The sequence below is a fragment of the Chionomys nivalis genome, chromosome 6 (assembly GCF_950005125.1).
Source record: "Chionomys nivalis chromosome 6, mChiNiv1.1, whole genome shotgun sequence".
NCBI classification, from domain to species: domain Eukaryota; kingdom Metazoa; phylum Chordata; class Mammalia; order Rodentia; family Cricetidae; genus Chionomys; species Chionomys nivalis.
Window position 1 is genome coordinate 10454597 of NC_080091.1, and position 72089 is coordinate 10526685.

At 40.1% G+C, this 72089-nt stretch overlaps 1 protein-coding gene across 1 annotated transcript; it reads left to right on the top strand.

The window, feature by feature from the left end:
• The first annotated feature begins 13451 nt into the window (after positions 1-13451).
• Positions 13452-41306, top strand: LOC130876062 (zinc finger protein 120-like). The gene is made up of 3 exons (XM_057772487.1): positions 13452-13544; positions 40909-41035; positions 41242-41306. Exons 1-3 carry the CDS (start codon positions 13542-13544, stop codon positions 41304-41306), a joined length of 195 nt encoding a protein of 64 aa, XP_057628470.1. The 5' UTR covers positions 13452-13541.
• Positions 41307-72089: the final 30783 nt, after the last annotated feature.

Here is a 72089-nt window from a genome sequence, read left to right on the forward strand (position 1 = left end):
GCCGAAATACACGGAAACTGTATTCTTTTATATACTGCTTGGCCCATTAGTTTTAACCTCTTATTGGCTAGCTCTTACATATTGATCTAACCTATTTCTAATATCTCTGTAACACCACGAGGTGTGGCTAACAGGAAAGATCTTAACCTGCATCTGTCTGGAGTGGGAGAATCATGGCGACTGACTGACTCGGCTTCTTTCTCCCAGCATTATGTTCTGTCTACTCCGCCTACCTAATTTTCTGTCCTATCAAAGGCCAAGCAGTTTCTTTATTAATCAACCAATGAAAGCAACAGATAGAAAGATGACCCTCCTCCATTAGTATGCCCAGAAGCATATGTAATGCATGGAAAGTGTCTGAGAAGAGATGCAGAAGGAAACTACATATTCATTAAGAGAAAATCTACCAATAGGGCATTTAAATTCTTAACATCTATTCCCCAAACAAAAGTCATTCTCAATTATAAAAGAAACACTACTGTAGCTTAAATCCCATATTGACCCCCACACATTGATAGTGGCCGATGTTAATACCCCATTCCCACCGACAGGTCATGAAAACAAAAACTAAACAGACGTGCTCCCTGACACCCTGTTGACTAGGCCATCTGGGTGCCTGTTGCCAATGCTGCACATTTTTCATGCCATTACCATTATGGCTCAGACACATATAGCAAATATAAACAGAATAAAAAAAGATTTTGGAATCATAGTCTCCATTATTGCAGCCATTGTGCTTGTCATAGTATGCCATGGCTGGAACAGTACTGCTACTGCTGATACATTAAACCAAATGGTTGGTTGCCAGTCTGCTGAGGCATTATGTACCCAAGAGTTAACCATTGTGCTTGTCATAGTATGCCATGGCTGGAACAGTACTGCTACTGCTGATACATTAAACCAAATGGTTGGTTGCCAGTCTGCTGAGGCATTATGTACCCAAGAGGGATTTAAGCTACAGTAGTGTTTCTTTTATAATTGAGAATGACTTTTGTTTGGGGAATAGATGTTAAGTACACCTCTATCAGGCCATACTTATATTATAATAGCAAATTGACCTCTTTGCTGAGGAACTAACATTGGTGAGAGACATGTCACTGCTGGCTTGTGACCCTCAATAACATGTGATATGTTTCACCCCCTACCAGGTTTCTAAAGCCTTTCGGGAAAGACTTCAATTAGCACAAAATATAAAAGGAACTTGGTCAGACAGGTTCCTAAATTATTCCATATTACTTTGAGAAAATTCATCAATTAAATTTGACTAGGATTCAGACCATGTCTTTGAAAACTGACCTTCTAACTAATATATGGGATAAATTTTAGAAGCTCATTAATCCTTTCAGGATACGTACATACAGCTTGTTGGGTGGGGTGGTACTTCTAATCTATAGTCTGCTCAAGTATCTCATACAGCACATCTGGAGTAATCATGTGGCCACCAAAGTAATCTTACAGGTATTAATGGCTCTTAGACATCCTAAACAAAACCGTCTAAAGGAGATGATGCATGCATGGCCCACAGAAATTCAGAAGGCTATTGCCTAAGACCCATCCCCTGTAGACTACAGCCAGATATGACACTGTTGTCTGATTTAGAATTATACTATTCATGTGCATGCACAAAGACAATAATAATTAATTGAATTTTAAAAAAAGTAAAAAGAGATATAAGATGGTTCCCCGGTTTAGTACCTGGCATGGACCAGACAGTAACCATTGCTGCTTGAGAAAATTCTGGTATTTCAACATAGGTCATATTTTGTTGTGTGCCAGCCTGAATATTTGCATCTGCATGCCTAATTCCCTCAGGACAGAAGAGGAGTCACATTCCTTGAAGTTGGAATTATAGGCATCTAAGCAAACCATACTGCATGTTGGGAACCAGACTCAGGTCTATTGCAAAAGCAGCACACTCTTGATAGCTGAGTATTTATTGCAGGCATTGCAGGTTTCTGAAGCTGATGAGCCAGTACCATTGGGAGACCATTTTACTTAACTTTTATTTTCACCTGACTTAAACTTGTCAACCAAAGTGAATTCATTCATTGTACCATCAAAACAATTGTTGCTATAGAATTCTTGGTCATGGTCTGTTGGGGACTTCAGACCACCAGACCCTGAATTTCTTGTAAACAACTTGTTTTCCTCTGCTCTGAGCCACCTGCTCAGACCCTAATGGCAGGGTACTGGTTTCTGGTGGGACTGCAGATGAAAGATTCTGAGAGCTGGGGCATGGCCAGAGCCCTATATAAGATGACAATAAAGGGGGCATCCTTGGCATTCTTGATTCAGGAATGACCCACATCTCTGTCTCTGTGTATCTTTGTGTGTTAAATCTCCAGGCCTAGCACAGTAGTACATGCTGTACAGGCGAACAGTACAGTGGTCATCATGACTATCTTCATGTTCACAAATAAGATGGTGTAAATAAACATAAGGTTATGCTTTGAAATTGCCAGAGCTTGTGCTATAATGTGAACCCAGTGAGATTTTCTTGGAAGAGAAATACATCTTCAACATTCTGTTACCTACAGCTTTCAGTCTTTTTACCAATTGCTCACAATGTATGACAATATACTTCTGAAGCAGGTTTTCTTGGAGCATCAGTTCCAAAATCATGAAAATACAACAGATAGATGTGATAATTTAAGTTAAGGAAAACTGGCTAGAAATAAGCCAAATTAAGGCCGGGTGTTTATAACTAAGAATAAGCCTTCGTGTCATGATTTGGGAATTGGGTAGTGCGTCCCATAAGGAGCCGAAAGAATAGAAGAGTAAAAATAACCAACAATGGTGACTTGTCTTGCAGTTTTCTCTGGTTTATTTCTTTATGTCTGTAGTCAACATTTACAGGGGGTTCTCCCCTGATCAAACCTGATCTCTATTAATTTTGAAGGAATCCACAAAAGCACAACCTCTCCCACAACATAATACATTTTCTAACTTCCATTTTAAAGGTAAGACATCCCTTACATATCTAGGCTCATTTAATTCAGCAGTTCCTTTTACAATTCAGTGTCTCTCTGTAGCTGTCATTTGCCCATCAGCATTCAAAAATTCAAAATCAACATAATACTTTACAGGATACAATATCCCTGTGTATTTTCCATCTTTATGTGGTTTTTTCTTTTACTTTACTCTTTCTTTAAAGATTTAAATGTCTATATCCACTTTCTTTTCATTCCTAATTGCCTAAACACACTTTATGCACACTATAACTTGTTTAGAGGATTTTTCAGGCTGAACCTGTCTTTAATGTGTGTCTGTTGTCTTTTCTGACTGTTTGAGAAAACCTTAACTGGCCAGGCTCCACTTAGTCACTTAGCACCTGGCACTGGTGGCTCACTCTGCCACCTCCTCAGGTCTGTATGAGCAGTCTTGTGCCAGTGGGCCTCACTGAGAACTGCATTTAACTGCCCCAGCTCTGGGATTTTTGTGCCTGTGCTATGCCAGGTATTTTTCCTAAGCACACTGTTTCTACTTAATGTGCTGGCTACTCCGGTTGATTGCTATATGACAGAGCTCTGCCTCTGTGTGCTCTAAGTACCAAGCTACTAGGAAGCCATGTCCTTTGTTTTCCTTTTCATTTTTTTTCAGCTTTCCCAGGCTCTATGAGGAATATATGGGGCCCACATTGGGCATCAAATATAGTAAATTTTCTTGGACCACCAATCTCCAAATCACGACACAGACACTTACTATTAAATATGAATGTTTGGCTTTAGCTTAGGCTTGTTTCTAACTAGCGTTTTGAACTTCAATTAACCGATTTCAATTAATCTATGTGTTGCCCCGAGGCTCACTTACTTCATATATGCACTGTCCATCCTGCTTCCATGCTTCCTCTGTGTCTGTCTGTCTGACTCCCCTTTCTTCTTTCCTCCTTTCTCTCTGTCCACCTATCTCTCTTCTGCCCAGCTAGTGACCTTTCAGCTTTTTATTAGACCAATTAAGTGTCTTAGGCACTCAAGGTAAAACAACACATCTTTACATAGTTAAAAAATGCAAATTCGGTGTTCACAGTGTGGCCAAATATCCTATTACAAACCTATAGTTCATCCAGGAGCTGTCAATTACTGTGCAATGCTTCTGTAATTGCCATTAGCATGTGACTGCACCTGCTGTTTTCCAAGGTCAGATAGAAAGGAATACCTTGGGAAAATTGATTACCTGAGCGAGAAACTGCATATTTTGCCAGAGTGAACATGCCAGTCAAGTGTTAGTGTGGCTTTAAAGAATCCTCAGTGGAAGGCCTGCAAGCAGGACACGGGATGGAATTCCTCCACACTGCAGTGGAGCACAGCAGTAAAGCAGCTGGACACGCTGCGTCAGCACCATCACAGATTCCAAGCAGGGATATCAAAAAAGTGGACTGTGGACATGTGGGCAAAGACGAGGGTGCCATAGACCCAAAGGAACTCCAGAAAAAAAATTACACTAATGCTCCAAAAGCAGTTGTCCAGAGTCTGCACATCCTATGCCATTTGCTCTTTTCAGATAGAATCTCACTTATAACCCAGGCTTGCCTAAATCTCAGAGTGATCCTCCTGCCAATGCCTTCAGTCCAGAGTACAATTGTGTGCCACACCTAGCTTTTGTTTATTTCACGAGTAACTTTGTAGAATTAATAGAAGCCAGGCATGGTGGTGCAGGTCTTCAATTTATGATCTTGAGGCTAGGCTGGTCTGCACAGTGAGGTCCTGTTCAAACTGGGTCTGCAGAGTGAGACCCTGACAAAGAAAATGAAACACTAGGAGCATGATGTAAATGTAAGTATTCTTAATTTGATTCACTTGTTTTCACTAATGATGCAGAATTGAGAGAAAAAATAAATCTTTAGACTCCTATATCAAGTGGGCAGTTAAAATAAGTATAATTTAGTCATCAAAATATTGATGCTCTATAGTAAATGTGGAGTGATTAATTAAAAATACACACTTTGACCCCATAGGATTTAGATAACTAAAATCTTTTATTTAAAATTTTGGGTCTTTTCTACAGAATAATAATTTAAGAGACTGCAGAGTTTTGGCGCATATTTTTTTTTTTTTTAGATACCATTGAGTTTATTTTCTTTTTTTTTTTTTTTTTTTCTTTTATTTATTTTTTTATTCTTTTTTAATTAAAATTTCCACCTGCTCCCCGTTTCCCATTTCCCTCCCCTCCTCCCAAATATTGCCCCCTCCCCCCACTCCCCTCCCCCTATCCCCACTCCTCTTCTCCTCCCCCCACACCATTCCCCCTCCCTCTCGATACTGAAGAGCAGTCCAAATTCTCTGCCCTGCGGGAAGACGAAGGTCTTCTATCTACGTCCAGGAAGGTGAGCTTCTAAACAGGCTAAGCTCCCACAAAGCCAGTTCATGTATTAGGATTGAAACCTAGTGCCATTGTCCTTGGCTTCTCATCAGTCTTCATTGACCGCCATGCTCAGAGAGTCCGGAATCAACCCATGCTTATTCAGTCCCAGACCAGCTGGCCTTGGTGGGCTCCTAATAAATCAGTTCCACTGTCACAGTGGGTGGGTGCATCCCTCGTGGTCCTGATTTTTTGCTCTTGTTCTCCCTCCTTCTGCTCCTCATTTGGACCTTAAGAGCTCAGACCGTTGCTCCAAATTGAGAATCTGTCTCTACCTCGATCCATCGCCAGATGAAGGTTCTAAGGTGATATGCAAGAAATTCATCAGTATAGGATAGGGTCATTTCAGGTTCCCTCTCCTTAGTTGCCCAAGGTACCAGCTGGGGACATATTCCTGGACACCTGCGAACCCCTCTAGAGTCAAGTCTCTTGCCAGCCCTAAGATGGCTCCCTTAGATAGGATATATACTTCGCTGCTCCCGTATCCATCCTTCCTATATCCCAACCATCCCAATCCCCCGAGCTCCTCCCATCCTCCCCTTCTCATATTTCTCATCCCATTTCCCCTTTGCCCCATGCCACCTCACCCGCAAGTTCCCAGTTTTTGCCCTGCAATCTTGTCTACTTCCCCCTCTCCATGCGGATGACTATATGATTTTCTTTGGGTTCACTTTCTTATTTAACTTCTATAGGATCACACATTATATGCTTAATGTCTTTTATTTATGGCTAGAAACCGATTATGAGTGAGTACATCCCATGTTCCTCTTTTTGGGTCTGGGATACCTCACTCAGGATAGTGTTTTCTATTTCCATCCATTTGCACGCAAAATTCGAGAAGTCATTGTTTTTTACTGCTGAGTAGTACTCTAATATGTATATATTCCACACTTTCTTTATCCATTCCTCCATTGAAGGGCATCTAGGTTGTTTCCAGGTTTTGGCTATTACAAACAATGCTGCTATGAACATAGTTGAACAGATACTTTTGTCATTTGATGTGGCATCTCTTGGGTATATTCCCAATAGTGGTATTACTGGATCTTGGGGTAGGTTGATCCCAAATTTCCTGAGAAATCGCCACACTGATTTCCAAAGTGGTTGCACAAGTTTGCATTCCCACCAGCAATGAATGAGTGTGCCTCGTTCTCCACAACCTCTCCAGCAAAGGCTATCATTGGTGTTCTTGATTTTAGCCATTCTGACAGGTGTAAGATGGTATCTCAAAGTTGTTTTAATTTGCATTTCCCTTATCGCTAAGGAGGTTGAGCATGACCTTAGGTGTCTTTTGGCCATTTGAATTTCTTCTGTTGAGAATTCTCTGTTCAGATCAGTGCCCCATTTTTTTATTGGGTTCATTAGCATTTTAAAGTTTAGTTTCTTGAGTTCTTTATATATTTTGGTGATCAGACCTTTGTCTGTTGCAGGGTTGGTGAAGATCTTCTCCCAGTCAGTGGGTTGCCTTTTTGTCTTAGTGACAGTGTCCTTTGCTTTACAGAAGCTACTCAGTTTCAGGAGGTCCCATTTATTCAATGTTGCCCTTAATGTCTGTGCTGCTGGGGATAAACGTAGGAAGTGATCTCCTGTACCCATATGTTGTAGAGTACTTCCAACTTTTTCTTCTATCAGGTTCAGTGTGTTCAGACTAATATTGAGGTCTTTAATCCATTTGGACTTGAGTTTTGTGCATGGTGATAGATATGGATCTATTTTCATTCTTCTACACGTTGACAACCAGTTCTGCCAGCACCATTTGTTGAAGATGCTCTCTTTTTTCCATTGAATACTTTTAGCTCCTTTATCAAAAATTAGGTGTTCATAAGTTTGTGGGTTGAAATCAGGGTCTTCTACTCGGTTCCATTGATCAACTTCTCTGTTTTTATACCAATACCAAGCTGTTTTCAATACTGAGGCTCTGTAATAGAGTTTGAGGTCAGGGATGGTAATGCCTCCAGACGATCCTTTATTATATAAGATTGTTTTGGCTATCCTGGGTTTTTTGTTTCTCCATATAAAGTTGATTATTGTCCTCTCAAGATCTGTGAAGAATTTTGATGGGATTTTAATGGGGATTGCATTGAATCTATAAATTGCCCTTGGTAGAATTGCCATTTTTACTATGTTGATCCTCCCTATCCAAGAGCAAGGGAGATCCTTCCATTTTCTGGTATCCTCCTCAATTTCTTTCTTCATTGACTTAAAGTTCTTGTCAAATAGATCCTTTACTTCCTTGGTTAGGGTTACCCCAAGATATTTTATGCTATTTGTGGCTATCGTGAAGGGTGATGCTTCTCTGATTTCCATCTCTGCTTCCTTATCCTTTGTGTATAGGAGGGCAACTGATTTTTTGGAATTGATCTTGTATCCTGCAACGCTACTAAAGGTGTTTATCAGCTGAAGGAGTTCTTTGCTGGAGTTTTTGGGGTCGCTTATGTACACTATCATATCGTCTGCAAATAATGAAAGTTTAACTTCTTCCTTTCCGATTTGAATCCCTTTGATCCCCTTATGTTGTCTTATTGCTATTGCTAGAATTTCAAGCACTATATTAAAGAGGTATGGAGAGAGTGGACAACCTTGTCGTGTTCCTGATTTTAGTGGAATAGCTTTGAGTTTCTCTCCATTTAATTTGATGTTAGCTGACGGCTTGCTATAAATTGCTTTTATTATATTTAGGAACGACCCTTGTATTCCTAATCTCTCTAAGACCTTTATCATAAAGGGATGTTGAATTTTGTCAAATGCTTTTTCCGCATCTAATGAAATGATCATATGGTTTTTTTCTTTCAGATTATTTATATGATGGATTACATTGATAGATTTTCGTATGTTGAACCAGCCCTGCATCTCTGGGATGAAGCCTACTTGATCATAATGGATAATTTTTCTAATGTGTTCTTGGATTCGGTTTGCCAGTATTTTATTGAGTATTTTTGCGTCGATGTTCATGAGTGAGATTGGCCTGTAGTTCTCTTTCTTGGTTGTGTCTTTGTGTGGTTTTGGTATCAGAGTAACTTCAGCTTCATAAAAGGAATTTGGCAATGACTTCTCTGTTTCAATATTGTGAAATACATTAAGGAGTATAGGTATTAGGTCTTCTTGGAAGTTCTGGTAGAATTCTGCATTAAAGCCGTCTGGACCTGGGCTTTTTTTGGTGGGAAGGTTTTTTATAACAACTTCTAATTCTTCGCGACTAACAGGTCTATTTAGATTGTTCACCTGGTCCTGGTTTAACTTTGGTATATGGTACTTATCTAAAAAAGTGTCCATTTCTTTTACATTTTCCAATTTTGTGGCATACAGGTTTTTGTAGTAAGATCTAATGATTCTCTGAATTTCGTCTGTGTCTGTGGTTATGTCTCCCTTTTCGTTTCTGATTTTGTTAATTTGCGTATTCTCTCTCCGCCGTTTGATTAGTTTGGATAGGGGTTTATCAATCTTATTGATTTTCTCCAAGAACCAGCTTTTTGTTTCATTGATTCTTTGGATTGTTTTCTGTGTTTCTATTTTGTTGATTTCAGCCCTCAATTTGATTATTTCCAGTCTTCTACTTCTCCTAGGTGAGTCTGCTTCTTTTCTTTCTAAAGCTTTAAGGTGGGCTATTAGGTCTCCAATGTGTGCTTTCTCCGTTTTCTTTATGTGGGCACTTAATGCTATGAACTTTCCTCTTAGCACTGCTTTCATAGTGTCCCATAGGTTTGAGTATGTTGAGTCTTCGTTTTCATTGAATTCAAGAAAGACTTTAATTTCTTTCTTTATTTCTTCCTTGATCCAGGTGTGGTTCAGTAGTTGACTGTCCAATTTCCATGAGTTCATAGGCTTTCTGGGGATAGCATTGTTGTTGAATTCTAACTTTAATCCATGGTGATCTGATAAGACACAGGTGGTTACCGATATTTTTTTGTAACTGTGTAAGTTTGCTTTGTTACCGAGTATGTGGTCTATTTTCGAGAAGGTTCCATGAGCTGCAGAGAAGAAGGTATATTCTTTCTTATTTGAGTGGAATGTTCTATAGATGTCTGTTAAGTCCATTTGATTCATTACCTCCCTTAATCCTCTTATTTCTCTGTTAGGTTTCTGTCTGATTGACCTGTCCATTGGTGAGAGAGGAGTGTTGAAATCTCCTACTATTAGTGTGTGTGGTTTGATGACTGCCTTGAGTTTTAGTAACGTTTCTTTTACATAAGTGGGTGCTTTTATATTAGGGGCATAGATATTCAGGATTGAGACTTCATCCTGGTGAATTGTTCCTGTTATGAGTAAAAAATGTCCATCTCCATCTCTTTTGATTGATTTTAGTTTGAAGTCAACTTTCTTAGAAATTAGTATGGCCACACCTGCTTGTTTCTTAGGTCCATTTGCTTGATAAACCTTTTCCCAGCCCTTTACTTTGAGTAGATGTCTGTCTTTGTGGTTGAGGTGTGTTTCTTGTAAGCAACAGAATGTTGGATCCTGTTTTCGTATCCAATCTCTTAGCCTGTGCCTCTTTATAGGTGAGTTGAGTCCATTGATATTAAGTGATATTAATGACCAGTGGTTGTTAACTCCGGTCATTTTTCCTTTCTTTCTTTCTTTCCTTCTTTTGGTAGTAGAGTTTGTGTGTTTCCCTTCTTCAAGTTGTGCTGGTGAAGGGTCATTAGATGTCTGAGTTATTGTGGGCATTGTTGGACTCCTTGGTTTGTGATTTTCCTTCAATTACTTTCTGAAGGGCTGGATTTGTGGCTACGTATTGTTTAAATTTGTTTTTATCCTGGAAAATTTTGTTTTCTCCATTTATAGTGAATGAAAGCTTGGCTGGGTATAGTAGTCTGGGCTTGCATCCATGGTCTCGTAGTTTCTGCAGTATATCTATCCAGGACCTTCTGGCTTTCATGGTTTCCATAGAGAAATCAGGTGTAAGTCTGATAGGTTTACCTTTATAGGTAACTTGACCTTTTTCCTTTGCAGCTCTTAATATTCTTTCTTTATTCTGTATGTTTTGTGTTTTGATTATTATATGACGAGGAGATGTTTTTTTTTGATCCAGTCGATTTGGTGTTCTGTATGCTTCTTGGACCTTCAAAGGAATATCTTTCTTAAGGTTGGGAAAGTTTTCTTCTATAATTTTATTAAATATATTTTCTGGACCATTGAGCTGTACTTCTTCTCCTTCTTCTATCCCTATTATTCTTAGGTTTGGTCTTTTTATTGTGTCCCAGATTTCCTGAATGTTTTGTGATGAGAATTTGTTGGTTATGCTGTTTTCTTTGATGAGAGTGTTTATTTTCTCTATGGTATCTTCAGTGTCTGAGATTCTTTCTTCTATCTCTTGTAATCTGTTGGTGGTACTTGTCTCTGTAGTTCCTGTTCGTTTATTCAAATTTTCCATCTCCATCCTTCCCTCGGTTTGTGTTTTCTTTATTACTTCCACTTCATTCTTCAAGTCTTGAACCGTTTCCCTTACCTGTTTGATTACTTTTTCTTGTTTCTCTTGGTTTTCTTGGGTATCTTTGAGAGATTTATTCATTTCCTCTACCTTTTTGTTTGTAATCTCTAATTGGTTGTGGCAGTTTTTCACCTCCTGTTTAAGGTCCTCTATTATTTTCATAAAATTCACTTTTGAGTCGAATTCTTCTAATTCTTCTGGATTAGGGTGTACACTTCTCATTTCGGTATTCCTGGATCCTGGTGATGTCACGTTGCCTTTCAAGTTGTTGGGGGAATTCTTGCATTGGCGCCTGCCCATCTTTTCCTTCAAATGGAGCCAGGAGAGGCCTGATGTCTTGGACCAGTCTTTGCTGTGACTAACTCTCTAGGTGTATCTCCTCAGTGTAGGGGCAGGAACCGTTCCCTTCCAGATGAACTCCTCAACACCAAAACATGGATGCGTGGTATTCCAATGACCCGCGTAAAGAAGGCCGAATGCAAGGGGTCGGGCGGGGTCGAGTAGAACACAGGCGACACTGCAGTACAAGCTGGAGGTGCCTGCACTCCCTTTCGGGGGTTGCTGAGGCCTGCCCGCTAGGCAGGCACTCACTGCTCTGGTTGGGTAGCCTTAGTGTAGGGGCGTTTGTGCTCTCTACCGGGACCGTCCGCCCCAGGATAGTACACACTCACCCGTCCCGATGAAACTTCTCGGCACCTACACAGGAACTCCTGGATGCCACAATGAGCCAGGGACAAAGGGAAGTAGGGTGCAGGCAGAGCAGGTCCAGGAGATCACAGCAGAGACTGCAGCCCCAGCAGCAGGGGCCCGCTTTCCCTGGCGGGGACCTTGAGGCCTGCCCTCTAGTCAGGCACTCACTGCTCTGGGCTGGTAGCCTTAGTGAAAGGGCAGGAAACTGTTCCACAGCTAAGGACCTTGCAGACAAGGCAGGCTTGGGGGTGGGGGTGGGGGGCGGGTGTGTAGGAAAGAAAGCCTTGCAGCAGGAGCTGGGGGGGGGGGCGTTTGTGCTCTCTACCGGGACAGTGCGCCCCAGGATAGCACACACTCACCCATCCAGATGGGACTTCTCAGCACCTATGCAGGGATTCCTGGTGGCCCCAATGAGCCCGGGACCAAGGGAAATAGGGGGCAGGGAGAGCAGGTCCAGGAGATCACAAGCAGAGACTGCAGCCCCAGCAGCAGGGGCCCGCTTCCCCTGGTGGGGACCTTGAGGCCTGCCCTCTAGTCAGGCACTCACTGGTCTGGGCTGGTAGCCTTAGTGAAAGGGCAGGAAACTCTGGCGCATATTTTTTAATCAAACTTTCTTTTACAAAAATGAAAATCAGCACGCTTTCCACAGATGTCATCGGGTATGGCTAGCTTTGAACCTGGCAGATTTCCTTTGTCCTTTCTCAGTTTCACAACAAAACCTGACCAGTGCCCCAGGAATAAGTTCTCAGCTCCAAGAAACTGGTCAGAGATGAGGTCTGACTCAGTATGTGGATGGTGCCTGTAGAGGTTCAAAGCATCACAGTTCTTCCTCTCGCTGGGATGCTGGGAGCCTCTCACCCAACTCTGCAGGCTGCCATGCTGCTATAAAGTGTTTGGGGGCAGGGTTGGCCTTGCCAGAGTACACACTTCCTCTGGTCCTACTGGGTAACATCTGAGTTCAGGTACCTTTTCCTTAGATCGCAGGTCCTGGGGAAGCCTTCATCACTGAGCCAGTCCAGATTTCCCATAGTCAGAGCTTCAGGTGCTTGGGACACAGGCCTAGGAGCAAAGCAGGGATGGGAAAAGAGCGATGCAGCACTGCCCCTGCCCTGCAAGAAGGTACCTGAGTAGCTCACTTGCACAGTGCACAGGAAGGGGTGCCCTTACCTGGGGTTTAAATGTCCAGGATATGGAGGCTTTAAGACACAGAATTACGGAGGCTCTAAGAAACGAAAAAGGAAAGGACACGACTGTTTCTAGGTATGGCGGAGAAAAAGGTTTATTGTAGATAAAAGGCGGAATGCAGAGAGAGGCAGGGACATCCGGGAGAGTCCAGAGGGGACATTATCCTGATCCATGTGACGTGCTAGGGGAGAGCAGAGAACCAGACCAAGAGGTCAGGAAGGTAAAGGGTAGATGGGGGGGGGGGGGGGGGGTGAGCGAGGTCACCAAAATGGTTGGATTATGTAGGGAAGGGCACCTCGGGGGAAGGTCTGGTCAGATTTCGGACTAGAGAAGTTCAGGATACAGAGAAACCCTGTCTCGAAAAAAAAAAAGTTCAGGATAGGGGGCGGGGTATGCAAGTCTTATCCTGTAACAGGTTGGGATAGAGGGCTGCTTGGAGACTCAGGCCGCCAGGGTCTGCTTTGATATGTTAAATAGGCTCCTCAGCGGATGGTCCCAGGTTTGAGTTCAACACTGTGCCCAGGAGGGAGAAGGGGAAGTGCAGGGACAACTTTGTAGTCCAGGCTCGTGTTCCGTTGCAATGCTAATATCTGATTGCCTGGGGCAGTTCTGTGCCTGTGTGGAAGTCAGGGCTGGGAACCACAGTACTGAGTTTCTTCACGGTAACGAGTCGCTCCGGGAGCTGCTCCTGCCACTCAAGCCACACTAGCCAATCAGGGCTCCCAAGCGTACTGCTCTTCAGAATAAGGGCGGGCACTTCCGGCCCGCCTTGCAGCAGGCTCTGCTGCACCTCCCGGGCAGAGGGAGACACTCGTTCCCTGTTGTAGCGCTGTGACCCGCTTTCGGGAGCTGTGGGGAGAGCGGGGCGAGCTCAGAGTCCGCCATGGTGAGCGAGGGCCGCCGCCCCACGTGAGGAAGAGCCGGTGTGGGGTCCTCCCGGGGCTGTGGCAGACAACGGCTGGCCGCGCGCCCCGTGAGGTCCGCGAGTTCCCCCGGGGTCTCCGCTGTCCTCTCTCGGGTCCTGCGGCCTCCGAGTGACACCCGTGCGGGCTGCGGCTGCGCAGAACACAGAGGCTGAGGGTGTGTGTGGGGTGACTGTGTGCATTGTCTTTATTGATGACTAGCGCCTTGTGAGGCTTTCATTGTCTACTGGGAGGCAGACTTGTTAACTCGTAGAGCCCGGGTTCCTCTAGCGTCTTCTAGAAGTTCTGCACTTGGCACTGAACATTCAGGTGTAGGATCCGTCTGCAGTTAGTGCTGTGCAGGGTGTAAAGTCTGTGTCATGAACACATCTGCGTGGAGATGCCAGGGTGGACCTGTCACCTGTGTTAAGCCCCACTTCCTGGTTTCCTGACCTCATGTGTCAAAATTGACTATATTAATTATGTTTCTATGTCAAAGTTGGCTCTCATGTTCTGTTGATCTCTTTGTTCTTTTCCACGCTTAAGTCATTGTTGTGTGAGACGTTTTGAACCAGAGTGTGTTAATGGATGTGCTATTTACTCAGTGTTGTGTTGATCATTTTTTCGTTCATGATGTCTTTTGTCAGCAGTTTTCTGTTACTGATAGGAAAAAATGTTAGACGTTTTATTGGACTGTTGCTGAATCTATAGCTTAAATTCCGTACTGAAATAATACTTAATCTTTTTGTCTTACAATCCTTTGAGCCTCTTAATTACAAATTTATAGTGTTTGCTACAGAGATTTGTTACATTTCTGTGTATTTCTGGTTTATTTCTGACTTATAAGAGATATAATGATGTTTTTAATTTTCCTATATTATTTTATTTCATGTGTATGAATGCTTTGCTTGCATATGTGTATGTTGACCTCATGGGTGTTTGGTGCCCACAGAAGACAGAAGGAGGCATCAGATTCCCTGCAACAGCATCTAGGGATGATTGTGTTCACCATGTTAGTGTCGGGAACCAAACCCAGGACTTCTACAAGAAAAAAGTGTTGGTTAACTACTGCTGAGTCATCTCTCCAATCCTGAACTTGACATATTTTTTTTATTTTTATTTTACTTTACCTTTTATTTTTTAGGTTTTCCTATTTTTGAGATGGGGTTTCTCTGTGTAGCTTTTGGAGCCTGACCGTAGACCAGACTGGCCTCAAACTCACAAAGATCTGCCTGCGTTTGCCTCCCAAATGTGGGATTAAAGGCATGTGCATGCATCCATAAGTATATGTTGAAAAGCAAGTGTTAAGAGAGTTGAGATTTGCTTAACACTCTGTCATTGGTGTTTGGGATATGACTCAGTAGGTATCCAGGTTAGATTTGTTCAACTTGACACAAGCTAGAGTCACTCTGGTCTGTAGGCAAATCTATAAGGTATATATATATTCTTGATTAGTGCTTGATGTAATAGGGTCCATTCCATAGGGTGGTTGGTGCCACCCTGGGCAGGTGATTCCAGGTTATCTAAGGAAGCAAACTGAGCAGGCCATGATAGCAGGAGTGCGGTCAGCAGCATTTCTCCGGGTTGACAGCACATGTAGAGTGCATAAGCCTCTGGTGTATATGAGCTAGCAGATCTGTTCCTGGACAGATCCTCTTTGTGCGTTAGGTAGATCTGGAGACTTGTAATTACTGAAGAGACTTTTTTCTCTGGTAATTCTCTAAGTGTGTGGCATGATTTCTCATCGTCATGGCACATTAATTCTAGAACAATTGCACCTTGAAGCTTTCAGAAAATTATTTTGAGACAAGGTTTGTTATGTTGACATTCTTTGCCTAGATCCCTCAGTGTTTAGGCTCCTGGACAGTGACCCTGCTGTTCTCCTGACTCAGCCTCTTCAATGGTTGATGAAAGGTTTGTAGGAGCACAAAGTTCTTAAAGACTCCACTTGAGTCACAGAGTAGGCTGTCCTTTATACTAGAAGGAAAATGATTTGTGTGTGAAACAGCTACTCCATTGAGATTAGAATAGAAGGAATAATTTATTGTATATACGCAGGGGAAAAAAAAACTAGGCCATAGCTAGATTAGAGGTTGTTTAAGTCATTGACCCACATGTGTCTCTGTTATAAAGAAGGATCTGATTGGGCAGGCTGAGTTCTGTGTACTTTCCCAGTATGCATTAATTCATACTATATAAATGAAAGGAAACCAAATTGGTGTATGATAATTTGGGGAGGTTAACTTGAGCCACTGAAATTTCCAGGTGGGAAACTCTCTCATATTGGTAAGTGCAAACCTGGTTGACCCATTCAGTCAGGAGACAAGATTGAGACACAAGGCATTTGGCTGTGGCTTATGTTTCAGCCTACAACTCAGCAACTAACATTTTACACAGGGCAGGGTCATACACTCTCTTATAAATGTGGACTTGAGTTTGTACAGGATGATGAGTATAGATCTATTCTTCTACATGCACACATCCAGTTTGACCGGCACTATTTGTTGAAGATGCTGTCTTTATTCCAGGATGTATTTCTGCTTCTTTATAAAACAAAAACAAACAAACAAACAAAAAAACCCAGGTGTCTATAGGAGTGTGGGTTCATTCTGGGATATCAATTTCATTGATCATTGTTTCTGATACCATGTATGTTTTTAATTAATTAATTTGTTAATTAATTTATTTATTTTTACTATACCTCTATAGTACAACATGCAATTTGGAATAGTGAGACCTCCAGTAGTTCTTTTATGGTTCAAATTGTTTTTATTATCCTGGGCATTTTCTTTTTCCCATTCAAAGCTGAGAATTTTCCTTTCATAGTCTGTAAACAATTGTGTTGGGATTTTGATGGGACTGATATTACATGTGTAGATTACTTTTAGTAAGATTGCCATTTTTGCTATGGAGATCTTTTCATCTTCTCATAACTTTTCAGTTCTTTCTACAAAGACTTGAAGTTTTATTATAAAGTCTTTCACTTGCTTAGAGTTACCCCAAGATATTTTATATAATTTGAGCAATTTTGAATGGTGTTATTTTCCTGTTTTCTTTCTCAGTTCTTTTGTCATTTGTACATATGAGAGTTGCTGATTTGTGAAGTAATTGTATATCCAGCTACTTTGCTGAATGTGTTTATTAGCTGTAGAAATTCTTCTGTAAATTTTTTTTGGGGTCATTTACATCACCTGCAAATAAAAAATACTTTTATTTCTTTTTTCCATTTTATTTCCTTGATCTCATTCATTTGTCTTACTGCTCTAGTTAAGACTTCCATATCTATATTGAACAGATATGGTGTGCCTGAACAGCTTTGTCTTGTTCCTGAGTTTAGGTAAATAACTTTGAGTTTCTCTCCATTTAATTTGGTGTTGAATGTAGGCCTGCTGGAAATTGCATTTATTTTGCTTAGGTGTGTTCCCTGTATCCCTCATCTCTGCAGGACTTTTATCATGAAGAGCTGTTTGATTTTTGTCAAAGGCCTTTTCTGCATCTAATGAGATGGTCTAATTTTTTTTCTTTCTGTTTATTTATATGGTGGTTACTTCTCTTAATTTTTGTATGCCGACCATTTCTGAATTTAGATGAAGCCTACTTGATCATGGGTGGATGATCTTTTGATCTTTTTGATGTGTTCTTAGATTTGATTTGTGAGTATTTTATTGACAAGCTTTGCATCTATGTTCATAAGGGAAGCTGGTCTGTAATTCTCTTTTCTTGTTGGGTATTCATTTATGTGGTTTGGGTTCAGGGTAACTGTCCTCATAAAATGAATTTGGCAATGTTCCTTCTATATCCTTGTTCTTTTCCTTCTTTTATTATTTATTTGTTTATTTACTTATTTTGACTTTTAGAGACAGTGTTTTGCTGTGCAACAGCTCTGGCTGTCGGGGAACTAGGTTTTGTATAGTAGGCTGACTTTGAACTCTGAGATATCTGCCTGCTTCTGCAAGTGCTAGGATTGAAGGCATAAGTCACCACTGCCTAGCTATTTTTCTGTTTCTGGAGTAATTTGAGCAGTATTGAAAATCTGGTAGAATTTTGCACTAAAATCATCTGGTCCTGGGCTTTGGTGATTGTTTTTAATTTCCTTAGGGGTTATATGTCTATTTAAGTTGTTTATCCAATGTTCATTTAATTTTAGCAAGTGATGCCTATCAAGAAAATTATCAATTTGTCTTAGATTTCCAATTTGACTGAGAAATTTTCAAGTATGTCCTTATGATCCTCTAGGTTTCTTCAGTGTCTGTTGTTATGTCCTCCACTGCTGATATTAAAAGTGTATGTCATTATGTCTAGCCCCAGTGTTTAGTATAAAAGTGTTACTACCTAGAGGATGTAGCTTGGTAGGGAAGAAATGCAAGGCTACTCAGCTATTTATTGACCTTGAGGCCAACCTGGACTAGTTGAGACCTGTTTCCCCAAAACAAAACCAACTGTGGATGGTGGTGCACAAATGTAATACTAGGACTCAGGAGGCAGAGGCAGAAGAATGCAAATAAGGTCAACCTAGTGTTAGCATGTGGCTCCAGATCAATCCTGACCTTGTCCCCAACAACAAAATAATGCATGATGTCATAACCTGTGAAAAAAGAATACAAGTGGGCTTTCAAATGTGTGTAATATTTATGCCACCAAACATGGAAACCAAGGTGCTGGGGATATAGGGGAGGGGTACCTCAGTTGCCCTAGCATATAAAAAGCTCTGTGACAAATTGTAGCACTTCACAAAAACATATTACATGAGATAGAATCCTTCAATATAGTTCCTGATCTCCTGTATTTCCCTTTGTAGCCCATACTAGTCTGACTGCTTGAATAACAGGCATGTAACATTTAATCAGCTTGATATATTGTTTAAAAGTCTCTTGAAGAGTTTGGGTAAAGATTGTCTAATCAAACAGAAGTAGTAACAGCAGAATGCATTTATAATCCTCTAGCCCCAGGAATTAAATCCAACATGACATAGACTCTGGGATCTCCTCTCTGTTCTCTCCCACTTCAGGGGTCACTCATCCAGGATTCCATTTAATCCAGTTTAGGTGAATAATCAGTGTCTGGATAGTTTTATTCCACAGCTGTAGTCATCTGAGAAGAGGGAGCCACAACTGAGATAATGCCTCCATAAGATCAGGTTGTAGGTAAGCCTATAGGGTATTTTCTTAATTCATGATTAATGGGGAGGACCAGCCCATTATGGGTGTGCCATCCCTGGGTTGGTGGTCTTGGGTTCATTAAGAAAGCAATCTAAGCAAGCCACGAGGAACAAGCCAGTAAGTGGTACCCTCCATAGTGACTGCATCAGCTCCTGGCTCAGGTTCCTGCCCTGCTTCAGTTCCTGTCTAGACTTTTCTCAATGATGGACAGTGATATGAAAATGTAAGTCAAATAAACCCTTTCTTACCCAAGTTGCTTTTGGTCATTGTGTTTAATACAACTATAGAAATCCTAAGATAATCAGACACCCCTCTTTTGCAAAAATAAATAAATAAAACAAAACCTCTTTGCTGTCCTGATCTGTTTTTCACTAACTATCCACACAGTAGCAGCACATTCAGCCTCAGAGTCATATTCATAAGCAATCAGTCCAAGTCCTGTGTTCTGGTATGCACTACTTCAACATTTCTTGACCTGGCATGGTCACACAGGCCTGAAATGCCAATAATTGGCACACTGAGGCAGGAAGATCATGAGCTTGAAAATATATTGGCTATATGGCGAAGGATAGTATCAAGAATAAATGAATGAGTACATATTTGATGAATTTGACTTTTGGTGGATTAAGTTGTGGCATTCTTGCATTGTGTGACCTTGAGCAAGCTATCTGCCCCTGTAGGTTTACTCTGCCCTTTGTAGATGACCAGAACAGTTACCCTCGGGGGAATGGAGCTTTGAGAATATTCAGATACTGTGGACATTAGCACCATATTGGGAGTCTGATCACCTGGACCAAATCCAATTTCTCTTCCCTGCCTTGAACATAAACCATGACTCTGTGTCATATCCTGGAAGAGTGTGTTGAAAGGCTGCCTGGCTAGCTTAGACCCAAAATAATCACATAGGAACTGTATTATTTAAATCACTGCTTGGCCCATTAGCTCTAGCTTATTGGCTAACTCTTACATAATAATTTAACCCATTTCTATTAATCTGTGTATCGCTATGTGGCAGTGGCTTACTGGCAAAGTTTTGGCATGTTGGACTCTGGAGATGGCTCCATTGCTTCTCTCTGATTCCTCCCCTCATTTTCCCAGCATTCAGCCTAGCTTTCCCTGCCTACCTAAGTTCTGCCTTGCTAAAGGTCCAAAGCAGTTTCTTTATTCATTAATGATAATCACAGCACACAGAGGGGAATCCCACATCACCTTCCCTTTTCTGTTTAAATAAAAAGAAGGTTTTAACTTTAACATAGTAAAATTACATATAACAAAACTGTTACCAAGCAAGAATTACAATTACACTATTTATATCTATTTTATCTTTTCTCATAATTAAGGAAAACTATAACTATAAATTTTTCAACTCCATTAAAGACTCCAGAAGAATATATTACCTAAGTAAATAGGAAATGCATTGTAAGCAACTTCCAAAACTCTAGAATTGACAGAGACATCTCACTACCTAGACAGTCACCTAAAGTTCCTCTCTACTGTTGGAGCATCCGTCTTCAGCCTACAGGCCCATAGTATGGAGCAGAGTTTTCCATGAAGCAGGAAATTTCAAAGACAGTTCTGCCTATAGTGGTAGTTTGTCAGTCATTTTCTTCTGTGTCCTGAAGAATGTCTGGCAGATTCTTTCATGAAGCAGGAACCCTGAAGGATGGTCTCACCTTTAGACAACTTCAGCAGTCATTTTTCTGTGGGTCCTGCATGTCCAGTTCATACAGCATAACACCAAGCAGTCCAAGCAAGAGTAGTTTCTTGCCCAAATGGCTAACCAACTCCATAAGGAGCATCTTTGATGGCCATCTTCCTCTTGAAGTATTTTTTTTTCTGCCAGGAACAGATGTGTTTCACGGTCATGAAAAGTCTTAAGTTTTTAAACATTTTGAGTGCCATATTCTGAAGGTTTCTAAAAGATTTGAAGAATACCCATCTAACTGAAATATATGTCTATATGTCTAGGAAATCTAACTAACATGACTACAAGCTTGACTATTATAGATGATTATCTATTAATCTATATTTTAAATTATACATTACATCTTAAAATAAGCTACACAAACACGATACCTTAATCAAGAGCAGAAATATACATATAACAAAATTGACCTTAAATTTGTATCAGTAAGCCAAGATCTGTACCAATGCAAATTATTCATATCTATATCATATCCCCCTTTAAAGGTAAACAAACATTTATAGACAATATTTGGGAATATAGGCGTAGTTTTCTCCATACTGCTTTCTGCTGATTGTTGGATATCGTCATTTTTATGGGTGTTCACGGTGACCTTTGGGGGTTCTTTTTCCATCAAACCACACTGGTCTGAATCCAGCATCCAGGCAAGAGAGACAAGAGAAAGTGAGCAGAGAGCATGAACCTTTTTGGTACCCAAGACCACACCCATCCTGGTCCAGCCTTTCAAATGGCATTGACTGCCATTTAAATAAGAGTTCCAAACCAATACAAAACTATATATAATATGAACAGATATCAAGTATAAAAATTCAAATTACAACCAGCATATACAACATTAAGCAAGAAGCATATGCTGTTTCAATAATTATCCTATCCTAAGGAGTCTAAGCCTTGTATTAGAAATGGCGTTGCTAAGTCATGAGAGAAAAGTAATTATGACTATCTAGTCTTCCTCCCCATCAAAAACCTGAGAAGGGAAATAATATTACCAGAGTGCAATAATATTACAGGAAGTACAATCAAGCAGCTTCCAAAATGTGCAATAAATAACAGAGACAACTGGCTGCCTGGGCAGTCACCCAAAGTCTCATTTGCAATGCTGGAGCAACCAACTTGGGCTAAGGCCTAGAATAACTGACAGCCCATTTTTAGAGGCAGGAAAATTTTCAAAACTGTCTTACCCTGTCTTGGAAAGGTTTGGTAGTCTTTTTCTTGTATCCTGCTTGTCCTGTCTGGACACCATGCATTTTATCAGTGGTCAAGACATAGGCAGTTCCTTACCTAAAGGCCAGTTTTATCAAGAAGAAAACAAGCTCCAAGTGGAATGTCTTCGGTGCCCAACATTCTCTTGGGAATACATCTATGCTGCCAGGAGCAATTGTGTCTCACATCAGCAGAGCCCTAAGTTACTTAAGTGCCATATTCTATAGCTCTTTGAAGTGGTTGGAGATTACCTATCTATGCAGTATACAATCTCTATGTATCTAAAGAACCTGATTAGTATTACTAATCAGTATGACAAACATGGATAACTTTTTGACCTATAATACTTAATACATGTATAGCTTAAAACTAAGACTTCATATTAGAATATTAAACAGTATTTAAACAACTGTGCAGCAAATGAGGCCAATGACCTCAAGATGTAAACAATGTATAAGTATCTTGATCAGAGATAGAAATGTATAGTGCAATATGTTAAATATATCCTAAAATTGTATCAATATACAAAATGTCTTAAACATAGAAACTTGCATGCATACGATATGAAAAAATAACTGCATAAGTGTACAAATACTGTCTAAGAAATAGGAGCATGCTCAATATAGCAAATATAATTTTAATTTGTATCAATATACAAGAATCTATACCAATGTAAACTGTCTATAAATAATAGTTCAAAACTATTTATGATTCACTATTATTATTGTTAGTATAAGTTCACGCTAATCTACCTATTATCTTTCCCAATTTTCTTGTTTTTCTTTTTAAGTGAGATCCCTGAGCCTAAAAAACTTTCACCCTAATCCCCAATCCTATACCAATTATAATCAACCCCTATTTGATGTCCCTAACCCTGAGGACAAACTTTGTTGGAAGAAGGGTCATCGTTTCTAGAATTACTCCCAGCTGTCATGTGGGTGATGTTCTTTCTATGGGATCCTGTAAAACTAAAACGATGGTTAAGTTTCAAGATTATTGTCTGATTTAAGTGCAGATAATCTCTGGGTAGTCAATAGGGTTTTTCTAAAGTTCTTATTTGGAGTTCTGGCCAGAAGATTGTAAGAAGGTACACCATTTCAGCTAACTAAGTTGGAACCATCTTTAGCAGCTGGTACCCAAAACCAGTCTTATAGTGGCACTATCAGCATAATGACATCATATCCACCAAGTGGAGTCATTGTTATGGGGCCCCAGTTTCTTCCTGGAAACTTCAAAGATTACTGCAGGAAAATTTATTGTTCATTGCAGAAAAATGTAAACATTTTTTATATAGACATATATTCAACAAAAGTTACAACAGAGACAAAAATAGGTATTGAGAAAAGTAAAATTTTCCCTAAATTCTTCTTTCTGTCCCATACCAGATGGCTCCTGACATGAGAAAGAAACTCTGAATTTTTCTTTTTACAACATGCTTAGATTGAGAGAAGGATAGCCACTGTCCAACTCCAAAGACAGCTTTGATTTTTAAGTGAGTCTATTATTTTACTGGGTAGTGTGTGTGCATGTGCACATATGTGTGTACGTGTGTGTATGTATGTATGTACATACATATAGATAATGAAATTTTACCCTGTAGATGATCTGTCCTCCTAAATCATATTTCTCTTTCCTCGGAGATCCTTTCTGAATAGTTATTTTTTTTTTAGGCATCCAAATATTCAGGGTGTCTTGACATTTTGATGATCAGCATTTTCCTGCAAAGACAAGAACAAAACCCTGCCCCAACCCTTATTAGGTTTTCTTACCACCTGTATGATTGTCACCTCCATGGATGAGCTGTCATTTCTCTTTCTCAAGAGATTTCTCCTATTAAAATCAAATCTTTATTAATATTGATGGTATTCATAGATTTTCTTCTGTGGAAACAAGAGTGAAACCTCTTCCCCAACATAGGACATCTCCTGGTTTCCACACTGAGGTCAACACATCCTTGATATTCAGAAATCTTTTCTATTATCCAATGTCTCTCTGATGTCATAGTTCCTTTCTCAACTGCCTTAAGAAAATTTAAGTTTAATAGATCATTATGAAATCTATTTCTGTGGATATTTTCATCCCTGTTTGTTTAGCATATCTTTTATACTTCAATTTGATCTTTTTATAACTGTTTGCTCTCTTAAAATTTTTGGTACACCTGTTATATGTTTTATATTATAATAAGCAAAAGCTGTTTTATTCTTATAGACATAGACTGAACCATTATCTGTCTTTGTTTGTGCAGGTATACCAATGATGTCCATAACTTCTAATAAATGTGTGATTGCTGAATCAGACTTTTCTGAGCTCAAGGAAGTTGCCTGTTGAAAATCTGAATAAATGTCAATGGTGTGGTGAACATATTTTAATTTTCCAAATTCTGTAAAGTGCAACACATCCATCTGTCAGATTTTATTCCTTTGAGTACTCTTTGGGTTTCTCCCAATAGGTATTGGTGTTTGGCTCTAGAGAGGAAGTAAGACATCTTCTTATAATCTTAGCTTGTTGCCATGTAATATAAAACTCTTTCTTTAAAGCTTTACTATTGACATGATTTTTTTTTTGAAATTCTGAGGTCTTCAGCAACTTCCAATCAATATTCAGTCAATTTCTGCATTATCTTGAGCTAGAGGACCTGACAGATCTGTATGAGATCAGATGTGTGTAATGTATACGCAAAACCTATTCCTGATTATGTCTTCAACCTGAATGAATAATGAAGTCAATTATGTATTATCTGGTATGAATTCAGTGGTTTTAATATGCAAGACAACTCTTTCTGTATATTATAAATCAGTAACTATTGAGAGGTTCTTTAAAATCCCTTAGTACCATGAGAATAGCATATAACGCTGCCTTTTGGACAGAATTATGTATTAAGAAGAATTATGTAGTAATTATGTTGGTTCCTAGCCACCTGGCTATCTTAGACCTGAAATAATCACACAGAAACTATATTATTTAAAACATTGCTTGGCCTATTAGCTATAATGTTTTACTGGCTATCTCTTATGTTTTAATTTAACCCATCTCAATTATTCTCTGTATCGCCACATGGCAGTGGCTTACTGGCTAAGTTTTGGCATATCTGACTCTGGTGGAGGCTCCATGATGTCTCTTCAACTGTGCCTTCTTCCTTCCAGCATTCAGTCTAGTTTTCCCTGCCTACCTAATTTCTGCCCTATCAACAGGACAAGGTAATTTCTTTATTCATTAACCAATAAAAGCAACACATAGACAGAAGGACCTCCCACCCCAGAATTATAAGGGCTTTGTTCCACCTTACTTAAATCTTCTAATTTGTAGCCTGTTTTTCCTGATTTATTTGCATCAGTATAGAATGTACAAGCTCCAGTTATTGGTGTCTCACATACAATTCATGTAAGAATCCAAGTAGTTTACTTTATAAGGTTAATTCTATTGTTTTTGAAATAATTACTATGAATCTCTCCTAAAATAATTATCACAACTTTTTGCCAGCATTCATTGTCTTCCCATAGTTTTTTTTTTTTTTTAAATTTCATTAGTATTAAAAGGCACTATAATTTCTGCTGGGTCTATTCCTGCTAGTTGATGAAGTCACAATTTTCTTTTTATAAATAGTTCTGAGAACATTTTCATATAACTTTTAAATGTTTTACTCCATTTATGTGGTAAAAAGATACATTCTAAGGTAATATCTTCCCTATTCATTAAAATTCCTGTAGCAGAAATTCTGGAAGGCAGTATGACTAGAATATTGTTAAGATTTTGATACACCCAATCCACTTGTGCCTTCTGTAAACTTCTCTTCAACCAAAGTTAATTCTTTCTCAGTTTCAGCTGTTAATTCCCTGGAACTATTTAAGCCTTTCTCACCATTTAAGCTCCTGTTTAAATGAATTATTAGATCAAGTTTTATCCCAACAGCAGGTCATAGATTAGAAATGTCTCCTAGCAATCTTTGAAAGTCGTTAAGAGTCTGCAATTGGTGTCTCCTAGTTTCAGCTTTTTATGTTATAATTTTCTGTAAATATTTTACAATCTAGGTAAATAGAATTTTCTCTTTGTATTTATTCAAGAGCAATTTGTAATACCCATTGAGGTAAAACTTTCTTTACTTCTTTAAAAATTCTTTCTAAGGTATCTGAATTTGAATAAAATACCAAAATGTCATCCATGTATTATAGATTTGGGAAATTGCTTATGTATTATTTGCAATGGCTGACTTACAAAGTATTGGTACAGGGTGGGGCTATTGAGCATTACCTGTGGATCATCCACTGGTATCTCCTAGTAGGTTGAGAATTATTATTAGGAGACTCTGTAAAGGCAATTTCTTTTCTGTCCTTTTCTTATAAGGGTATAGTGAAGAAACAGTCTTTTAAATCAATAACTATAAGAGGCCATCCTTTAGGTAATAGGGAAGGCAGAGGAATTTCAGATTATAGAGGGCCCATAGGTTGAATTGCCTTGTTGACAGCTCTTAGATCTGGCACCATTCTTAATGTTCCAGATTACTTTTTAGCAACAAATACAGTAGAATTCCAAGGCCTGGTTGATTCTTCAATATAGAGAGCATCTAGTTACTCCTGTACTAACTGTTCTAAAACCGGCAGATTCTCTTTTGTTAAAGGCCATTGTTTAACTTGTATTGGTTTCTTAGTTAACGATTTTAAAGGTAGGGACACTGGTACCTCTGAAGGTTTGTTAGTGTTTTTGTGTTTTTGTACAGCCTGAATGTCTCCTTTTTATTGTACCCTTCCCAGAAATATCCAGAAACTCATGTTTCTGGAACTGCAGGAATGTTAATCTAGGTATTTCATTGCTGCAGCAGGTAAAAACCCAATAAATATACTGTGATATTAGCCACATATGGCTTTGGTCTCTCTCTGTCCTTCTGCCCCTACTCATTCAACCCATCTTGTGCTTTGTTTCACTTGAGATAGGGTTCCAATTTTTAGGAACTGAACATTTTCCTCTTAAAGAGGCCAATTCAGATGCTAAGATTCTGGAGTAATGATAGTCACATCCCCAACTGTGTCTTGTATTCCCTCAATTACAATGTTATTTATACATACTCTTAGCTTTGGTCTTTGATTATTTATAGAAGTCTGCCAAAATATATGTTTCTTATTTCCTATTACAATTTTTGGTTTATCCTCCATGTTTATTATGTCATCCAAGACAGTATTTTTTCTTTTCTTTTTCTTTTTCTTTTTTTTTTTCAGCAGGCAATGGCTTTTTAAATTTTCCTGGTGAGACATGTCTTCTATAGTAACTGGGAATGGCTGGATCATGTTTGACCTGGGGGCCTATGAGGTTCCCAATGGTATTGGATTGCCTTCTCTGTCTTTTGCTGATCTACATTCATTGATCCAATGTTGACCTTTGCCACATCGTCTACATAATCCAGAAGGCTGAGACCATCTATTTTTGCCATTCCCAGAGGAGACATTATTTCTAGGAACACCTTGTCTACAATCCCTTCTCAGATTTCCTATTCTACCACAATTAAAACATTTGTCATTTTGATGTCTCCTCATTCCTTTGGAAATTGCTTCTCCTACCCAAGCCTCAGTATTGTAGTCAAATATCTCAATGTTCATTGTATGCAGGATCCATTCATCCATTGGTGCTGTTCTAACCTTTAAAGGCCTAAGCATCCTCTTGCATTCTATATTGGCTTTTCCAAAAGCCAGAGTTTCAATAATTTATCATCTAGCTTCTGGGCCTGTTACTCTATTTGCATAGCCTAATTTAATCTTTTTAAAAAGTCACTAAAGAGTTCTCTTTGGCCTTATATAACCCTAATATATGATTTAAGTCTTTTTCTTAGTTCTTGAATCCTGTCCCAAGCTTTTATGGATGCTGTATGCATAGGGAAAAGGTGTGTTTATTATAAAGAGACTGGTCCTGTTGATAAGTGTAATAGCCCTCACTAAGAATTTTATCTTGGGAAGCCTCAAATCCTTTAGCTTTTCCTTGTTCTGAAATTTTTGCCTCTTCTCATCATTAGCATATTCATAGAAGCTGGAGCCATCTTCAATAACTGCTGAAACTAACTGTAGCCAGTCATGTAGGGCATCCTTATTGCTTGAAGTCCATGTTTTCACTATTTCTCTAACAAATGGTGAAGCAAGTCATAAGATACTATTGCTTGCTTGATTTCTGTTAGATCGTTCATACCCATATGTTGCAATTTTCATTCTTTGAATTCTTTTGGGTATTAAGTACTGGATGGCTTGTTAGAGACAATGACAGTGTATGTAGTTAGAACCTGGGTAAGTTATCTCTGACCCTAACATGAACTGGTGAGGCTAAATCCTGTTCTTGTACCTTCTCTCCTTGCTTATTAGTTCCACTAATTTCCTCAATCATTTTAAATCTTTTTACCACTGCCTTTTCTAAAGCCTGAATCTCTTGACCTGAGTATAATCTAGTGCTTTCACTGAGTCATTTAACATCTGCTCCTTATTCTGCAAATATGATTTCAAGGTAAGAAACTTTTCCAGTAGTGATAACATCTCATCCTTGTACATTATTTGAATGGTGTGCAAAATGTCTTCCTAGAGAGATACCTATCTTTTTTTTATTTATCTTTTTATTTTATTTTATTTTTTTCTCTTTATTATTTTTTAATTAAGATTCCGCCTCCTCCCCGTTTCCCATTTCCCTCCCCCTCCTCCCACACATAGTCCCCTCCCCCCCAACTCCCCTCCCCCCTCCCCACTCCTCTCCCCCTCCCCCCACTCCATTCCTCCTTCCTCTCGAGACTGAAGAGCTCAGTCCAAATTCCCTGCCCTGCTGAAAGTCCAAGGTCCTCCCACTTCTATCTAGGTCCAGGAAGGTGAGCATCCAAACAGGCTAGGCTCAAAACCTAGTGCCATTGTCCTTGGCTTCTCATCAGCCTTCATTGTCCGCCATGTTCAGAGAGTCCAGTTTCAACCCATGCTTATTCAGTCCCAGTCCATCTGGCCTTGGTGAGCTCCCAATTGATCAGTTCCACTGTCATAGTAGGTGGGTGCACCCCTCGTGGTCCTGACTTCCTTGCTCATGTTCTCCCTCCTTCTGCTCCTCATTTGGACCTTAAGAGCTCAGTCCGTTGCTCCAATTTGGGTCTCTGTCTCTATCTTGATCCATCGCCAGATGAAGGTTCTAAGGTGATATGCAAGATATTCATCAGTATGGCTGTAGGATAGGGTCGTTTCAGGTTCCCTCTCCTCAGTTGCCCAATGTACTAGCTGGGGACATCTCCCTGGATGCCTTGGAGCCCCTCTAGAGTCAAGTCTCTTGCCAACCCTAAGATGGCTCCCTTAATTAGGATATATATTTCTCTGCTCCTGTATCCACCCTTCCTTTATCCCAACCATCCCAGACCCAAAAAGATGAACATGGGATGTACTCACTCATAATTGGTTTCTAGCCATAAATAAAGGACATTGAACATATAATTTCTATGATTCTAGAGAAGCTAAATAAGAAGGTTAACCCAAAGAAAAACACATAGCCATCTGCCTGGATAGGGGAAGTAGACAAGATTGCCAGGCATCTGAGCTCTTAAGGTCCAAATGAGGAGCAGAAGGAGGGAGAACATGAGAAAGGAAATCAGGACCACGAGGGATGCACCCACCCACTGTGACAGTGGATCTGATTTATTGGGAGCCCACCAAGGCCAGCTCGTCTGGGACTGAATAAGCAAGGGTTGAAACTGGACTCTCTGAGCATGGCGGACAATGAAGGCTGATGAGAAGCCAAGGACAATGGCACTAGGTTTCGATCCTAATACATGAACTGGCTTTGTGGGAGCTTAGCCTGTTTAGACGCTCACCTTCCTGGACGTAGATAGAAGACCTTCGTCTTCCCGCAGGGCAGAGAATTTGGACTGCTCTTCAGTATCGAGAGGGAGGGGGAATGGTGTGGAGGGTGGAGAAGAGGAGTGGGGATAGGGGAGGGGAGTAGGGGGAGGGGGCAATATTTGGGAGGAGGGGAGGGAAATGGGAAACGGGGAGCAGGTGGAAATATTAATTAAAAAAGAATAAAAAAAAAGATTGCCAGGCAAAAACTGGGAACTTGGGGGTGAGGTGGCATGGGGCTAAGGGTAAATGGGGTGAGAAATGTGAGAAGGAGAGGATGGGGGGAGATACCTATCTTTTAACCTAGCATAACTTTTTAACAGATTTCAATTGTTAAATTCAATGGTATGAATTCTTTCAGATAATTTCTCAGCACCCTTTGACATGGATGAAATTTTGTTTGTCAAATTAATATTATCCTTTTCAATGGTATTAATTTTTTTAGCTATCTGTTTATTATTACTCTGTAAAGACTGCATCATTTCTAAAAGTGCATCATTCTTAGCTCTGTTATTAAATCATTATCTTCAGGACATAATATGAAAAACAAAGCTATGATATAATATGATAAACAAAGCTAATTCCTAATTTTAATTCTTAGAAACTTTAAGACATTTGCTAGTATATACAATCCTCTGGGTCTGTCATAGGCAGCAGACCACATGAATGTAAGGAGAGGTCAGAGGACAAATTTTCTGAAATTGTTTTCTTCTTTCACCTTCATATGCATACCTGGGTTCAAACTCATCTTTTCTGGCTTGTACTGGCATGTCAAGCATTTGTACCCACTAAGCCAAATCACTAATCCACTATTATCTTTTTAAAAGACCCTGTGCTTTTCAGAGATATATTCTGAAGTTTCTTTGTAGCCCAAGCTGGCCAGGAACAGTTTGATCTTGCATGTAATCATCCTGCCTCAGCCTCCAAGTACTGGAATTGCAGATCAGTTTTGAGACAGAAGTCTACAAATGCCAATTTTTGGATAATGGAAAAAACTTCTGAATTGAATCAACCATTATATTTCAAGGATGTGTTGACCTCACAATAGAAACCAGGAGATGTACTGTGTTGTGGAAGGGGTTTTGCTCTTGCTTCCACAGGAGAAGATTATGGATACCATCATAATTAGTAAAGATTCGCTTTGAAAATGAGAAAGCTACAGAGAAACCCTGTCTCGAAAAATCAAAAAAAAAAAAAAAGAGAGAGAAACCTATTGAAAAGGAGAAATGACAGCTCATCCACAATGGTGATAACCATACAAGTGGTAAGAAAATCACATAGATGGGAGCAGGGTTCTGTTCTTGCCTTTGCAGGACAACACTCATTTTCAAAAAATTCAAAAGACCTTGGATGTTTGAATGCTGATAGAAAAAATAATAACTATCCACTGAGCATTTAGAAAACAGAATATGGTTTATGAATCCAAGTATGGGTTACACTTACATTTACACACACACACACACACACGAATATATATATATATATATGTATATTCATATATTCAGCTGGTTTTGGAGTTGGACAATAGCTCTGTACTTCTTTTAATCCATGTGTGTTATTAAAAGGAACATTCAGAGTTTTTGTCTCATATAGGAGCCATCTGGTATAGGACAGAAGAAAGACTTTAGAAAAATTTTTACTTTCTCCATGTCTTTTTTGTCTGTATCATATTCTTCATTGAATGTATGTATATATGGATGATGTTTAAGTTTTTCATGATGAACAATAGATTTTCTTACAAATCCTTTTCCTGCAGTAATCTTTGAAGTTTCCAGGAAGAAGATGGGGCCCCACAGCAACAACTCTACCTAGTTGAGATGACATTGTGATGCAGACAGAGCTACTATAAGACTGTTTCTCTTTTTGGGTATCAGCTGCTGAAATGGTGTACCTTCTCATGACATTCTGGCCAGAACTCCAAATAAGAACTTTGAAAAAAAAACCTAGCTATCGACTGCTTGGAAATTGTTTGCACTATACTAGACAGTATTTTAAAAACTTAACCATCACATTAATATTATAGGATCCTATTAAGAGAACATCACCCTTATGACAGCAAGAAGCAATTCTAGAAGATGATGCTCCCATCCCAAAAAAGTTTGTCCATAGGGTTGGAACACTGTTTAGGGGTTCTTGATTATTACTTGTATTAGATAGAGGGTTGGTGTGAAAACTATGTTTGTTACAAAGAAAAAAGGGGGGGATAGTAATAGTGGGTAATAGGGTGACTACTTGTGAGCTATTATTCATGGATACTTTACATTGGTATAGTTTTTGTATATTGCTACAAGTTCAAATTATATTTGTTAGTTTTGTTTACATTGTTTGTACACCTATACAAAGATTTTTTTTCAGATTGTGTATATGTATGTTATTAACCCTGTTTAGGACATTTTGTATATTGATACAATTTTTAAGATATATTTTCATATTGCATTATATATTACTCACACCTTTGATCAAGATACTTATATATTGTTTACATTTTGAGGTCATTGTCCTCATTTGTTGCAAATTTGTTTACAGATTATTTAATAGTCTGACATGAAGTTTAGGTCTTTAAGTTATACAAGTATTTACTATTATAGGTCAATAGTTGTTCATGCTTGCTGTACATACAGTTAGATCAATTAGGTTCTTTAGATACATAGAGATTGTATTCTGCCTAGGTGGGTAATCTTCAACCACTTCAAGGATCTGTGGAACATGGCATTTAAATAACTTAGGGTTCTGTTGACATGAGACATGACTGATTCTGACAGCACCAATCTATTCCTGAGAGAATGTTGAGCACCAAAGACACTCTACTTGGAGGTTATTTTCTTCTTGGAAAAACTGGCCTTTGGGCAAGGAACTGACAATGCCTCAACCACTGACAAGTTACATGATATCTGAAAATGGGTAAGCAGGACTTTCAAATCTTGCCAAGACAGGTAAGACAGTTTTGAAAAATTTCCTGCCTCTGAAAATGGTCTGTCAATTACACTAGGCCATAGCCAAGGTTGGTTGCTTGAACATTACAAATGAGTGAGACTTTGGGTGATTGCTCAGGTAGCTAATTGTCTCTGTCATATATTGCTCACTTTGGAAGCTACTTGATTGTACTTCCTGCCTGCTCAAGTAATATTATATCCCTTTCAGGCCTTCAGTAGGGTTGAAGATTAGATAGTTGTAGTTATCATCCTCTTATGATCAAGTCAAGTCATTTCCAATACAAGACTTCAACTCCATAGGATAGAATGTTTATTAAAACATTTAGCATATGTTCCATGCTTAATTTGTTTATGCTGATTGTAATTCTTATCATATACTTGATATCTGTTCCTAGTGTATATTATTTTGTATTGGGTTTGGAACTCTCTTACTTAAACAAAAGGGGGAGGTGCTGCAGGAGCTTTTTTTGCTCCTTCAGCCAATAACCTTTAAGATACCAGCCCACTTGGGTGTGGTCTTTTTTGCTTTAAAAAGCAGCCATTGCTCTGCACTCTCTCCCTTGCTTTGGGCTCTGCTTCCGGCTATTAGACTCTTTTCCTGGTCATGCAGAGGGCTGTTGTCTAGGACGGTGAGGGTAAGTTTTCCCTTTAAATAAATAACCCTCTTATTAATCATAATTTTAACTGGTGTGGAATTGTTTTGTGACTTTCACCTTCAGCAGGAGCCATGTTTATTGCCACAACTCTATAGTTTCAAGGTCTCTGCCACACCAAGAAGTATGCTGTTGGCTATTCATAAACACCATTTAAGTGTTTTGTGGCAGGGCCTCTTAAGAGGGCTGCAAGGTTTTTGCAGCTAAATCTGAATCAGGAAACTTCTCTTAAATGAGACATGCTTGCCTCTAGCAAACAGAGTCCACATGAGAAAATACTGCTATCAAAAAACTATGCTTACCTCTGTTCTTTTGTGTCTAGAATTACTTCCCAAGCTCTCTCAGGTTTTAAGTGGATGTAGTTGTCCACATTGGTGACATTTGTTGACAGAGTTTCTGTTCCACACCATCTCATAGCCATTCAGTCCCAAAGAAACACACAGAGGGCTACATTAATTATAATCTGATTGGCCTATTAGCTCAGGCTTTCCTATTAACTAATCTTTACATCTTAATCATAATTCTTGTCTGTGTCAGTCATGTGGCTTGATATCTTTTATCAGTGGGGCATTCTCATATTTCTTTCTCTGTGTCTGGGTGACAACTGCAAACTGAGCCTTTCCTCTTCCTAAAATTCTCCTGTTCTGGTCTCCAAACATATACTTCCTTCCTGACTACTGAACAATCAACATTTTATTAAACCAGTACAAGTGACAAAACTTTCCAGAGTATGAGACCGTTATCCCACAGCAGGGCATGAGGTTATAGGAAATGGCAGATTATGAGAAACAAAGACAAAAACATAGAATAGACCGGGATAGATAGAAGGTAAATACCAAATAGCCACAGTTTATTTCTCAGCCAGCATCCATACTAATTATAGGCAAAAGCAGAACAAAGGACAGTACTAGGTGGTCCTCGGGAGGAAGCTCAAGTAGGTGCATTATCTCAATACAAGAATTCTGCTAGTAGCAAGCAGCTACCAATCACTGAGGAGTTCCCCAGAGTGGCATACACCAGCCCAAATCTTTATAGATAATATGTGCTTTCATCTGGGCAAAAATGCTCTTCCTCATGGGCTTAATCAGAACTTTCTCACAGTCTTCAAGGATATTTGGAGCAAGCAGACTAGGCAATCTTGAACTCAAATGACTTCTTTAAGCTAATTATATCTCCAGATTGAAATTGAGTTGCACATGGGTTCCCACACATTTCCCCTTTCATTTATTTTTTAAAGACCCCTCAGAATCCCTCAGAAGACTGCATCTGCCTTGAGGGTTCCTTTCTCCAGCCTTACATGTCTTAAGAGCATGAATCTCAAAGGTTTATGTTCTGTTTTAGTTTGAAAGGAGGTAAAGAAAACTTACCCATCTTTGACTGTCAGTCTCTGATATTATAAGTTTAGGAAAGTGTGCAGAGTTATTCTCTAGGAAATTCTGAGCCCACTATCTCCATCAAGTTCAAAGTCACATTGAAAATTATAGGTAAACAAATAATGCCCAATAGAACACAAGCTCCAATAATTCCATTACTACGAAGAAGTGAGGTAAATGCTAACTATGATAGAACAGCCTTTTTAAATTGTTCAAAATATCTTCAACTTCTTTTGCTGCATCAAAATTCAATTTAGTCTTTTTATTTAAAAAATTTCTTGATATAATTTAGTTAAATCTAAGGATTCATTAAAATCATGCCAGATTTCCTCGAGATGTGCTTTAATTCTGTCCTAACCAATAACACTTTCATTATACATAGAAGATGTAACACAGATCCATTCATAAGTAACATGTAATTTCAACTGTACTGATTTTTAGGATCTGGAGCTCTTCTCCCCCAAATTGTATCACATCATACAAGGCATTCAACTTATGTTCTAATTTAATTCACTATCTTCTTATGTCTCCAATGTCATAGAAACATTCTTAGATAATTGACAAATGCTGTGTTTTGAATAGACTGAGACAAAGCCCTGAAGCAACTGCAGTAAGCAGAACAACAGGAGATGAAGTCGCTGTTACAACTAATCAAGAAACATTTTTCTGTCTACTTAAAGATTTCTTGATTTCTTCAACTACTTGCAATGCTTTGTTATCAAACCATGGATCATTCACATCATAGGCAACATTACAAAAGAAGGTTCTTTCAACACTAATATACAGGTATGATCATCCACTTGAGAAATACAGTTAGTCAAAATACAATCAGGACATGATACATTAAACACAAAACCTTACAAATAGAGTTTTATCTCCCCCACCAAAAGAACACAAGCCAAGACAGTTCCTTTCAGGGGTAAATAGTTTTGAAGAACTGGATTTTCCTGCCACTGTTCCTATGGCTGAACAAGTTTCCAAATGTATGTCTGTGAGAATTTTGTACTAGAATACTAAATTCCAGTGGACAGTCCAAGATTCTGCTGTAAACAAAGCATGAGTCACTATAATCTTCTTGATTTCCAGACCTGTCAAGAATTTACTGTGATGTCCCTCTGATGTACGTTAATGGAATAATCCCAGTACATTGTCTTCAAAACACAATTCTATTAAATTCTTGCAGTTTCTTCATGTCTGGAGGAAACTGTCGAGGGGGTGAAGTATCATTTACTGAATTACCTTGAGGAAGCAATAACTTTGTAAAATAAGTACAATGTTTATCATGTCCCATAATTAGTTTTAGAAACACTCCAAGACATCCCTACAAAACAATATTCTTTGCTAAACATACAGGAATTACTTTACCATACCCAACGTAAGAAAAATTTTAAGTCATTAAGACTTCTTGTATGGCAGGTCAATCTAAAAGATGTGTATTGCTGAGTGTCACCACAATTTCTTTTCCTTCCCACACAACAGGATTTAAAATAGGTGGATCAGTAAAGGACACAATAGGTCTCACTCTGGCTTTTCTGGTCCTGACACTGTTTTGGTATGGAGAGAGGGCATGCTTATGTTTTTCCCCCCCACAGGATGAAATTGAAGTTCAATTGGTACAGTGTGTGGAGTAGAGATATACTTATCCTGATGTTGCTGATGATTATCCAGAAAAGTCTGGAATAGAAAACTTTAAGATTTCAACTTGTTAAAATAGTAAAAGCAAATTTTGATGACAGAAGTTACAAAATAATCCCATACCAGTTCATAATTATGAATAATAAAAGGTTATTATTTATAAAAGAAAACTTACAGATCACTGTTCTAGATATCAGTCTTCTGAGTGAACATGAACAGAGTCTAGCAGCCAGAAGTTGGAGCTGGAAGCAAGAGAGTGAGTGCATGCTTTACAGCTGCTTTTACAGTATCAGAGACCTTGCCCAAGTGGGCTGGTATCTTAAGGCTATTGGATGCAGGAACAGAATGTGCTCCCACAGCAAAATTTCTAACCATGGAAGCCTTGCATGGGCTTTCTACCCAGTAAGAAATACAGCTTCTTTATGGCATTATCTATAACGGTCACACATAACCACACCAAAAGACTGCCTTTTTTGCTTCCACCAGACCTGATCCAAAGTTTTCCAGGTTCTCTGAGGAAGTTGGGTAGGGAGAGAAACAAGAGAAAATGCCATGCACTCAGATGCCATGCACTCAGAGAAAAGATATGGACTGAAACCTAATTTTGGAAGCCTCAAATTCTTTAACATACTTCATACTGCATAGAAATCTCTAATACATATGCCAAACCCCGCATATTTTGGGGCAAACTTCACCTTAAATAATCATAATTGCATATTATAATGCACTTTAGATGTTGCTTTTCAATAATTATAACATTTTTATTTACAAAAACAACTAAACTATTAATTAAAGTTACTATTACTTTTATAATGTATGATTACTACATAAAAATGTTTTCCTCTATGAATGGGGAACCAAACAAAATTTATGTTAAGTGTCTAGATTCACTCCATATTCAGTGTGTCACAGTTCTGCAGGCTGTCATAGAAAATTTTTTCTTTCCACTCACTGAAATTGTTGTAGGTTCATACTGTTTCATATCACCCGACAAGTTTTGGGTGAGTCTTTATGAGGTGCTCTCCTTGCATCCCCAGGAGAATGGCTGAACAGATTTGTCTCTGGTCCCAGAGAGCCTTCATCATTGTCATCTGTTATTCAGTCTCTTACCATTGATAGCAGAAATTTGTGAATGCCCAAAAATGTGAACCTAGTCCACCTTTTCTGAAAGTCAGAGAGTTTCAGCTTGCTCAAAGTTGTTGTTTGAGGTTTCTGTCCTGCCCAGTTTCCACAGTCGTTAGGTCCCAAAGAAATCACACAGAGTTCTACATTAGTCATAAAATGATTGGCCCATTAACTCAGGCTTCTTATTAACTCTTATAACTTACATTAGCCCATTATTCTTATCTGTGTTAACCACATGGATCAGTACCTTTTTTGGTGGGGCAGGTCACATCTTGCTTCTTCTGTGGCATGCCCTTTTGTGAGTAGGCGTGTCTTGTTTGTTAAGGTGTGTCATAGTGTGTGTGCTTTGTTGTAGGAGGAAACGCTTGTTCATCCCAGCTGCCCAGAACTAAAATAACCACATGGAAACTGTATGAATTAAATCACTGCTGGGCCCATTAGCTCTAACTTCTTATTGGCTAACTCTTATATATTAATTTAACCAATCTCCATTAATCTGTGTATCACCATGAGGTTGTGGCCTACCAGCAAAGTTTCAGCATGTCTATCTCGGGTGGTGGATCCATGGCATCTCCCCAACCCTGCCTTCTTCCTCCTAGCATTCAGTTTCGTCTTTCCCAACTACCCAAGTTTTGCTTTGCTATAGGTCCAAAGCAGTTTCTTTATTTATTTATGGTAGTCACAGCACACAGAGGGGACTCCTGCATCACCTCCCTTTTTCTGTTTAAATAAAAAGGAAGGTTTTAACTTTAACAGTAAAATTACATATAACAAAACAGTTATCAAGCAAGAATTACAGTTACAATATTTTTATATACTTTATCTTTTATCAGAACTAAGTAAAACTATAAATTTCAACTACGTCAAAGACTGCAGAAGGATATAATATTACCTAAGTAAACAGGAAGTGCATTGTGAGCAACTCCCAAAACTCTAGAATTGACAGAGACATCTCATTGCCTGGACAGTCACCAAAAGTTCTTCTGTACCATTGGGGCATCCATCTTCAGCCTACAGGCCCATAGTATGGAATTTCCCTGAAGCAGGAGATTTCAAAGAAAGTTTTGTCTATATTGGAAGTTTGTCCGTTACATTTTTTCTGTGTTCTACAGAATGTCTAGCAGACTTTTTCATGTAGCAGGAACCCCCCAAAATGTTCTCACATTTAGGCAAGTTTAGCAGTCATTTCTCTGCAGGCCCTGCATGTCCAGGCAAGAGCAGTTTCTGCCCAAATGACTAGCCTACTCCATAAGAAGCCTCATTGGTGCCCATCTTTCTCTTGAAGTCGCTTGTGCTGCCAGGTGCAGATGTGTCTCACTGTCATGAAAAGGCTTAAGTTCTTAAACATTTTAAATGCCATATTCTGAAGGTCTCTGAAAGATTTGAAGAATACTTATCTAACTGAAATATATTTCTATACATCTAGAAAATCTAACAAATCTAACTATCATGACTACAAGCTTGCCTATTATAGATGATTATCTATTAACCTATATTTTTAAATTATACATTACATTTTAAAATGAGCTAGACAAATACAATATCTTAATCAAGAGCAGAAATATACATATAACAAAATTGACCTTAAATTTGTATCAATAAACCAAGATCTATACCAATGCAAATTATTCATATCTATATCATATCCCCCCTTTAAGTATAAATAAACATTTATAGTCAATATTTGGGAATATGGGTGTAGTTTTCTCCAAAGTTCTTCCTGCTGTTTATTGAGTGAGGTAATCTTTTAAGGGTTTTTTGGGGGTATTCACAGAGAACTTTCAGGAGGTCTTGTTCCATCAAACCATATTGGTCTGGAAACAATCCACAGGTTCTCATCCTCTGTAGAGACAAAAGAAGAATCTCTTTTTCAAAGCAACATATCCTTAAACTCAAATTTTGGAAGTAAGATACCTTTATGTTGGTTTAACATAGCAGTCCATACAATGAAATAAAAAGTTACTAGTGTGATCTTTCTGCATGTTCTTTATGTAAGCACTTAGTGCTTGGAGTTTTCATCTTAGCACTGCTTTCATAGCATCCCATAAATTTGCATATGTTGTTTTTTCATTTTTGTTGAATTCTAGGAAGTTTTGAATTTCTTTATTTCTTCCTTGACCCAGCTATGAATTAGTTGAACACTGTTCAGTTTCCATGAGTTTGTAGGCTTTCTGCCATTTGTGTTGTTGTTGAATTATAACTTTAAGCCATGGTGATTTGATAAGAATCAGGGAGTTATACCATTTTTTTTGCATCTGTTGATGTTTGCTTTGTTACTGGTATGTAGTTACTTTTAGAGAAGGATCCATGAGGTGCTAAGAAGATATAGTCTTTGGTGTTTGGGTCAAATGATATATAGATGTCTGTTAGGTCCACTTGAGTCATAACATCTGTTATTTCCCTTATTTCTCTGTTAAATTTTGTCTGGCAGACCTGTTCATTGTTGAGTTGAGGTATTGAAGTCTCCTATTACTAGTGTGTGGGGTTTGATTTAAACTGTAGTAATGTTTCATTTATAAATGTGGGTGTCCTTGTATTTTGGGGCATATATGTACATAATTGAGACTTCATCTGATGGATTTTCCCTGTGATGAATATGAACTGTCCTCCTCCATCTCTTTTGATTGAATTTAGTTTGAAGTCTATTTTATTAGATAGTCCAATAACTATACCTGCTTGTTTGTTAGGTTCATTTGATTGGAAAATCTTTTCTCAATTTTTTACTCTGAGGTTATATCTGTCTTGAGGTTGAGTTGTGCCCCTTTGTTTTTTATTTTAATAGAATTTTAATTATATGTATAGTGTGTATGACTGATACCCATGGAGACCAGAAAATCATCTGGAACTGGAATTACAGGTCATTTTGAGCAATATGGGTGCTCAGAGCTAAAACCAGGTCCTTCAGTTGAGCAGTTTAGTGCCTCCAGTGTGATAGGTATTGATCTGGGATCTCTTCAAAAGCAAAAGATGATCTTATTTGTTAACTATTCTTTATATACCCCATCATTTTATTGTTATTGTTTTAGGATAAGCATTTACTAATATTCTTGAGAAATTTTGATCTGTCAGTCCATAACTTATTAAAAAGATTTACCTTTCTAGGATTTATTAGCCTTACAATTTACAAGAGGTCACTCCAGTTTGTGATACACTAATACAGAATTGGAGGGAATGTTTAACACTATGGAGCAGTTTTGAGGAAGCCCTTGAGTGCTTTCTGTTTTTGTTGTTGTTGTTGTTGTTGTTGTTGTTGTTGTTTTGTTTCAGACAAGATCTCACTATATAACTTTGGCTGTCCTGGAAATGTCCACATAGATTAGGCTGGCATGGAATAATAGTTCTATCTCTGCCTCCTGAGGTTTGGGGTTAAAGGTGTGTACCATGATGCCCATATTGTCTACTCTTTTTTGTAGTTAACAAATTGGATACAATTTTTCTGATATACTGTTAAACTGTTTGTATATCTCCCTGTATATATTACTATATAGGAATAATATATTATTTCTCTTTCAATGCCATATTCTAATTGGTGAGCACAGAAATAGAAAACATTCTCCTTTTCTATTTTCTTATGAAATGAGTTGGTGGCTGCATTTGAAATTCTATGCTCCATTTCATAGAATACATTGAGTATACAGAATTATGTAAATATATTTTCAATGAAGTGGACATTTGAAATACAGTTTGTCTCAACCTTTCTATTATATACATATTTGGGATACTTTAGGATGCAGTGACCTATGAAGATGTGCATGTGAACTTCACTCATGAAGAGTGGACTTTGCTGGATCCATCTCAGAAGAGTCTCTACAAAGAAGTGATGCTGGAAACCTACTGGAACCTCACTTCTATAGGTAATAATGTGAGCTTTCTGTCACTTTTTAACTTAAGAAGCCATGCATTTCTTTGATATCATTGCTCTTCTGTAATTTCAAATGTGAAAGAGGTATACTTGAGTGAATAAATCAAGCATTGTTCTAAGGTTCACACAAGAGAGTAATTTCAGTTGTGCTTAATTTTGGGTGATATATCATATACATTTTCTGGTACTGTATTTTAGGGTACAAATGGGAAGACCACAATATTGAAGAACATTTTCAAAGTTCTGGGAGACCTGGAAGGTAATCTTCATGTTCAAGCTGATACATATATACCTCTAGAGAGATGTTAATATACCATGAAGTTTTAATGAAAAGCAGCAGTGTAAACAAGCACAGCTTTGTGACAATTATTAAATTCTCACAACATCCTGTACTCCAGTGTTAAGTAGCTGATCATTGTTTGCAAAGCCTTCTATTAAGAATAAGACAAGAAATCAATGTCCTAAAAGGTGTCAGTTTTAATCATAGGCATATGAAAGGCATGTTGTAGATCTTTGTATCTACTTCCTTGCATACCATTCAATTATCATAAAAGTTATTCACATCAATAGGTGGATTAGTGAATGTCCAAGACCTTTCATAAGCAAATCTTCCATATTAAAGCTAGTGTTCCTCATAAGTCATAGAGTGACTTACCATAGTTTAGTAAAAGGAGCAGTTGATGAGAGACAAGAAATTTATTGTGGTGTAGAAACCTGAATCCCTATACTACATCTGTATGAGACACAAAACATTAGACTATGTGAATGCAATGTAAAATTCTTGGTTATTCTCTTGTTAATAGATATATCATCTGTCACTGTGGATGGAAGCCATGTGAGCATATGGGATGTGGAAAGAAACATGGTACTCCTGTCTCTCTCAGAACAAATAAAAGATGTGTAATAGTTCCCTCTATTAAAAGACATGGTGACTGTGAAATAAGCTTACAAGTAATTGGTATTCCAACTTCAGTGGGAATATATCAACAAACTCGTATTGAAGAAAAACCTTCTGAGTACAAGGAATATGAAAATGTGTCTGTCTATACTGGATCACTTTGCACAGGTCATGTGACTCACATGACAGGAAAATGCTATGAATGCAATCAGTGTGGTAAAACTGTGAGTCCTTCCAGTTCTCTTCAAAGGCATTTAAAAACTCATATGGGAAGAGGAAATAATAAATGTGAGCCATCTACTAAAGACTTCAGCTGTTACAAATATCTCCAAACACACAGAACAACCAATAATGAAGAGGATCTCTATGAATGTAAAGCCTTTATGTCTGATTCCTCTTTAGATGTACATGAAAGAACTCATTTGGAAAAAAATCCCTGTGAATATAACAGTGATAAAACCTATGAATGTCATAGTCTTCATCAAGTACATAGAACTCACGTTAGAGAGAAAAGGTGTGGATATCATTACTGTGGAAAAGACTTTGCATTGCCTCCTTATCTTCAAATACATACAAAAAATCATCCCGGAGAGAAACCCCATGGATGTAATCAATGTGGTAAATCCTTTGCTCATAAAAGTCATCTTCTCAGTCATGAAAGAACTCATACTGGAGAGAAACCCTATGGCTGTAATAAGTGTGGTAAAGCATTTGCACATAAAAGTCATCTTCACAGGCATGAAAGAAGTCATACTGGAGAGAAACCCCATGAATGTAATCAATGTGGTAAAGTTTTTGCACAAAAGAATAATCTTTACAATCATGAAAGAAGTCATAGAGGAGAGAAACCCTATGAATGTAATCAGTGTGGAAAAGCCTTTGCACAGAAGAACAATCTTCACAGTCATGAAAGAATTCATACTGGAGAGAAACCCTATGAATGTAATCAATGTGGTAAAGCCTTTGCATGTAATAGTGCTCTTTACATGCATAAAAGAAGGCATACTGGTGAGAAACCCTTTGAATGTATTCAATGTGGTAAAGCCTTTGTACAGAAGTACAATCTTTACCGTCATGAAAGAAGTCATAGGGGAGAGAAACCCTATAAATGTAATCAATGTAGTAAAGTTTTTGCAGACAAGTGTAATCTTTATAGGCATGAAAGAAGTCATACTAGATAGAAATCCTATGAATGTTAAAGTAACAGAGTTTTTGCATATTGCAGTAGCATTCCAAATTTTGAAAAAAATTCACAGTCGTGAAAATCCCCATGAGGTACAGCCTTGCAGTCCACACACATTTTTCCTATCTCTCTCACCAGTGCAAAATACTATTTATGCTGTTGTCTTAGTTTGGGTTTTCATTGCTGTGAAGAGACATTATGGCTACACTAACTCTTATAAAGAAAACATTCAATTGAGATGACTTTCTTATAATTTCAGAAGTGCATCCATTATCTTTATGATGGAGCATGGTGGTATGTAGGCAGATGTGGTACTGGAGTTGAGAGTGCTGCATCTTGCAGGCAACAGGAAGTCAACAGACATTCAGCAGTGTCCTGAGCACAAGAAACCTCAAAGGCTACCTGATGGAGAAAGGTCATTGGCTAATAAAGAAACTGCCTTGGCCCATCTGATAGGGCAGAATTTAGATAGGTGGAGTAAACAGAATAGAATGCTGGGAGGAAGAGGAATTGAGCTCAGACTCTACAGCTCTGCTCCTGGAGCAGACGCCATGCTCCCCTCTCCCCGGCAGACGCGATAAAGCTCCGACCCAGGATGGACGTAGGCTAATATCTTCCCGGTAAGCGCTCCTTGGGGTGCTACACACATGAATAGAAATGGGCCAAGCAGTGTTTAAAAGAATACAGTTTGTGTGTCATTATTTTGGGGCATAAGCTAGCTAGGCAGCCATGAGCCAGGCTGTGGGAAGAGGCCCACAGCCCTCACTACAGATGGCGCCCACGTGGATAACTGCATCCACAGAAAGCCTGAGAAAGCTTGGGAAAGAATAGAGTAAAGCGTGTTTTCTTGGTAGCAGCAATTTCTCGGGTCTGCTCTGCTTGCTAGAGGCAAGCAAGCGCTCTCATCTAAGAGAGGCTTCCTGACTCAGCTTCAGCTGCAGAACCCTGCAGCTCATTAAGAGGTCCTGCCATGAAACACTTAAAAGGTATTGATAAAAGCTGACTGCATACTTGTTTGTTTTCAGACGTAGCAGGAAAAAAGTTGTGCTGTTTAAAACTCTGGCATTCTGGTCCATCCTGCCAGGGCAAACTCTGACTGTTTGAGGCAGGAGGGCCAACTACAGAGAGAGGACTTGAGTGTTGTCTGTGGATATAGTATTGCAGCTTGTTTGCTGGCAAGGACCTTGAAACGCCACAGAGTTGTGGTGGTAAACATGGCTACAGCCGGTACCTCCGCCATGAGGCTGGAAAGCTAAGGAATGGCCTGGATTTAGCTGGCAAAGCCACGGCTTTAATCCTACCCATATTGCTCAGTAATTTAAAGGCTCGTGTGGTCAGAAAAAGAGAGAGATACAGTAAAGAGAGATTCAAAGACAAAGAAAACTTTAAATGATTTACAGTGTGTTTAAAAATATATACAGGCTGAAAATTAAAGTTCTTAAAAGTAAAATAAGGAAGAAAGAGAGTAGTTGGGTGTGGTAGTACACACCTTTAATCCCAACACTTGGGAGGCAAGAGGGAAATTTACCTCTGTGACTTCAAGGTGTGGTAGCACACGCCTTTAATCCCAATGCCTGGAAGGCAGAGACAGAAGGATCTCTGAGAGTTCAAGGACAGTCTGGTCTATAGAGTTATTCCAGGACAAATATATACAGAGAATATAAAACAAAAGTAAAAGTAAACAAAATAGAGTTAAAATAAAGCTGCACAAAGATGGAAATTACACAGAGAATCTTGATACTGTATGCTATTATGCTCTCTTTGAATTGTTTGAATGCTGAGGAAGGAGCAACAGATGCTAAAAGATATTTGTTTATAAATGCTGCTGAACTAATCCAAGATAGATATTTTCAAAATACCTTGACTTCAGAATTTGGATCTAAGGATATGATACTTTGGAAAAGAGTTTCTTCTTTTGTTTTCACAGAGGATGAGACTCTTTGGATTGCTTCTTCGATCCCAATATGGTATGATAGACCACGTCCTCCTGAAGGGTTGCTGTGAACACCTTCAAAAAATTACTTTGCTCAACTGCCAACTGAGATGAACCTAGCAGACAGGTTATCCCATAAAAGACCCGAATAACAGCGCCCCCATTCAGCAGGAAGCAGTTTGGAGAGAAAACACTGCGCCCATGTTCCCATATATTGTTTATAAATGTTCTTTTACATTTAAAGGGGGAGATATAGATGTGAATAATTTACATTGATATGAATCTTGGTTTACTGATATTAATTTAAGGTCAATTTTATTATATGTATATGTATTTCTGATATTGATTAAGGTATTGTGCTTGTGTAGCTCATGTAAAAATGTTATGTATATAAGTTGTTAATGAATAGTTATTTATAATAGTCAAGTTTGTAGTCATGTTAGATTTTCTAGATGTGCAAAGATATATTTTAGATAGACATTCATCATATCTTTCAAAGATCATAAAATATGGCATTTTAAGTGCTTTAATAACTTAGGGTTTTTCATGACAATGAGACACTCTGCTCCTGGCAGCACCAATCTACTTCAAGAAGAAAGAAGACGGGCATCGAAGAGGCTCCTTAAGGAGTTTGATAGCCATTTGGGCAAGAAACTGCTCTTGCCTGGACTGTTGCATAAACTGGACACAGAGAACCCGCAGAAAGAGGACTGCTGAACTTGCCTAAAGGTGAGATAGTCTTTTGGGGTTCCTGGTTCATGAAAGAGTCTACGAGACATTCTGCAGGACACAGCAGAAAGTGACTGAACTGTCTTTGGAATTTTCCTGATTCATGGAAATGTCTGCTGAAAACTATGGGCCTGTAGGCTGAAGATGGATGCCCCAACGGTACAAAGGAACTTTGGGTGACTGTCCAGGCAGCAAGATGTCTCTGTCATTTCTAGAATTTTCTTATTTCTTGTTTACTTAGGTAATATTATATCCTTATGGAGTCTTTGATAGAGTTGAAGAATAGATAGATAGTTATAGTTTTCTTTAGTTATGATAAAGATAAAATAGATGTAAATATTGTAACTGTAATTCTTACTTGATAACTGTTTTGCTATATGTAATTTTGCTATGTTAGAGCCTTTCCTTTTTGTTTAAACAGAAAAAGGGGAAATGATGGAGAAAGGTCATTGGCTAATAAAGAAACTGCCTTGGCCCATCTGATAGGGCAGAATTTAGATAGGTGGAGTAAACAGAATAGAATGCTGGGAGGAAGAGGAATTGAGCTCAGACTCTACAGCTCTGCTCCTGGAGCAGACGCCATGCTCCCCTCTCCCCGGCAGACGCGATAAAGCTCCGACCCAGGATGGACGTAGGCTAATATCTTCCCGGTAAGCGCTCCTTGGGGTGCTACACACATGAATAGAAATGGGCCAAGCAGTGTTTAAAAGAATACAGTTTGTGTGTCATTATTTTGGGGCATAAGCTAGCTAGGCAGCCATGAGCCGGGCTGTGGGAAGAGGCCCACAGCCCTCACTACAGCTACCCCTACAGTGACACATTCCCTCCAACAAGGCATATCCACCCCAACAAAGCTACACTTCCTAATAATGGCATGCACTACAGGAGTATGGGGGGCCAATAATGACATAATGACATTACAATTTGGTTATGCAGTCCAATAGACTTATAAAGTTGACAAATGCCTTTATCTGCTCAAATATCAAACAAAAAATCATCTTTAGTTGACTTGTTTACAACACACATTTCGTATGCTTGTCTTAATGCAGATATGTATTTTACCTTTAAAAGCTTGTGTGTTTTTAAAAAAAAATGTATTTTTTCAGAAAAAATGGCCAGACACCAATGAATACAAGTAGTCCGGGTGATCCAGCCTCCTAAAATGCCCCTATTACAGATTATTCAAAAATATACATCCAAAATCAAAGCTGTCAACTGAGATGATTCAGTCTCACAGATTACGCCAGTCAAGACTTCAGATAAGCCCTGCACTGTTCTATTACACAGAGGCTGGACAATAAACATTACACTTAGTTTTCCCAGGACTTGACCATTATTGCAATTTTCTCAGGATTCCCTAAAGATTTTGTTGCCCCAGACAATAAAAAGTAATTTAAAGAACACAACACCCACATTTCCAAGAGTTGGGGTGGGTGGATCTTTGTTCTTCAATGGACTATGGATGTTTATCATGTTTTGGGGGGTTGGTTACAAATTGTTACTGGTTTTGATAAGGGAGGAAACTAAGCAAGGGAGCTTATATTCAGGGATCTCTTTCTGAAAAGAAATGGATGGTATTCAGAAATGATAGGAAAACAGGTGTAAATGGATCTACTTTCAACTAAGAAGCAACTAATAATTTAAAATATTTTCATTGTTATGGGTATGTTTCTATACTTTTAAACATATTGTACCTATACAGCTTGTTTAAAATGTAGTGTGAAATTTTAGTCCTCGATATCTATTTAGGTTAGTAAAGAAAGACAGTAGTTAGTCATCTATAACAATCAAAGTTTGAGTCAATGTTAGGTATGGTTTCAAAATCAGACACATATTTTAAATAGATGACTTCAAACACTTCAGAGACCTACAGAATATGGGATTGAAAATGTTTTAATAGCAGAAAATATGAGATACATCTGCTACTGGCAGCACCCGTCTACTTCAAGAGAGGATGATGGGAATCAAAGAACCCTAATATGAAGTTTGTGTCCTTTATGGCAAAGCTACCAGTGGGCAAAGAACTGCCTTTGCTTCAACTGCTGGCAGTATGCTGTCCAAACTGAAAAAGCAGGGCACAAAGGAATAAGGCTGCCAAGCTCTGCCAAGACAAGGTGGGATAGTCCTTTAAAATATCCTAATTCTCAAAAAGGTCTATCAGATAGTCTAAACCTTTAGGCTAAAGATGAATGCCCCAGAACTGCAGAGGAACCTTGGGTGACTGTCTAGGCAGTCAGCTGTTTCTGTCATTTCTATACTTTATGAAGTAGCTGGGTCTGCACTCAGGTGATATGTCTTTCTTGGGTCTTTGATAGGGTTGAAAACTGGATTGTTACAGATTTTCTTGTTACCCAATAAAAAAATTTACATAAGAGATGTAAAGTTTATAAGATTGAAAAACATAAAATCTTAAGTTGTTTGTATATGATACTTTAAATTCTAAAACGATTTTTAAAGTGGTAACACAAATTATGGTAGAAAGTAGTTTAGGCATAAAGCTTTGGAGTCCCTAAGATAGGATAGGTAATACAGCACTTTCTCTGAGTTTGACAGATACAAATGGACTGGATATTGTAAATGTAATGTAATTGTTACCTGATAATTGTTCTAATTGTATTTAATTTTACTATGCTAGAGTTAAAACCTTTCCTTCTTATTTATTCTTAAAGGGGGAATGTTATGGGATATTCTTTTACACTGTGTGAAGATGTGCTGCTGTTATTGGGTTAATTAAAAAATAAATGACCAATAGCTGTGCAGGAGAATATAGCCGGGATTTCTGGGGAGAGAAGGGACAATGGGAAGAAGAAACATGAAGTCACCAGTCAGATGCAGAGGAAGCAGTATGAACAGTGTGGAGATGAGGTACTAGAGCCACGTGACTGATGGTAGACTTAAAAATATGGGTTAATTTAAGTTATAGGAGTTGGTTGAAAAGTCTAAGCTAAGGGCAAGCTTTTAAGTCATAAAATGTCTCCATGTCATTATTTGAAATCTGTCAATGTAGAGAATAGCTCCTTATAACCCTACTTACACGAGATTGTTCTTCATATGATGGAAGGAGAAAACCATTTCTCAAGATGTTCTCTGTCACTAATGTACTTGTTTTTGTTTTCACATTTTATTAGATGCACCCCAAAGAAATAAAATTTGACAAACTATCTTTAGAAAACTACAGAAACACGATGAAATACTCATCTGTTGGGAGAGGGTAGTAGCTTTATTCATACCTTGTTCTACTGCAGTCAGTAAAGGTCTGGGCCCCCTACCCAAACACATGACTGAGGTACAGAGGCAGCTCCAGCAGGCATCAGGTCTCAACGAGAAGTTGTGGAGTCAGTGAAGGAAGGATATTGAAATGATCTGAGTGTGAATCAGGATAGCCGCTGCTTTATTGAAAATAGAAGCTATATTTTGAATACTCCATAATTACACAAAAGTTTAGCCATAAGCAAGATTAAAAGCAAACTTAATGAGCTTTTTTTTTTTTTTTTTTTTTTGGTTTTTTTTCGAGACAGGGTTTCTCTGTGGCTTTGGAGCCTGTCCTGGAACTAGCTCTGTAGACCAGGCTGGTCTCGAACTCACAGAGATCCGCCTGCCTCTGCCTCCCGAGTGCTGGGATTAAAGGCGTGCGCCACCATCGCCCGGCCAAACTTAATGATTACCAGATGAAAATAGCCACCAACTTTATCACAACATTTTTTTTCCCCCGAGGCAAGTGGTGATGATTTCATCAAGAATCTAAATACCTACCTTGAGTCTGTTGTTTCCCTCTGTGGTGTAGGGTAAAAGGAACAGCTGGAGCAGAAAACCAACCAATCACTGAGCACCCTGACTCTGAACCCAGACTCAGTAAAAGAAACACCTTGGATCTAAGTCCTGGGCGAGGGAAAGAAATATTTTTTATCCCTGAACCCAGGACTAAATACATGTGTCCTAACTCTGAAACTAGTGTCAAAGAAACACACTTTGTCCCTAGAATCAGGGCCAGTGAAAGAAATATATCCTGATACTAAGATTAAAGTCAAAAAGATAAAAAGAACTAGCAAAAGAAACAGTTTTGCCATAAAATCAGAGTCCTCTCTTCCCCTGACCAACTAAACTAGCAATCCCTGGGCAGGAAAAAAACTAACTAATCCCTTCTTTCCCTGGGAAAACTCTGCCCCTAAAAAGCCCTATATAAGCCCTTATGTTCCTTCAGTTAGAGGCCACCATTTATCCCTCTCTGGCAGAGGCAGCCACTCTCCTGGACTCCTTCCTTCCCAAATAAATCTCTTTCTCAAAGGAGTGTTGGGTGATGACCTTCGACTAGACGTGCCAGTGCAGACTAGAAGAAGCTGGCTGGGACATCCCTTAGGGGACAGAGGTGAAAAACCTTCCTGAGATACTCCCCTAGTGGGCCTGAGCAAGACAGAGCAGAACAGAAGAACCTTGCTAGGATGTTCCTTTAAGGGGAACTGAGCAAGGCTGGGCAGAAAAGAGTAACACTTTGCTGGAACCAGAGGAGATTGCTATGTTTCTGCAGGGGGCTTCCCCTTTAGCAGATTGTTAGCAAAAGAAGAAACATCTTAGGCTGGAGAAGAAGCAGATATCTCTGCTAGGATGTTCCCTTAAAGGAACAGAGCAGCACACGTCTGTAGCCACTCTCCAGGAGAAGAGCAAGACCACTACATCCTGAAGACCATTCCCCGCTGCACCCCAGCTTCAGGTATCCTGTCTTCCCAATAGTTATGACATGACACCTGTCCTCCAGGGCTGAGCTGTCCTGTTGTGGCTCCAGCCTCCACAGCTGTCTTATTGTGACTCTGTCCTCCAGGGCTGAGCTGTACTATCATGACTCTAGCCTCCAGAGATGTCCTATTGCTGCTCTATCCTCCAGGGCTAAGCTGCCCTATTGCAGCTCTATCCTCAAGGGCTGAGCTGTCCTCCTGCAGCTCTACCCCCCCCAGGGCTGTCTTATTGCAGCTCTAAATATAGCCTGGCTTCCCAGTAAGTCAAGATATCTCTGCAACACTACAACTGTAATACATTCCCTTACATATTGCATGCTTTCATCTTTGGTACCAGGTGTGTCCAGGTAGTAAACCTTTAAATACTCTATTCTTAGTGTAATCAGGGAACACAATGGGGATTCTTGTGTATGAGTAGGCAGAATTTTCATTCGATATGGTTCCATGGTCACAGGATCTTATCCAAAGATTTATTTTGTTTAAAGATACTACCATTGTATACATCCTCATCCTCCAATGAAGCCCACACAAACTTTTCCAAAGGAAAACTTATAAGGAAACTTCGATAACACATAGGCAGAAATATTAAAACTGAAAGACAAAAGATACTAGAGAATTGTGATCTGCAATGTTGAAATGCTGAAACTTTGTCAAGCAGCAATGGTCACCATTCAGTCCATGCCAGATATTAAAAGCCTGAACCATCTCTCATCCTATTTTATTTTTTCTAAGATTTAATTTATTATTTTCATCTTTGTTCAAAACTCAGAAGACAGCCTATGTGACTTGGTCCTCTCCTTCTACGATATCAGTCTTAAGGTCTAAACTATATCCACAGGTTTGGTTGCAAGCACCTTTACCTGTTAAACCATACCAGGATATCCACTGAGCCCTTATTATAAGTGGAGTTTTTGTTTTTGTTTTGGTTAGGGCTGCAATCAGCTCTGTTCAACCAACTGCTTCCCAAATAACCACTCAGATACATATTACTAATTGTAAATGGTTGACCAATAGCTCAGGCTTATTATTAAAACTAGCTCTTACATTTTAAATTAACACATTGCTTTTATCATTTGCCACATGACTATACCTTCTTTCAGCATTTCTCCTGAGAGTACTCAGACTGTCTTTACCAGTATTCTCTCTGGCCCTAAAATCTGGCCTTGCTATTGTCCAATCAACTTCTTATTAACAATGAGAGAAACACATTTTCATGGTGCACAAAAGGATTGTTACAGTGAGCCCTGATCATTTTTATTAATCATTGTTTTGGGATTTTGTTTTAAAAACAGGATCATGAAGTTTAGGCTGACTTTTAAATCATGACTTTTCTGCCTCTACCCCCAATTACTGGGGTGACAGGTCTTACTATCATGCCCTGTTTATGCAGATGACTGGTACATTATAGGTTAGTACTCTAACCAATGAGACACATATGAGCTGAAAACATTGCTGTAACCCCTTAGTGATACATAGGTACACTGAGACCCTCTCTTAAAAATCACAAAACGTTTTTGTTAAAAATTATTGTCGAGCTCTCTTCTTGTCCCACCCAGCTTGCATCCAGAACCCTTCTTCCTTCTGTCCCCTTTCCTCTTTGGGCACATAACACCATCCAGCTCAGTCTGTCTGGCGCTGGGGGCAAATCCTCAGGGCAAGTAGGCAGGCGAGACCTCCTTTGTTTCACTGGCCTGCCTGCACCAACCAAGGTAGGCGCTTTGTTTACGAACTACCCAACCTGCACGGAGATCTGATCTCGGCACCAGGAGAGACAGCAGTGCGGTGAGTTTGTGACCAGCTGCGGCAGCGGAAGCAGCCCTGGACAGGGAACTCTGAAGTTCCTCATCCCCCTCCCTATACTCCCCGGGCTCCCTGCAGGGGCTCTACCCCCCCATACTGCCTCTCTCTTCTTGTCCCACCCAGCTTGCATCCAGAACCCTTCTTCCCTCTGTCCCCTTTCCTCTTTGGGCACATATCACCATCCAGCTCAGTCTGTCTGGCGCTGGGGGCAAATCCTCAGGGCAAGTGGGCAGGCGAGACCTCCTTTGTTTCACTGGCCTGCCTGCACCAACCAAGGTAGGCGCGTTGTTTACGAACTACCCAACCTGCACGGAGATCTGATCTCGGCACCAGGAGAGACAGCAGTGCGGTGAGTTTGTGACCAGTGGCGGCGGAAGCAGCCCTGGACAGGGAACTCTGAAGTTCCTCATCCCCCTCCCTATACTCCCTGGGCTCCCTGCAGGGGCTCTATACCCCGCATACTGCCTCTCTCTTCTTGTCCCACCCAGCTTGCATCCAGAACCCTTCTTCCTTCTGTCCCCTTTCCTCTTTGGGCACATAACACCATCCAGCTCAGTCTGTCTGGCGCTGGGGGCAAATCCTCAGGGCAAGTAGGCAGGCGAGACTTCCTTTGTTTCACTGGCCTGCCTGCAACAAGCAAGGAGAGACATCACTAGAACACCAGGAGAGCTAGAACTGCAGAGAGCCATCACTGGGAAGGTACATCAGTAGGCAAGGAGACCTGATCCGGTAAAAGAAGATCCAGAGGGGAGCATTCGGAGAAAGAGATGGGCAGGCGCCAATGCAAGAATTCACCTAACAATCTGAAAAACTATATGAAACCACCAGAACCCAGCGACCTCACAACAGGAGGACATGAACACCTTAATCATGAAGAAGTAGATAAAATTGACTTTATGAAAGTGATTGACGCCCTTAAACAGCATGTAAAAAATGCCCTTATAGAAATGGATGAGAAGTATAACAGAAAGTTTGAAGAATTGAGTAAATCAGTGAATGATACCCTAGGAAACCAAGGAAAAACAATCAAACAAATAATGGAAACAGTTCAAGACTTAAAAACTGAAATGGAGGCAAAGAAGAAAACACAAACAGAAGGCCAGCTGGACAGGGAAAATCTAGGTAAACGAATAGAGACTACAGAAACAAGCATAACCAACAGAATACAAGAGATAGAAGAAAGAATCTCAGATTCTGAAGATACCATAGAGAAAATAAACACGCTGATCAAAGAAAACAGCAAGGCCAACAAATTCTCATCACAAAACATTCAGGAAATATGGGACACAATAAAAAGACCAAACCTAAGAATAATAGGAATAGAAGAAGGAGAAGAAGCGCAGCTCAACGGTCCAGAAAATATATTTAATAAAATTATAGAAGAAAACTTTCCCAACCTAAAGAAAGATATACCTATGAAGGTTCAAGAAGCATACAGAACACCGAATAGGCTGGATCAAAAAAAAAATCCTCTCGCCATATAATAATCAAAACACAAAGCATACAGAATAAAGAAAGAATACTAAGAGCAGCAAAGGAAAAAGGCCAAGTTACTTATAAGGTAAACCTATCAGACTTACACCTGACTTCTCTATGGAAACCATGAAAGCCAGAAGGTCCTGGATAGATGTACTGCAGAAACTAAGAGACCATGGATGCAAGCCCAGACTACTATACCCAGCCAAGCTTTCGTTCACTATAAATGGAGAAAACAAAATTTTCCAGGATAAAAACAAATTTAAACAATACGTAGCCACAAATCCAGCCTTACAGAAAGTAATAGAAGGAAAATCACTAATCAAGGAGTCCAACAATGACCACAGTAACTCAGACATCTAGAAACCCTTTACCAGCACATCTCAAAGAAGGGAAACACACAAAATCTACTACTAAAAAAAAAATGACCGGAGTTAACAACCACTGGTCATTAATATCACTTAATGTCAATGGACTCAACTCACCTATAAAAAGGCACAGACTAAGAGACTGGATACGAAAACAGGATCCAACATTCTGCTGTTTACAAGAAACACACCTCAACCACAAAGACAGGCACCTACTCAGAGTAAATGGCTGGGATAAGGCTTATCAAGTAAATGGACCTAGGAAACAAGCAGGGGTGGCCATACTAATTTCTAACAAAGTTGACTTCAAACTTAAATCAATCAGAAGAGATGGAGAGGGACATTTTCTACTCATAACAGGAACAATTCATCAGGATGAAATCTCAATCCTGAATATCTATGCCCCTAATATAAAAGCACCCACGTACGTAAAAGAAACATTGTTAAAACTCAAGGCAGCCATCAAACCGCACACATTAATAGTAGGAGACTTTAATACTCCTCTCTCACCAATGGACAGGTCAATCAGACAGAAACCTAACAGAGAAATAAGAGAATTAATGGAGGTAATGAATCAAATGGACTTAACAGACATCTATAGAATATTCCACCCAAATAGGAAAGAATATACCTTCTTCTCTGCAGCTCATGGAACCTTCTCAAAAATCGACCACATACTCGGTAACAAAGCAAACATTCACAGTTACAAAAAAATATTAATAACCACCTGTATCTTATCAGATCACCATGGATTAAAGCTAGAATTCAGCAACAATGCTACCCCCAGAAAGCCTACAAACTCATGGAAACTGAATAGTCAACTACTGAACCATACCTGGATTAAGGAAGAAATAAAGAAAGAAATTAAAGTCTTCCTTGAAGACAATGAAAATAAAGAAACAACATACTCAAACCTATGGGACACTATGAAAGCAGTCCTGAGAGGAAAGTTCATAGCACTAACTGCCCACTTAAAGAAAACAGAGAAAGCACACATTGTAGACTTAACAGCCCACCTGAAAGCTCTAGAAAAAAAAGAAGCAGACTCACATAGAAGGGGTAGAAGACTGGAAATAATCAAACTGAGGGCTGAAATCAACAAAATAGAGACACAGAAAACAATTGAAAGAATCAATAAATCAAAAAGCTGGTTCCTGGAGAAAATCAACAAGATTGATAAACCCCTATCCAAACTAATCAAACGGCAGAGAGAGAATTTGCAAATTAATAAGATCAGAAATGAAAAGGGAGACATAACCACAGACACAGAGGAAATTCAGAGAATCATTAGATCTTACTACAAAAGCCTGTATGCCACAAAACTGGAAAATGTAAAAGAAATGGACACTTTTTTAGATAAATACCATATACCAAAGTTAAACCAGGACCAGGTGAACAACCTAAATAGACCTGTTAGTCGTGAAGAATTAGAAGCAGTTATCAAAAACCTCCCTTCCAAAAAAAGTCCAGGACCAGATGGTTTCAATGCAGAATTCTACCAGAACTTCCAAGAAGACCTAATACCTATACTCCTTAAGGTATTTCACAATATAGAAACAGAAGAGTCATTGCCAAATTCCTTTTATGAAGCTACAGTAACTCTGATACCAAAACAACACAAAGACCCAACCAAGAAAGAAAATTACAGGCCAATCTCACTCATGAACATCAATGCAAAAATCCTCAACAAAAGTCTGGCAAACCGAATCCAAGAACACATTAGAAAAATTATCCATTATGATCAAGTAGTCTTCATACCAGAGATGCAGGGCTGGTTTAACATACGCAAGTCTATCAATGTAATCCATCATATAAATAAACTGAAAGAAAAAAACCATATGATCGTTTCATTAGACGCTGAAAAAGCATTTGACAAAATTCAACATCCCTTTATGATAAAAGTCTTGGAGAGATTAGGGATACAAGGGTCATACCTAAATTTAATTAAAGCTATATACAGCAAGCCGACAGCTAATATCAAATTAAATGGAGAGAAACTTAAAGCCATCCCACTAAAATCAGGAACACGCCAAGGCTGTCCACTCTCTCCATACCTCTTCAATATAGTTCTCGAAGTTTTAGCAATAGCAATAAGACAACATAAGGGGATAAAGGGGATTCAAATTGGAAAGGAAGAAGTTAAACTTGCATTATTTGCAGATGATATGATAGTGTACATGAGCGACCCCAAAAACTCCACCAAAGAACTCCTACAGCTGATAAACGCCTTTAGTAATGTGGCAGGATACAAGATCAACTCCAAAAAATCAGTCGCCCTCTTATACACAAAGGATATGGAAGCAGAGAGGGAAATAAGAGAATCATCACCGTTCACGATAGCCACAAAAAGCATAAACTATCTTGGGGTAACTCTAACCAAGGAAGTGAAAGATCTATTTGACAAGAACTTTAAGGCATTGAAGAAAGAAATTGAAGAGGATACCAGAAAATGGAAGGATCTCCCTTGCTCCTGGATTGGGAGGATCAACATAGTAAAAATGGCAATTCTACCAAGGGCAATCTATAGATTCAATGCAATCCCCATTAAAATCCCATCAAAATTCTTCACAGATCTTGAAAGGACAATAATCAACTTTATATGGAGAAACAAAAAACCCAGGATAGCCAAAACAATCTTATATAATAAAGGAACTTCTGGAGGCATTACCATCCCTGACTTCAAACTCTATTACAGAGCTACAGTAATGAAAACAGCGTGGTACTGGCATAAAAACAGAGAAGTCGACCAATGGAATCGTATAGAAGACCCGGATTTTAACCCACAAACCTATGAACAACTAATTTTCGATAAAGGAGCTAAAAGTATACAATGGAAGAAAGAAAGCATCTTCAACAAATGGTGCTGGCACAATTGGATGTCAACCTGTAGAAGAATGAAAATAGACCCATATCTATCACCATGCACAAAACTCAAGTCCAAATGGATCAAAGACCTCAATATCAATCTGAACACACTGAACCTGATAGAAGAGAAAATGGGAAGTACCCTACAACATATGGGCACAGGAGATCGCTTCCTATGTATAACCCCAGTAGCACAGACATTAAGGGCAACATTGAATAAATGGGATCTCCTGAAACTGAGAAGCTTCTGTAAAGCAAAGGACACTGTCATTAAGACAAAAAGGCAGCCTACTGACTGGGAGAAAATCTTCACCAACCCCGCTACAGACAAAGGTCTGATCTCCAAAATATATAAAGAACTCAAGAAACTAGACTTTAAAAGGATAATTAACCCAATTAAAAAATGGGGCACTGAACTGAACAGAGAATTCTCATCAGAAGAAGTTAAAATGGCCAAAAGATACTTAAGGTCATGCTCAACCTCCTTAGCGATCAGAGAAATGCAAATCAAAACAACTTTGAGATATCATCTTACACCTGTCAGAATGGCTAAAATCAAAAACACCAAGGATAGCCTTTGCTGGAGAGGTTGTGGAGAAAGGGGTACCCTCATCCATTGCTGGTGGGACTGCAAACTTGTGCAACCACTTTGGAAATCAGTGTTGCGGTTTCTCAGAAAAATTGGGATCAACCTACCCCTGGACCCAGCAATACCACTCTTGGGAATATACCCAAGAGATGCCCTATCATATGACAAAAGCATTTGTCCAACTATGTTCATAGCAGCATTATTTGTAATAGCCAGAACCTGGAAGCAACCTAGATGCCCTTCAATGGAAGAATGGATGAAGAAAGTGTGGAATATTCACACATTAGAGTACTACTCTGCGGTAAAAAACAATGACTTCTCGAATTTTGCATGCAAATGGATAGAAATAGAAAATACGATCCTGAGTGAGGTAACCCAGACCCAAAAAGAAGAACATGGGATGTACTCACTCATAATTGGTTTCTAGCCATGGATAGGGGCCATTGAGTCTATAATTTGTGATCCTAAAGAAGCTAAACAAGAGGGTAAACCCAAGGAAAAACATATAGATATCCTCCCAGCTATGGGAAATAGACATGACTGATGGGCAAAAAATTGGAATCTTGGGGGTGGGGTGGGATGGGGATGAGGGGTGATGGAGAGAGAAAAGTGTGAAGGAGAGGATGAGGGGAACTGGGGGAATCGGGGTGATTGGGGATAAAGGAAGGTTGGATAGGGGAGCAGGGAAACTCATACCTTAGGTAAGGGAGCCACCTAAGGGGTGGCAAGAGACTTGAACTTGGAATGGCTACCAGATGCCCAGGGCAATGTCCCCAGTTAGTTCATTGGGGCACCTGAGGATAGGGAACCTGAAATGAACCTATCCTATAATCATACTGATGAATATCTTGCATATCGCCATAGAACCTTCATCTAGCGATGGATGGAGATAGAGACAGAGACCCACACTGGAGCACCGGACTGAGCTCCCAAGGTTATAATGAGGAGCAGAAGGAGAGAGAACATGAACAAGGAAGTCAGGACCATGAGGGGTGCACCCAACCACTGAGACAGTGGGGCCAATCTATTGGGAGCTCACCAAGGTCAGCTGGACTGCTACTGAAAAAACATGGGATAAAACCGGACTCTTGGAATGTGGCGGACAATGAGAGCTGACGAGAGGCCAAGGAGAATGGCACAGGAGCTTTCAACTGGCGATAGATCGAGAGAGAGACAGAGACCCAAATTGGAGCAACGGTCTGAGCTCTTAAGGTCCAAATGAGGAGCAGAAGGAGGGAGAACATGAGCAAGGAAATCAGGACCACGAGGCGTGCACCCACCCACTGTGACAGTGGAACTGATCTCTTGGGAGCTCTTCAAGGCCAGCTGGACTGGGACTGAATAAGCATGGGTTGAAACTGGACTCTCTGAACATGGCGGACAATGAAGGCTGATGAGAAGCCAAGGACAATGGCACTAGGTTTCGATCCTAATACATGAACTGGCTTTGTGGGAGCTTAGCCTGTTTGGATGCTCACCTTCCTGGGCCTGGATGGAAGTGGGAGGACCTTGGTCTTCCTGTAGGGCAGGGAATTTGGACTGCTCTTCAGTATCGAGAGGGAGGGGGAATGGACTGGGGGGAGGAGAAGAGGAGTGGGGATGGGGGAGGGGAGTGGGGGAGGGGGCAATGTGTGGGAGGAGGGGAGGGAAATGGGAAACGGGGAGCAGTTGGAAATTTTAATTAAAAAAGAATAAAAAATAATTATTTTCGATGTGTATGTGTGTATGTGTGTGTGTGTGTGTGAGAGAGAGAGAGAGAGAGAGAGAGAGAGAGAGAGAGGGAGAGAGAGAGAGAGAGAGGTTTTAATGCTGTTCTTTTTTTTCTTTTTTTTTTCTTTTTTTTTTTTTTTTTTTTGGTTTTTCGAGACAGGGTTTCTCTGTGGTTTTGGAGCCTGTCTTGGAACTAGCTCTTGTAGACCAGGGTGGTCTCGAACTCACAGAGATCCGCCTTCCTCTGCCTCCCAAGTGTTGGGATTAAAAGTGTGCGCCACCACCGCCCGGCTTTAATGCTGTTCTTGACCTCAGCCTCTTAAGTACCAAGAAAACAAGCCTGCATTACTGCACAAGGAAGTCATGGCACAAAGAGGCTTAACTGTATGTCTGGGGACACAGCTAGTTGCCAGACATGCTTGGGCAAGATCAGAATAATCCTAGGATTAGGTTGGAATTCAGAACTTCTCTGTTGTTGAATGCCATCAGTCACATGTCAGAGGATGGGGAGAGGGCCAGGATTCAATGCTCTTTGTGGTCTGAATATCCTTTATAGCTGCATTTATAATATGTGTACTAGAGCAGCAAATGTAGCTTGAGGTCATGGCCAGGCTGCAGCTCCAGTAGCTTCATATAGAGTCTTAGTGAATCACAGCTGTGCCCAGGAGTCCCCCAAAAAAGGACAAGGAGAATAACAAATAGGAAAGTTCCCTCTTTTTCAATGTTGAAAGTCCCTAAGCCAAGGTTACATGAAACTGAAAAACCTCCCAGATAGCAAGATATCGTAAAATCCTCCCTCCTCCCACATGGAAAACTGACACACAGAAGGAAGGAAGTCATAGCTAGACTTCCAAGTTGACTTTATGGGTTCCTGCGCATAATCAGGAATTTCTATACTCTAATGTTCTCAGGATGTGCCAAAAGAAACCCAGTGAACAGGGTAGGCCTGGTGGCTTTCTATGCAGTATTTGCTGACATTCAGGCCACACAATAATCTCTGTGTAGTGAATAGACAAGGCTATGAATAATTAAAGCTTTACTTATAAGCATCAAAAGGTGATCTTTAATTCTTTCCAGGGTCAAAAAATAATTATTTCCTTGGATTTTTCTCTCCCTAAACATTTCAAAATATGAGGAAATTTTTCAGTATCTGGGGTATACAAATAAAATTTCTGAATTGGTTTAGCCTCTGTCTTGAATCTATGACACTGTACCAAGCTGCCAAGTGAAGAGGTCTCTGGTTCCTCCCTGCTCAGGATGGCCTCTTCAACCATCTTCAGCCAATGAACATGGGGGTTTTGATTCTGGTGCAGCAGTGTGGTATGAGTGGATCTAGCTGTAAGTGTAACTAATGTGGGCCCAGGGCTGCTAAGGACACAGATGTGCTTTTCAAACTCCATCCTTTACCTCTGCAAACTTAACCCTAAGGTACTATCTTCCCTAGCCTACAGGATGATGAATGGGACTTATCATTCACTGGGAGACCAGCCTGGACCTTACCAATGGTACCCTGCTCATCCTGTATCAGTGCTCCTTACACTGTGGCCCTCTTGTTCCCATGACTCTCCAACTTGTAACATGTTACAGCTTCTGTTATGGCTGCTACATCAAAACCATCCACCAGAAGTATATATATCCTCACTGCGGAAATGATTCATTATCAGTGTGAGAACAGGAATTGGGCAGATTGACTCAGAAGACAGTTTGAGCTTTTGTACCCAAAACAAGTCATGGCAATATACATGAGTACAATGCAATATTTTTTAAAAACAAAGAAAAGTTGTTGTGGTTTAGGGCTAAGCTCCTGACTAGTAAACCCCAATGTGGATCTTTTGGCATTTCTTAGTGGTGAAGCCTCTGCCTATATTTCCCAATGAGGTTGTTGGGGCATGCCATAGGCATTGAGCTCCTGTGTAGAATCTCTCTATGATGGGTACAGTGGTGAGGCCTGTCACCGCTCTATAGGCAATGGGACCTAAGACAATGGAGCTGACATTTGATGTGCACTAGAGTGTATACAATAGTCAACAACATTTGCAGTACCAGAGTGTATATACTCTGAGGGTTAGGAACTATCACAGGATTGAAGTTCTTTTGAGTTTAAGTTGTATACACTCAAGGATAAGGCACAAGTGTCAAAACTATGTTTTTTTTTCCATAGGGTCATAACCATTTGATTGAATAATAGCAGCAAACAATAATAATTTAAAATAAATTCCCCTCTATTCACTACACTTGGCAGGAACACAAAAACATATTCAACTACATGTGTTTTAAAGAAGCCGCAATCCAAAGACTTCTGTCTTGTTTTCTTTGCAAGTTCTCACACACACTTCGAATTTCCACATGATTCCATGTCTAGACCATGTTCTGACTAGTATGAATCATAAGCTTATGCAGCAGAGGCAGGCAGATCTCTGTGAGTTCGAGACCAGCCTGGTCTACAAGAGCTAGTTCCAGGCCAGGCTCCAAAACCACAGAGAAACCCTGTCTCAAAAAACCAAAATCTACTGATCCCAGACTTTTTATGTTCATCTTCCCATTGCCGTTTCTCAATTTGGACACTTCACTCTTTTTAGACCCTAATTGTGTTGCAGGATATTTGATCACAAAGTGAACTTTGAGATAATTTTACTTACTGAAAAGTCTTGTTTCTAGTATTATTGTTTGAGACTGGCACACAACTTTAATCCAAGAGCTTTCTGCTTATTGTAAACAGGATTAAAACATCAATCAGAGGTCAAAAATCAGAACAAGCAAACAGTTGACAGGAATTGAACAAGAAAAAAATGATAAACGATAAGAGGAAGGCAAGAGAAGTGTTAGAGAAATCCCCAGGAACCAGAATGGAGGGACTTTCAGTTTAAGAATTTTGTTTGCAATGGTAGAGAAGCAGGAATTTGGGGCAGGGGTAAGTCAGTGGAGGAGTAAGTTCATCTGGGTGTTATATCTACCTCTCTGAATTGGGAAGCTTTCAACACAGCATTTAGCTCCAGAGTCTTTATAAAATTGAAGGATTGAGATTTATTTAAAACACAGCATTTGGCACTCCACCACGTGGCATGACCAAGAGAACAGAGAAATAACGCCAGTTGCAGGCAAACTGAAAAGTCAAGAGATTTGGTAAGCACATGTGATGTTTTCCAGGAGAGAGTGAAGTAATAGTAAAAGGAAAAATCTTTCTCATGTTAAGAATGGGAAATATCATGGTGATAGGACCCTGTATCATGTTACTTGAGATGGCTTGAAATTAAAGCATAAAATGAAAATATAAATGAATTAAAGGAGATTGATACAATATTAGTTATAATTACTATCAGCCTCATAATTCATATTTTATCCTTAATAGCCATGGTGATTTTTTTGTGCCAAATACAAAAAATGAATTGATAAGATACAAGCCTCAAAAATAAAAATACTCAGACACAGTGGAATTTAGGCAAGAACCTACCTTAGTTTAACTCATTACTATATAAGAACTACCACCAAATAATAGGTACTCCCAAGGTTATGGAGAAGTTAAATGGAATCCTATAGAAATGTTAGATTTGATGAGATTTAAACAAGCAGTCATTTCACATGGTATGTATTCCTACCATGTGAATCATATAAGTTCATGGGCAACTCAGAAGGGAATTGCCCCCCAATATTTCAACAGCAATATTAGAAGCTGGTCCTCAGTTACAATGACTAGCATAGTTAAAAGAAGAAACTAAGGTCATAGAACAATGAATTAGGGTTAGAGGTAATAGTATTTCTCAACATCAGTTTCAAGTTGCAGGTCAATATGCTGAGTTATAAAGGCAGCTTAAACTTGATAGCCACTCCTTGGTGCTATGTTGTTTAGCAGCTTTAAATGCTTAGGACAAGGTTGAAAATTTAGGACAGAGGTCTGAGTAACTTACTTAAAGTATACAAGGCCTAAAAGAAGAATTTTCTGATGTTGTATAAACCTGCATGAGAGAGCTCTCAAGATGTAGAAAACAGAAAGCAACTGCCAGACCCTATGTCCTGATGGATTAAACTCCTGGGGCTAGAGGAGTGTAAATTTGTTCTGTTATTAATAATTCTGTTTGATTAGTACATCTTTACTCCTAGACTTCAGGAGACTTTTAAACCTGATATCAAGTTGGCTAGGTGGCATATTCCTAAAATTCCAGCAACTAGACTAGCATCCGCTACACAGGGTGATACAGGAGGTCAGGGACAGCAAAGAGGAATTCTGTCTGAAACAAGACGCTTTTCTAGTCCCCCCCCCACACACACACAAGCCTGCCCTGCTGTCTGCTAGGTCCTGTGCTCAAGAACAATTTTCCCGCTCCTACACTAAGGCGACCCACCCAGAGCAGTGAGTGCCTGCCTACCGGGCAGGCCTCAAGGTCCCCCACAAGGGACTGCAGGCATCTTCAACTTGGGCTGCAGGGTCTGCTGTGCTCTTCTGGACCCTGCCTTGCCTGCCATGGTCTTCCTTTTGTCCCTGGCTCATTGGGCTACCAGGCGTCCCTGTTTAGGTGCTGAGGAGTTCCATCTGGATTGGTGAGTGTGTGCTATCCAGGGGCAGACTGTCCCGGAAGAGAGCACAACTGCCCTCCCCCAGCTCCTGCTGCAGGGCTTTCCTTCCTACACACAACCCCCCCTCCCAAGCCTGCCTTGTCTGCAAGGTCCTTTGCTGAGGAACAGCTTCCTGCTCCTACACTAAGGCTACCCACTCAGAGTGGTGAGTGCCTGCCTACCGGGCAGGCCTCAAAAACCCCCAAAAGGGAGCGCAGGCACCTTCAGCTTGTGCTGCAGGGTCTCCTGTGTTCTACTCGACCCCGCCCTACCCCCCACATTTGCCCTTTTGTCCTCGGGTCATTGGACTACCAGGCGTCCATGTTTTGGTGCTGAGGAGTCTATCTGGAAGGGAACGGTTCCTGCTCCTACAATGAGGAGATACACCCAGGGAGTTAGTCACAGCAAAGACTGGACCAAGACACCAGGCCTCTCCTGGCTCCATTTGAAGGAAAAGATGGGCTGGCGCCAATGCAAGAATTCCTCCAACAGCCTGAAAGGCAACGTGACATCACCAGAATCTAGGAATCCCGAAATAAGAAGAATTGTACACCCTATTCCAGAAGAATTAGAAGAATTCGACTCAAAAGTGAATTATATGAAAATAATAGAGGACCTTAAACAGGAGGTAAAAAACTGCCATAATCAATTAGAGATTACAAACAAAAAGGTAGAGGAAATGAATAAATCTCTCAAAGATACCCAAGAAAACCAAGAGAAACAAGAAAAAGCAATCAAACAGGTAAGGGAATCGGTTCAAGACTTGAAGAATGAAATGGAAGTAATGAAGAAAAGACAAACCGAGGGAAGGATGGAGATGGAAAATCTGGGTAAACGAACAGGAACTACAGAGACAAGTACTACCAACATTTCATTAGATGCTGAAAAAACATTTGAGAAAATTCAACATCCCTTTATGATAAAGGTCATAGAGAGATTAGGGATACAAGGATCGGACCTAACTGTAATAAAAGTTATTTATAGCAAGCCGACAGCTAACATAAAATTAAAAGGAGAGAAACTCAAAGCCATCCCACTAACAAGGCTGTCCACTCTCTCCATACCTCTTCAATATAGTGCTTGAAGTTCTAGTGATAGCAATAAGACAACATAAGGGGATAAAGGGATTCAAATTGGAAAGGAAGAAGTTAAACTTTCATTATTTGCAGACGATATGATAGTGTACATAAGCGACCCCAAAAACTCCAAAAAAGAACTCCTACAGCTGATAAACACCTTTAGTAGCATGGCAGGATACAAGATCAACTCCAAAAAATCAGTTGCCCTCCTATACACAAAGGATAAGGAAGCAGAGAGGGAAATCAGAGAATCATCACCTTTCACAATAGGCACAAACAGCATAAAATATCTTGGGGTAACTCTAACCAAGGAAGTGAAGGATCTATTTGACAATATCTTTAAGCCTTTGAAGAAAGAAACTGAGGAGGATACCAGAAAATGGAAGGATCTCCCTTGCTCTTGGGTTGGGAGGATCAACATAGTAAAAATGGCAATTCTACCAAGGGCAATTTATAGATTCAATGCAATCCCCATTAAAATCCCATCAAAATTCTTCACAGATCTTGAGAGGACATTAATCAACTTTATATAAAATACAAAAAACCCAGGATAGCCAAAACAATCTTATACAATAAAGGAACTTCTGGAGGCATTAACATCCCTGACTTCAAACTCTATTACAGAGCTTCAGTATTGAAAACAGCTTGGTACTGGCATAAAAACAGAGAAGTCGATCAATGGAATCAAGTAGAAGACCCTGATTTTAACCCACAAACATATGAACACCTGATTTTTGATAAAGGAACTAAAAGTATACAATGGAATAAAGAAAACATCTTCAACAAATGGTGCTGGCAGAACTGGTTGTCAACCTGTAGAAGAATGAAAATAGATCCATATCTATTGCCATGCACAAAACTCAAGTCCAAATGGATTAAAGACCTCAATATCAGTCTGAACACACTCAACCTGATAGAAGAAAAAGTGTGAAGTACTCTACAACATATGGGCACAGGAGATCACTTCCTACGTATATCCCCAGCAGCACAGACATTAAGGACAACATTGAATAAATGGGACCTCCTGAAACTGAGAAGCTTCTGTGAAGCAAAGGACACTGTCATTAAGACAAAAAAGCAACCCACTGACTGGGAGAAGATCTTCAATATCCCTGCAACAGACAAAGGTCTGATCTCTAATATATATAAAGAACTCAAGAAACTAGACTTTAAAATGTTAATTAACGCTGGGCGGTGGTGGCGCATGCCCTTAATCCCAGCAATTGGGAGGCAGAGGCAGGCGGATATCTGTGAGTTTGAGACCAGCCTGGTCTACAAGAGCTAATTCCAGGACAGGCTCCAAAACCACAGAGAAACCCTGTCTCAAAAAAAAAAAAAAAAAAAAAACCCAAAAAAAAAAAAAGCTAATTAACCCAATTAAAAAATGGGGCACTGAACTGAACAGAGAATTCTCAACAGAAGAGATTCAAATGGCCAAAAGACACTTAAGGTCATGCTCAACCTCCTTAGCGATAAGGGAAATGCAAATTAAAACAACTTTGAGATACCATCTTACACCTGTCAGAATGGCTAAAATCAAAAACACCAATGATAGCCTTTGCTGAGGAGAGCAACAATTAATAAATGGGATCTCCTAAGACTGAGAAGCTTCTGTAAGGCAAAAGACACCGTCACTAAGACAAAGAAACAGTGCACATAATGGGGAATAATATTCATTAACCCCATTATCAGACATAGGATTCATCTCCAAAATATATAAAGAACTCAACAAGATATCAAATTGTCAAAAAACCCAATCAAGAAATGGGGTACAGATCTAAACAGAATTCTAAACAGACGAATTTTAAATAACTGAAAAACTCTTAAGAAATTGCCCAACATCCATAACCATCAGGTAAATGCAAATACAAAACAACTCTGAGATATACTATCTTATAACTGTCAGAATGACTAAAATTAAAAATGCCAATGATAGTTTATGCTGAAGAGGATGTGGATTAAGGGGAACACTCCTCAATTGTCCAAATAATCAGAAAGAGCAAACATGTCTGGCAAAAATAATTTAACATCATTGTAAAGCATTTTTAAAAGGAGAGACAAACAAATAAAAGCTCTCTGTCCAAAGGAGAGCAAGAATCAGGCACAATGGACAGAATCTTATTCCAAAATACTTGCTGTGGTCGTGTTGTGCATGTACATGGGCTATCTGTGCTACATCCAGTTCTAAATTAGTTACTATGTTTTTGTGAAGTGAAATAAGTAAATAGGTAAACCCTACCTTCTTCAAAGTTTTCATTCTAATTTTCTTGGGGAACTCACGTCATTCCCAAAATATCATCGTAAGGGGCAAACAGCATCCCTGGATTCACAGTATCTCTGACAGCTTCAAAGTCCCAGGCTTTGCAGAATCCCTGGCATGGCAGTATCCATGACACCTTTAGTATTCAGTCCTTTGCAGCATCTGTGGATTACCAGCATCTGTGACACCTTCAGAGTCCCTCATTTTGCTGCACTTCTGGCATTTTAGCCTCAGTGACACCATCACAGTGAAGGTCTTGTCAGAATCCTCAATACCATGAGCATCCAGGGCTTCGTTGTATCCCTGAACCCTAAAAATCTCAGTGTCCTGGGATTCAAAGAATCCCTTATTCCCACCTCAATCACAGTCGTGGGCTTCACAGTACATAGACACCTTCCCTGGCTTCAGAGCATCCCCTATACCATCAATGTCCCAAGCTATGAAGCACCACCAATATCATCCAGGTCTAGGGCATCACATCATCCCTGGTATCACAGCATTACCAACTCCATCCTAGTTCTGGCTGATGCAGAATCTATCATGCATGACTCAGTCACTGTCCTGAGCTAACAGTTCCACAACATCATCAATGTCCAGGGCTTCCCAACATCCTTGGATTTGCAGCATCTCAGACACCTTCTGAGTACCAGGCCTTGTGACATCCATGGTGTTGCAGCCTATGGGACAACTTAAGCATTCAGGTTTTTTTTTTCTTTTGCATCCTCAACTCCATCAGTTCCTATCATCCCTGAACCTCAAAACTATCAGTGTCCTCCAATTCCCAGAATCCCTTATGCTTCACTCTGTCACCTTCCTATCCTTTTCAGCATCTCTGATCTCCTTACACAATCATCTTCCCTGGCTTCGCGGCATCCAACATATTGTCAATGTCTGGGGCTATGTGGCATTTCCAATATCATTCACATATTGGGCTTCACATCTTGCATGATCCCGGCATCCCTAACATCATCAATGTCCTGGGCTTTGCAGCATCCTCAATCATCTCACATAGTCACCTTTCTATGCTGCACAGCATCCCTGACTTTGCAGCATTTCCAAAACATTCACCATCTTGGGCTTCACAGCATCCCTGAAATATCAAGGTCAGGGATCACAGTATCCCTGGATTCTAAGCATCTCTGATACCTTCCAAGTACCTGACTTTGCAGCATCCCAGACACCTTCAGCATGCAGGGCTTTGCCGCTTCCTCACCACCATCAATGCACAGAGCTTCATAACTTCCTTGAACCCCCAAATTCTCAGCATCCTAGGATTCATAGAATCCCTTCTTCCCAACTCAGTGAATGTACTGGGCTTCTCAGTTTCCCTGATCCCCTTACACAGTCATCTTCCCTGACTTCACAACATCCTCCATACCATCAATGTCCCAGGCTCTGAAGCATCCCCGACATCATCCACATCCATGGCCTCACAGCATCCCTGGATTCAGGGAATCCTTGATACACTGCCTGGGCTTTGAAGCATCGCCAACCCCCTTACACAGTCACCTTCCCTGGCTTCCCATCATACCCCACACCATCAATGTTCCTGACTATGAAGCTTCACAGCATCCCTGACACCATCACCATCCTTGCACATTCCCCTTCCTGGGTTTCACAGCATCCCTGGGCTTGCAACATCCCCAACAGCTTCACCATCCTGGGCTTCACAGCATCCTCAAAATATCAGCATCAGGCATCTAGGGCTTTACAGCATCCCTGGATAACACCATAAACATCTTGGGCATCACAGATCCCTTAGCCCTGACTCAGCCACCTTCCCTGGCATTCCATCATCCCCCATACCATCACTGACCTGGGGTATAAAACATCCCTGACATCATTCACATCCAGGACTTCACAGCATTCCCAACACCATCAAGTCCTAGGCTTCGCAGAATCCCTTGCCCCCAACCCAGTCACCATCCTGGGCTTCATAGCATCCCTGACATCATCAGTGTCCTGGGCTTCACAGGATTCCTAAATTTGCAGCATCTCTGGCACTTTTAGAGTTCCAGACTTTGCAGCATCCCTGGCTTTGCAGCAACCCCAACACCGTCAGCAACCAGGGCTTTGCAGCATCCTGAACACCATCAGTGTCCTGGGTTTTACAGCATCCCCACTCACTCCCTGACAATATTTTATTCCAAATCTTTGCAGCATCCCTGAAGCCACCAACATCTATGGGCCATAGCATCCATGACTTGTCAGCATCCCCAAGGCCATCAGTGTCCAGGGCTTGTCAGCATCCCCGGTTTCACAGCATCCCTGTCACCAGCAGCGTCCATGGCTTCCCAGCATCCCCAACACCATCACCATCCTGGGCTATGCAGTGTTCCCTATCCCTGACAAATTCACCATCCTTGGCTTAATAGTATCCCCAACATTGTCAGCATCCAAGGCTTTGGAGCATCCCTGACACAGTCACCTTCCCTGCCTTCAGAGCATCCCCAACATCCTCAGCATCCTGGACTTAGCAGCATTTCTGGCTTTGAAGCATCCCAGACACTGTCAGTGTCTAAGGCTTTGCAGCATCCGCGACACCATCAGCATCCCGGTCTTCATAGAATCCCCAACAAGGTCAGTCTCTTTGGCTTAGCAGTGTCCCTGGTCCAGCCACCCTTTGCATCCCCAGCCCAACCCTTTCTCAGCTACAACTCACCTCTGGAACCCTCGCTTACAGCAGTCAGTAGCTCCCTGGACATCAAGACAGGCATGCAGTCTCCAGAAGACAAAGCTGTGGGAAGAGAATAGAGTTAGTTCACCTTGGAGATAGATCCTCACTCCCAAAACAGCAGGAGAGAAATGAACTCAGGTGGGGAAAAGCAAGGGGGGCAGGGGAAGGGCACGGGACCAATGCAGGGAATTGGTGGAAACTCAGAGGTGGGCAGTGACAGTGGGGGAAGAGGGGGCAAGCTCTTGCAGGGGGCAGGTTTGAAACCTGGGTTAGCTGAGGCCGGATGCGGGGGTAGAGGAGGCTACAGCGTGGGCGGAACACTTCCGAAGCTCTCCTGGGGGCCTAGTCCACCCCCACAGGGATCCAGCACAAAGGTCTCCCTTGTTATTGCTGGAAGAGTCCATGAGCGGCTTGGTTTAGCAAAACAAACTCAAGATGAAGAATGTCCTGTGAGGCCTTTGTGATTCTACTTTTGTTCTTTCTGTAGTCTTGAGGTTGTGTGTATGTGTGTGTGCGTGTGTGTATGTATCATATGTACGTATTATACACACACAACTTGATAGAGAAGTTTGGTGTGGAGGTTCTCACTTATAATTCCGGAATTTTGGAGACAAGCAGGATTGCCACAAACTCAAGACTATAGAAACCTCCCCAAACAAGAACAAAAACAGAATCACGAAGTCCTCACAGGACATTCTTCATCTTGATTTTGTTTGTTAAACCGAGGTCCTCATGGACACTTTTCCATCAATAACAAGGGAGACCTTTGTGTTGGATCCTCGTGGGGATGGACTAGGTCCCAGATGAACTTCTGCAGTGTTCGGCCCACCCTGTGTCCACCCCCGCATCTCTCCTCAGTCAACCCAGGTTTCAGCCATGCCCACTGCACGAGATTCTCCCCCCCTCCCCCATTGTCACCGCCCACGTCAGAGTTTCCACCAACTGCCGCCTTGGTCCTGCCCCCCGCCCCCGCGTCTTCCTCCACCTGGGTTCATTTGTCTCCTGCTGCTTTAGAAGTGAGCATCTCGTCGGGCGGTGGTGGCGCACGCCTTTAATCCCAGCACTTGGGAGGCAGAGGCAGGCGGATCTCTGTGAGTTCGAGACCAGCCTGGTCTACAAGAGCTAGTTCCAGGACAGGTTCCAAAACCACAGAGAAACCCTGTCTTGAAAAACCAAAAAAAAAAAAAAAAAAGAAGTGAGGATCTCCAAAGCTAACTATCTCCTGTCTCTTCCCACAACTGCGTCATCTTCTGGGGACTGTGTGCCTGTCTTGGTGTCCAGGGAACTGCTGACTATGGAGAGCGAGGGTTCCAGAGGTAAGTGGTGGCAGAGAGAGGTTTGGGCTGGAGATGCAGTCAGGTGGCAGGACAGGGGATGCTGCTAAGTCAAGGACACTGACCTTGTTGGGGATGCCGTGAAGTCCTGACAAACACGAGAATGCTGTATAAGCCCAGAATGCTGACCACATAGTGGATGCTGCGATGCCCTGGATGCTGAGTATATCAGGGATGCTGCGAAACCAGTGACACTGATGGAGTTGGAGATGCAGTGATGGAGCACGCCTGTAATCCCAGTACTCTAGAGGCAGAGGCAGGTGAGTTGGAGGGCAGCCTGGTCTACGAAGAAAGTTCCAGGACAGAGAGAGCTGTTACACAGAGAAACCCTGTCCTCAAACACTAAAACAAACCCAGTAGGCTTTAAGAGCCCTCAGAGGCTATTGGGTCATCTGTATATTGATGGTGACAGGAGTTTTGACTTAGAAAGGAAAGATTTTTCTGTGTATGAAAGGAATAGCAGCCAAAGGCTTGAGTGTTCAGTGTCCAGTGTTAAAGATCATATGTGCTGGACAGTAGGTTTCTTTGGAGTGGGTATGCTGAAAGGTGCAGGAGGGACAAAATTCTCCCAAGGGTATTTTAATTTTTCTTCAGATAGAATGACTTCTTGCAAACAGGTATGTTGTATAAAAGAAGAGACATGCTCAGTGTGGTTCAGTAATTTGCCCAATCCTGCATAACTTACAACCGTTTCTGGTTCTCTCTGTGTGTACTTTGTACACAGGCATATGTAGAGGGGTGGCTGTTCTCTCCTTCCATGTAGGTAGTGGGTGGAACTAAGGTCTTCAGGTTTGGCATGCAAGTGCCTGTGCCCATAAAACCCTTTCCTTTGGCCCAATTTTCTGCCTTTTTTTCTTTTTGGTG

Excerpts from the sequence above, each read along its gene's own strand:
- LOC130876062 (XM_057772487.1), top strand. Across the intron at positions 41,036-41,241 it reads CTGGAACCTCACTTCTATAG|GGTACAAATGGGAAGACCAC; the intron begins GTAATAATGTGA and ends ACTGTATTTTAG.